General features: G+C 64.8%; 3 protein-coding genes across 5 annotated transcripts; 1 reads left to right on the forward strand and 2 right to left on the reverse strand.

The window, feature by feature from the left end:
- The first annotated feature begins 6 nt into the window (after positions 1-6).
- Positions 7-6,421, forward strand: LOC311616121 (potassium channel subfamily T member 1-like). The gene is made up of 7 exons (XM_084907344.1): positions 7-67; positions 587-712; positions 900-920; positions 1,636-1,957; positions 3,091-3,153; positions 5,620-5,704; positions 5,798-6,421. The coding sequence occupies exons 2-7, from the start codon at positions 587-589 to the stop codon at positions 5,916-5,918; spliced, it is 738 nt and encodes a 245-aa protein (XP_084763470.1). The 5' UTR covers positions 7-67; the 3' UTR covers positions 5,919-6,421.
- A 2,529-nt stretch (positions 6,422-8,950) lies between these two features.
- Positions 8,951-32,846, reverse strand: CAMSAP1 (calmodulin regulated spectrin associated protein 1). 3 transcript variants are annotated; one of them, XM_084907355.1, is made up of 18 exons: positions 32,539-32,846; positions 26,157-26,419; positions 24,736-24,897; positions 23,478-23,558; positions 22,655-22,687; positions 20,215-20,356; positions 18,379-18,518; positions 18,205-18,301; positions 17,288-17,465; positions 16,811-16,902; positions 16,345-16,429; positions 13,578-15,900; positions 13,061-13,197; positions 12,740-12,948; positions 12,497-12,599; positions 11,516-11,631; positions 11,067-11,185; positions 8,951-10,476 (listed from the first exon to the last, which is right to left on the reverse strand). In XM_084907355.1, exons 1-18 carry the CDS (start codon positions 32,696-32,698, stop codon positions 10,174-10,176), a joined length of 4,743 nt encoding a protein of 1,580 aa, XP_084763481.1. In that variant the 5' UTR covers positions 32,699-32,846; the 3' UTR covers positions 8,951-10,173. The 3 variants fall into 3 exon arrangements, with proteins under 3 accessions (XP_084763481.1, XP_084763482.1, XP_084763483.1); XM_084907356.1 differs by lacking the exon at positions 22,655-22,687; XM_084907357.1 differs by lacking the exons at positions 26,157-26,419; positions 32,539-32,846 and adding an exon at positions 25,984-26,044.
- Positions 32,847-37,896: 5,050 nt separating this feature from the next.
- On the reverse strand, positions 37,897-52,045 carry UBAC1 (UBA domain containing 1). Its single transcript, XM_084907358.1, has 10 exons — positions 51,707-52,045; positions 48,549-48,669; positions 47,463-47,536; positions 44,765-44,872; positions 43,764-43,866; positions 43,361-43,469; positions 42,601-42,820; positions 41,339-41,425; positions 40,902-41,040; positions 37,897-38,456 (listed from the first exon to the last, which is right to left on the reverse strand). Exons 1-10 carry the CDS (start codon positions 51,842-51,844, stop codon positions 38,341-38,343), a joined length of 1,215 nt encoding a protein of 404 aa, XP_084763484.1. The 5' UTR covers positions 51,845-52,045; the 3' UTR covers positions 37,897-38,340.
- Between the last annotated feature and the right edge of the window lie 14,694 nt (positions 52,046-66,739).

A 66,739-nucleotide genomic window follows, 5' to 3' on the forward strand; every position in this document is an offset into this window, starting at 1 on the left:
CATGATCTCCATCACCAGGCTGCTGCTGGGGCTGGACACCACGCCCGGCTCCGGCTACCTCTGCGCCGTGAGTGACGGGCCGGGGGACCCAGGCGGCACAGGGCCAGCCCCCCCTGCCCCCCGCTCAGGCGCCCCCCCCACTCAGCCCCCTCCCCCTCAGGCACCACCCCCCACTCAGCCCCCCCCCGCCCCCCCCCCCCGCTCAGCCCCCCCCCCCGCTCAGCCGCTCAGCCCCCCCCCCCCGCTCAGCCCCCCCCCCGCTCAGCCCCTCCCACTCAGGCCCCTCCCTCAGGCACCCCCCCACTCAGCCCCCCCCGCTCAGGCACCCCCCCGCTCAGGCACCCCCCCCACTCAGCCCCCCCCGCTCAGGCACCCCCCCACTCAGCCCCCCCCCGCTCAGGCACCCCTCCCCCCGCTCAGCCCCCCCCACTCAGCCCCCTCCCCTCAGGCACCCCCCCCCCACTCAGCCACCCCCCCCTGCTCAGGCACCCCCCCCCGCTCAGCCACTCCCCCCCCGCTCAGACCCCCCGCTCAGCCGCCCCCCTCGCCCCCCCGCCCCCCCCCGCTCAGCCGCCCCCCCCTCCAGATGAAGATCACGGAGGCTGACCTGTGGATTGGCACCTACGGCCGCCTCTTCCAGAAGCTCTGCTCCTCCAGCGCCGAGATCCCCATCGGCGTCTACCGCACCCAGAGCCACCTCTTCCCCACGGAGGTGGGTGCGCGGGACGCGGGGGACCCCGGGCCGGACAGCACGCCTCCAAGCTCAGCGTTTCCAGCCCGTGGGCCTCTGCATGGGGTACCTGGGGGGCTGTGCCTCCCCAGAACCCCAGTGGGCGACGGGGAGGGCGGAGTTGGGGGGAGGGCGCCCCCAGGCACCCAGGCTCCCGTTTCCTTTGCAGCCCCACGACCTCCGAGTCCAGGTGAGCAGCCCCCTGGGGCGTACCCCGAGGCGCCTGCCGTCGGCGGAGTCCGGCCTGAGCCCACCCACCCGGCGGCCAGACCTGCTGGCCCGGGCGGTGCAGGCCCCGGGCAGTGCCACAAGCTGGTCCTGACGTGTGGCCACGGAGCAGCCCTGAGCTCGGGCGTCCCCCTCCTGTGCAGACGGGGAAACCGAGGCCCAGGGAGGGAGCCACACGTGCCACCTGCCTGCCACGCCGTGGCCCCAGCCCCAGGGACCGCCCGCCCTGCCCCAGCCCCAGCCCTCTGCCTCGGAAGGTGCTGGCCGGGTGGGGGTCCCCACATCACCCAGAGTCCCATGCACCCACTGAGCCCCACACACAGGCCCTGTGCTCCCCAGTCCACCATGCTCTGGTTTCTCCTGCCCACAAAGTGGAGAAACTGAGGCACAGAAGGCGGGCACCCCTGGCACCAAGGCCCAGAGGTGAGGGAGCTGACGGCGGACAGGCCTGCAGGGGGCTCAGCCTCACGCCCCCAGATAGAGAGGAAGGCACTCTGTCCCTGGGCCCTGCGGTCCCCACAGGAGGCTGGGATTGTGCTCCCATCAGCAGCTGGCTCCCCAGCTGCGCCCACCCCCCGGCCCCGCACCCCCGCCCTGGGCTCCTCGTCCTCCCCGGCCCCTCCCCCCGCCGCCCCCTCCCCGGGTCCCCGCTCTCCAGCTCTCACTGCCCTCGGCAGTCCCAGGTCTCGGTGAGCATGGAGGACTGCGAGGACACGCAGGAAGTGAAGGGACCCTGGGGCGGCCGGGCGGGGGCCGGCGGCAGCACCCACGGCCGGCACCCGGCGGGCAGCGACCCGGCTGAGCACCCGCTGCTGCGGCGCAAGAGCCTGCAGTGGGCCCGGCGGCTGAGCCGCAGGAGCTCCAGGCAGGGCGCCCGGGCGGCCGCCGAGAGCATCAGCCAGCAGCGCCTCAGCCTGTCCCGGCGCTCCGAGCGGCAGGAGCTGTCCGAGCTGGTCAAGAACCGCATGAAGCACCTGGGGCTGCCCACCACGGGCTACGGTAAGCCCGGCGCCCGCCCGCCCCTCCGTCCCCCTGTCCGCCCGCCGGCCGGCCCACTCCAGGCACTGCGGCCGGTCAGAGCCCTCAGGGGAGGCCACGGGCCGCTGTCACTGGTGCCGCGGCCCAGACGGAGGGCGGATCCCGCCCGCGGGGCCTCAGCGGCAACGAAGGGGCAGCAGCCAGGAGGCCGCAGGAGGGGAGGCCAGGCTGGGCGCCCGGAAAGCTCGGGCACAGGTCGGGGGGATCGGCTGTCAGACGCACAGGCGGTCAGCACGGCAGGGCCACGGAGCCGCGAGGAGAACAGGGGCGGGCAGGGCACCGTCGGCCGGAGCGCGCAGCAGGGCACCCGGCCGTGCCCCGTGGGACCCACGGCTCAGCCCCCCTTCGCCGCCCGGGCCCCCCTTCTCTGCAGCTCGTTTGGGGGGACGTTTGTGAGCGTCACCGCGATCGGGCCCTGCTGGCTCAGGAGCCCGTCCCCTCCCTCCCTCCGGGGACGCTGCCTCTGGTGACGGGGCCGAGGGCCCGGCTCCCGCCCGCCGCTCCGGGCCGTCCAGCCGCCGCTGCGTCCGGTTCCGCCGGGGCCTCCGCACTGCTCGGCCGGCTCTGCCCGCTCCCCCTGCTTCCTGCCGCCCGCCTCCTGGGCCAGCCCACGAGCCCCTTCCCAGCGGGATCCGCCGGCTGGGGCTCGTCCAAGGCGCCCAGGGCTCACGAGGGCCAGGCTGTCCTCAGCCCTGGGCCTGTGGGGGAGCGAGGCCGGGGTCTGGGGTCAGGGCCTCGGGGCCTTCGCAGCCCTGCCCCACTCCCAGCCGCAGCTTGCCTGTCCCCTCTGCTGTGCCTGCCCGGCTGGCAGGGTCCCCCTTTCCGCGGAGCAGTGATGCCGAGGGGGGCGTGGTGCTCACGGCCGTGGGGAGCGGCAGGTGGAGATCCCAGCCGCCACCCGACCCCGGCCTCGTGACCCCGCCCCGGCCTCGCCCTCGGAGCCGGCAGAGGAGCCGACGTCCACTCGGTCCCATCGCTTCCCAGGCGGCCAGCTCCCGCGTGCAGCCGGCTGCCCTCCCCGCTGAGCCGGGCCTGCTGCTTGCTGACCTCTCTCTCTCTGTCTCTGTCTGTCCCTCTTCCTGTGTGTTCCGTAGAGGATGTAGCAAATTTAACAGCCAGTGATGTCATGAATCGGGTAAACCTGGGATATTTGCAAGGTAATTCTGCTCCGGCAGACGGACAGACGGACGGGCCGCCGCCTCGGGACACGCCCGCCTCTGTGGAGGGCGGCCTGGTGGCCAGCAGGGGGCGAGGCCACAGGGAGGGTCCCTGCAGGGGGGCCTCGCCTCCCAGGCACCCAGGCACCCAGGCAGGGGCCTCGGCAGCCCTCCGCCCCCGCGGTGGCGGCTGGGACTGGCTCCGGGGTCCTGGTCGGTCTGTCCTTGTTCTTGTCTGAGCGTCAGGTTGCACTGACCTCGAGGGCAGTCGCCTGGCCTGCAGCTGCCCCCCGGACCACCGAGTCCCCCAGGTCTCTGTGGGAAGCACCCAGATGGATGGTCCCAGGCCACGGACCCGCCGTCGTGGTGGACGTGGTGAGGCCTGGAAGGGGGCCGGACCCCCCCCCAGACCCTGTGGGCCGCCCGAGCAGGTGGAGGGCTGACCTCCGGCCCTGAGACCCCGGCCACAGCCTCGCCGTCCAGTCCCCTTCCTTCCTGGGGACTCCCGTGGCCCTGGGGCGCCCCTCTGTCCAGGGTGCAGGAGCTGACAGGCCAGGGACGCAGCCTCCGGGCTCCGGGCTCCGGGCTCCGGGCTCCGGGCTCCGGGCCGGCATTGACACCACAGGCCGTGTGCTTTTCCTCGTGTCACGCTGACGGTGCCCCAAGGTGGGGGGGCAGCTGCAGGCCGGGGGGCGGCTGCAGGCCAGGGGGGGCGGCTACAGGCCGGGGGGGCGGCTGCAGGCCGGGGGGGGCAGCTGCAGGCCGGGGGGGGGGGCGGCTACAGGCCAGGGGGGGCGGCTGCAGGCCGGGGGGGCGGCTGCAGGCCGGTGGGGGGCGGCTGCAGGCCGGGGGGACAGCTGCAGGCCGGGGGGCGGCTGCAGGCCGGGGGGGGGCAGCTGCAGGCCGGGGGGGGGCGGCTGCAGGCCGGGGGGACAGCTGCAGGCCGGGGGGGGGCGGCTGCAGGCCGGGGGGGGCAGCTGCAGGCCAGGGGGACAGCTGCAGGCCGGGGGGGGGGCAGCTGCAGGCCAGTGTCGCTCCCACAAACGGGGCTGTGACGACCCCCCTCCCCCCGCTTCCTGCCGAGGCTCCCTGAGGTGGCCGCCCTGCAGGGTCACTGGGGGTCACCAGGTGGTGTTTCCTGAGCCCCCCCTCGTGTGGGCCTGAGAGGTGCTCGGCCGGGAGCGGCTCCTGGCCCAGCCTTCAGCACAGACACCCACTTGGCACCGGGCAGCGCCCGCCCCAGGGCCCAGGCCAAGGATTTCGGGAAGAGAGTGTGGCTGTTAGGCTAAGGGACTGGAGGCTGGTACCTGGTGACCCCCCAAGGGCCCCACATGTGTCAGCCGAGGTCCCCCTGTGCCCCCGCCCCCCACCCCGGGAGCCGCTGAGCTGGACCCTGCCTGGGGCTCGGACACTGCGGGGCCGATTCGCGCTGCAGGCTCCATTTCACACTGCAGCCCGTCCCCTCGTCTGGGTCCGACCCTTGTCCGGGGTCCGGCCTGTCCGCTGTCCCCTCACCCGGAGTCCGGCCTGTCCACCGTGCACTCCCGCCGGAAGCGGGGGCAAGGCCACCAGGGCAGGCCCTGGGAAGGCCGTCCCAGTGACCTGACGGCCGTTCTGGGGAGGAGGTGCCCTCAGACGCCCCCGGTGGGCAAATGCGGCCACAGCCGTGCAGGGGACTCGGCTCCGCCTGGTGGGGGCCCCCCCCCAACCCCCTGTGTGTGTGGCCAGGAGACCCCTGTGAGGTGATGGTGTTTCTCTGGAGCCCGTCCTCGCCCTGCGGGCCCCACCTACAGCCACCCCGGGAGTGGGGCGCGATGGTCCCCCACAGGCCCTGCATGAGCCAAGGGGTCTCACTGGGCTGGCGGTCGCGGGAGCCGGTGGGGCTGCAGGAGGAGCTCAGAGCAGGAGGAGCAGGGCCCTGGGGCAGGACAAGCCCAGGACTGGGTCATGTGTGCGCAGGTGTGCAGAGGCATGTGGTGTGTGCAGGTGTCCATGGTGTGTGCAGGTGCCCACAGTGTGTGCAGGGGCAGGTGTGTGTGCACGTGTGCTCGGTGCCTGCTGGGGCTGCCCCATCTGTTAGATGCTGCCTGCTCTGGCTGAGCAAGTGGCTGGGTGTGGGCAGGAGCCGGTGCCGCTGCCCCTCAGGGCCAACCCTGTGCCGGCTGGGGGCAGGAGCCGGTGCCCATGGGGGACCCCTGTGCCGGCTGGGGCCGGGGACAGTGTCCATGGGGGACCCCTGTGCCTGCTGGGGGCAGGAGCCGGTGCCCATGGGAGGCCCCTGTGCCAGCTGGGGGCCAGTGTCCATGAGGGACCCTGTGCCTGCTGGGGGCCGGGGCTGGTGCCCATGGGGACAGTCCTGGCTCAGTTGCCAGGCTGAGGCTCAGGCGGGATGGCCAGGAAGGCTGGCAGAGCCCTGGCTCCTCCGGGCCGAGGGGTGACGACTGCGGGGCCCTGTCTCCCCTGCAGACGAGATGAACGACCAGCAGAACACCCTCTCCTACGTCCTCATCAACCCGCCGCCCGACACGAGGCTGGAGCCCAACGACATCGTGTGAGTGCCCGTCCCTCCACGCCGGGCACCCGGCCGGCACGCCGGCCGCCGCCTCCATCAGGGGCGGCGCTGACCAGGCCCCACCCCCCGCAGGTACCTCATCCGCTGCGACCCCCTGGCTCACGTGCCCAGCGGCGCCCAGAGCCGCCACAACAGCTGCAGCCACAGGCTGGCCTCCTGCAGCCCCGAGACGCGTGACGAGACGCAGCTCTGAGCCGGGCCCGCCCGCCGGCACGCGGACGATGCATGAGCGGCATGTTCTGCCCAGGGCTGGCCGCCCGCCTGCCCGCCGGGGCCGCGCCAGAGCCGGGACCAGAGGAGGCCTGGCCGAGGGGAGACCGGCGGGAAGCCTTTTTAACGTTTTTACGAAGCTCACGGTCCATGTCTGCACGAACGTACCACACGCCTGTGACCGCGTGTGGTGCGGGGCCGGAGCTGCAGACGCTGCCCCCAACGCACACTCACAGGAGGGAGAGGCGCCGCCCACCGAGCCTGTTCTCACGCTCTCCCCTGAGGGCCCGCTGGTCTCGGGCACAAGGAACCAGGCCCGGGTCACGGGCGGAGCGGCAGCCCCTGCAGCCGGGAGCCCCGTCCACACGAAACAAGCACAGGGGCCCCGGATCCACCGGGAGCCCAAGGGGCGGCTCTGGACAGCGTGTTGGATGCGTGGAGGAAAGTGGGGTCCCGGGAGACCCCAGAGGGGCCCAGGACTCACCAGGCTCCGGCAGCCGAGACTCTGCAGCCCCGCCCCCGCGGGCACCGGGTAGACCGCCCCCCAGCCTGCTCGACGCCCTTTAACCCCAATCTGAAGCACAACCGGCCGAATCAGGCCTCTCCGAGGGCGGGCCCTGGGTGCCCGCCTGCCAGGTGCCCCCGAGGCTCCCTCGTGACTGTGACGGACAGGTTTGCGTGGTCCGTGCCAGAACCTTCTATTAAACGATGCTTTCTGCAAACACAAGCCTGGTTGTCCAGCTCCCCAGGCTGTTTCACGTTCCAGGCCTGGTCTCCCCTCCCAGCTGCCCCGCTGGAAGTTAGAGACACCTGCTCTGGCTCCACCCGCCTGGGACCGCGGGGACGCCCCCCCACCCCCAGCACACGCCCCTGGCCGGGCGCCCGGAGCAGGAGGCAGGGCCCACGAGGTCCCTGCAGCCGGGCAGCGAGGCGGGGGAACGGAGGGCTCCCTGGCCAGCCCAGGGGTGGGCACAGGGACCGGGCACTGCCTGCAGCTGTGTGCTGGGTGCAGCCTGTTTGGGCAGGGCTGCCCGGGGGGATGTGTGGGCCACCAGCACCCAGGTTCTGCTCGGGGTGTGCCCAGCTGCCAAGGGACGAGCCCCACTTGGTTCCAGGTGGGGGTGGGAGAGGGACCAACCCCGAGGGAGGGCTGCAGGCCCCCGAGCAGCCAGGAGCCTCAGGAGGGGCCAGATGGGTGGGACCCAGAGCCCGGGGTGGCGTGAGGCTGCGGGTGTAGCGGGTAGCCTGAGGCCCAGCCCTGGGGGGGGGTGAGGGCTCCTGAGTCCCCTCTGGTGCCATCACCAGCAGAGCCCCCACTCCTGCCCCAGGTCCCTGTGGGGGAGGGGACCTCCACCTGGGGTCAGCCCAACCCCCACATCCTGGGAAGTCACCTGGGTTCCCCTCACACGGAGTGGCACGCGGGCCAAGGAGGGGGCGGTGAAGACACTCAGGGAGGCTGCCGTCGGTCCCGCCCCCTGGGAGCCTGTCTGGGCTGCAGGAGCCGGTCCTAGAGCCGGAGCCCACAGCCCAGAGGCAGGCACCCCTCCCACCCTGGTGAACCCCAGTGGAATGCCTCCAAGGTGCCTTTCCTTGGTGGCTCAGGTCTGACCCCGTGAGCTGCAGGCTCTCCTGGTCCCTGAGGGCTGGGCGGGCCCATCTTGCAGGGTGGACACCAGCTGGGGCCTGAGGTCCAGGCGGCGGCCGAGTGGCTCCAAGTCCAGGACGTCAGTCCACCTGCCCGGGGCCTCGCGGGCTGGGGCTGGGCACTTCCTGGCATTCCCAGCCCAGAGCTGGCCAGGCCCCTCCGTCCCCAGCAAGGGCGGCAGAAGCACCCAAGGGCCCTGGCTGAGCCCGTCCACCAGGCCCTGCAGTGTCCGCCTGAGGCCTCGGCGCCGCAGGGCCTTCCCTGGGCTCTGGCCGCCAGCGCTGAGCCGGGAAGGGCACGGTCCCATCTGGACGGCAGCCCCAGGCCTGGCCACCCAGCCCCTGGGGCCTGCAGAGGCCGACCTGGGGGGCGGCTTGCACAGCTTCGCAGGGGGACGAACCACATCGAGAAAGGCCCAGAGGGGGCGTCCCGCAGAGAACCCCAGGCCAGGCCAGGATGGACGGGCAGAGGGCAGACAGGAGCTGCCGCGCCCACGTGGCTGGAAGAGGCCGGCTCCCGGGGTGGAGCAGGTCCCTGGGAAAGGCGTCAGCCCCTGCGGGGAGTGGCTATAGGGTTAAGCCTCGGACAAGTCTCAGATTATTTTATTTTTATCTCTTTTTAAAAATTATATTTTATTGGTTTTTTAGAGAGGAAAGGAAAGGGAGAGAAACAGCAATCAGCTGCCTACTTTACAACTACTACTGGGGATGTGTCTGCACCCAAGGTATAGGCCCTCGACCGGAACTGAACCTGGGACCCTTGAGTCTGCAGGCCTGGGCCCTATCCACTGAGCAACACCAGCTAGGGCTCTGTCTTTTCTACATCCTTCGCCGCCCTCCCTCAGGCTTGCGGAACCCTTGGCTGTGCTGGCGTGGCACACGTGGTGCCCAGCACGGGTCTGAGCTCGGGGAATGGCGGTTGTTGGGTGAAAGGATGCTCCAGGGAAGCACGCACAGAAAGCAACAAGGAAGTGAGGAGCGCAGTTCAGTACTAGCAAGGTCTAACACGGAAACTCAGGATCGCAGGGAGAACGTACGCGTGTCCGTGCTCAGGGCTGTGCTGAGAGGTATGAACAGCTTTTCGATTTGTTGGATTTTGAGAGTAAAACCTGCCCATGGTTTTCTGAGGAAGGAGAAGTAAATAGAGGCATGGGAGAAGGTAGGAAAACGTCAAGATCATTACGGAGCTGAAGGTCCAGAGGAGATGCCTGCCTCTACTTTCGGCCTGTGGTCCCTGATTCGGGGCTGCCCAGGATCCAGAAGGGAGTGGAGGAATGTGGCAGGGGAGTCAGGACAGAGGGGGGAAGGCTGCCAGGAACAGGTGCTGGGAACTGGGCAGGAACATGAGCCACGACCACCGCACACACGTGCTTCATAAAAAGCAAGTTGTTCACTTTATTACAGTTTAGTGCTCTTGTAAAATAAATATCATAGAATATCAAACAGACAGTGAGGGACGCACGCTGTGCGGAGCGTGTACCAGCGTTCACGGGGCCTCCCACCGCGCTCAGTGGGGCCACACACACGTGCCGAGCGGCCCCTGGGAGCTGGGAGACTGGGGGAAAGGGGGGACAGGGTCCCTACGTCGCTTTAGGGTTCGTACCGTTGCCCTGCCCCGTCTCCACCTACAACTATGGGACAGTCACATCTGACGTCGCCTCTGCCGACCTCCGCTGTGTTCTGTAGCCGGAGACGATTCAAGTAACACTCCCAGAAAACATGTGCAAACCAACACGCACGGCCGGGCTTCGCGCAGAGCAGCGGGGTCACGCGGGGCGGGGAGCGTCTGCGCTCAGGCCTGGAGCCTCCCCGCACTCAGAGCTCGGAGGACAGGGCCCAGGACCGTGCTCTGAGCCGGCGGCCAGACCGCGCGGCCAGCGTGGGTGAGGATGCACGCTCCAGGCTCACGTCACAGGAGCATGCTGAGTGGCAAGGTGCTTTCCAAACCTGCTTTATTCCCGCGGCCAGGCCACCGTCCTGCCCATGCAGGAGCGGCCTGCGCCTGCCCCTTGCCCACGGCCAGGCCCGCGCCCCTCGCTCCTCGCCCCGCAGCCCCGCGTGGCCGCGTCGGAGAACCGCCCACGCCCAGCGGCTCGTAAACTTCTGAGCAGCAAGAACAAGCATCCTTTCAGAAACCTTAGGACGGGACGTACACGTTGGCAGTTGACACATCAATAAATATCAGTTTCCAAGTGAACAAGACCCCCGACCAGCTCCTTCCCAGAAGACGGCCGAGCGCCCGAGGGAGAACCGTGCCCCCCGCCCCCCAGGGCCGCCGCCCGCAGGGGCTGGGCCGTGGGCAGGGAGGCGGGGGGGGGGGGGGGCGGTCAGAGACAAGGAAATCGCTGTGGTTTACGCTGACGGACTTCAAGTAACAGGAACCTGCCGCACGCACAGCCGCCGGCAGCCTCGGGGACAGCACGCCGCAGCCTGGCTCGGACCCGGCCAGCACCTCCCCGCTCCTCCCGGCTCCGGGCGGGGAGGGACCCTGCCTCTGTCTGTCTCCGGCAGGTCTGCGACTCCGCACTCCGTACCGCAGACGAGAGGAGGGCGGCGTGGGCACCGCTCGCGTGGGCACCGCGGGCTGGTCGGCCTCACTTGCGCGCCTGGGTCTTCTTGGGCGCGGCCGGCCGCTTGGGCTGCCACAGGTGGTTGTGGATGGTGAGCGCGTCCACGCTGACCGACATGGTCTTGGCGGGGATCAGGTTGAACTGCTTGCGGTCCGAGCTGTACTTATAGAGCTTGTCGATCATCTTCTTGGAGATGCTGCGGGGCCCGGTGCCCGTGAGCTTGCAGATCTCCTCGGAGTCGGGGTAGTAGCAGTACAGGGCCCGGAACTGGCAGCCGGCGTCGCGGAACAGGATGATGTAGTGGTTGGCCTCGCACTTCTCCAGCTCCTGCGTCGGGGGGGCGGGGAGAGCCTCAGAGGGGCCCACTGAGAGTGGCCACGAGAGCCTGGCCAGAAGCTCGTGACGCCACCACAGCCTCTTGTCCAACTGCCGCCAGGCCTTCCTCCTCGCTGAGGGCGGCCCCTCGCTGAAGGGCCGTTGGGACAGCGCTCCTGCGAGGGGGGAGCGGCGTGGCCCTGGGCGGTAACAGCCACCAGCACCCCACGAACGACCTGCACCCCATGAACCTCCATCCTCCTGGCTCCAAACGGAGCCACTGCCAGCCCGCCACCGCCGGCCCCCCTGCCCCAGCCTCCCGCCCCTGCAGCCCCGCCCCCGCCCGGCACGTGGGCCGGGCTCAGGAGCCGTCCCGCCCTCTGCCGTGCCGTCTCCTCTGCTCTCCACTCCCAACACCACCACCCGTTCCCACCGCGGCCTGGCACCCCGCCTGCCCAGGGCAGCCCCTCCCACTTCTCCGTCCAGCTCTGCTTCCCGCGGCCCGGCCCCTGCTCCGCACGCACACCACACGGCAGGGGGCATGTGTGACCAGCACTCCCGCCGACGCCGCCTCCGGTGGAAGCCGGACGGCGGAGGCTCACCTCCAGGATGGAGTTCTTGTGCGGCTCGTTCACCTTCCCCGCCAGGCAGCAGTGGGACACGGCGTTGTGGATGATGGGCTTGTTGGACTTGCTGCTGGGCTCCTTGAAGAGCTTGGGCCCTGGGGACAGGGAGCCGTGCGTGAGCGTGCTGGGCGGGCGCAGCAAGGCTCGAACACTTTGGAAGCGGAAGACCCACTTGGTTTGTTCGAAAGAATCCGTGTTAGAGTTTTTAAGTAAACAAAGGAAAAGACCGCCTGTCCCCTTCCTAAGGCCAGTCTCTCGGGTGTGAGAACGAGACGAAGCCGGAACTAACTTCCGAAGCCCAAGGTGCCCAAGTGCTCAGGGCACGCCGGGCTGGCTGCCAGGCTGACGGTGTCACCGCCACCAGGCCGCTGGGTGACAGCAGCGGTTCTCGGTGGGGATGCGCCTGGCCCAGGGGCGGGCGTCACCTGTGTACTCGGCCACGGAGGCGAGGGAGGACGCGGCGGACGCGGTCTCCCAGTCCCGGTCGGTGCTCCTGCTGGGGTTGCGGCTCAGGATGGGCAAGGCTTCCAGGGACTCGACCCTGAGGAAAGGGAGAGGGGACGGTGGGCACGTGCGCCCTCCCACCCCCAGGTGGTAAGACAGGGCGGGACCCGCTGCACTTGGGCGAGAAGGGCCATTGGCAGTGGGCGGGGACACCACGGCCACACAGTTATAACCCTGCAGAGACGCAGACACCCAGCCCTCCCACACTAGACAGAGCGGACGGCTGCAGGGAGCCGCCTCACAGACCGGCCCTCCTGCAGCCGCCACACCAAGGCCAAGACCCTGGAAGGAGGGCAGGCACGGGGCCTCACCGACCGGCCTGCATCGACCACAGCCGGGGTCTCCGCGCCGAGCAGAGGGAACAGGTGGCTGGAGCTGAGATCCAGCTCAGGCAACCCATCCCGGGAACGAAAACCCAACCAGAACCCAGTCCGAGAGGAATCCTCCGTGAAGCTCAGGCGACGAGGCCACACACATGGCAGAGGCGGGACAGGGCTGGCCGCAGGGCAGTGCAGGGCGGGATGGGGGGACCTGTGATGAGCAGGCCCCAGCACCCCCTCCTGCTCACTCGTCCATCACGGGGACTTGAGGTTGGGGAACAGCTGCCTTAAACAACCTTCGTCGAAGCGTCCTGGCTCTGAGGACACACCCTCCCCACGCTGTTCGCACCCGACCTGAACCCACACACGGAACCCACGCTGAGGGGCCCTCAGCAAGCACCGGCCGCAGTCGTGTCCGGGGCTGGGGGGGGGGGGGGGGGGGGCTGGGGGGCTGTGGCAGACACCGGCACCACACGGGGCTGCGGGGACCGCTGTCCGATGCCGACACTGGACCGAGGCTGTGGGCTGGCGGTCCTGGCTCACGTGGGGGCATGGGTGGCGGCAGAGCACCTTTGTCCTTACCGTGGGGCGGGGGTGCCCCCCGAGTGGACGCTCTCGGGCTCGGTCGTGGCCGCGGAGGCCAAGGACAGGCTGGAGCCCGACTGGGCCCGGCTCAGGTTCTCCGCTGCCGAGACAGAAACGCTCTCGTGAGATGCGGGCTCTGGGTTCGACCCCCAGGTCTGAACCCCCCCTCCGGCCCCGGGGCCGCCGGCACGTCCCCCCAGCGCAGCGTCCGGAGGGCTGGTGGTGCCCACCGCTGCTTACGGGTGGAGGAGCACTTGGTTCCCGAGTCGCCGCGCGGCTCCTCCCGGTGGACGGACTTTGGCCGGGGCTTCCTGGGCTTGGACTTGGGGTTGCCCAGCCCCTGCTCCTCCAGGATCTGCTGCTGCTTCCGCCGCAGGTACTCCTGCTTGATGAGCTCACGCCGCGCCTTCTCCTCCTCCTTCCGTATCCGATCTTCCTCGGCTTTGCGCCTGACAGAGCACCCCGACAGCCCCGGTCAGAGGGACGGCCTCCCGCAGCGGGGCCCGGGACCGAGGGCCCTGCCCTGCCCACCCCGGCCGCCCCCGCCCACAGCCAGGCTACCTGGCCTCGTCCCTCTTGAGCTCAACTTCCGCCTCCAGCTGCTGCTTCCGCATGCGGGCCTCCTCGGCCTTGCGCTGCTGCTTCAGGAGGAAGGCCGCCCGCTTCTTGGCGAGCTCGTCCTCCGCCTTCTGTTCGTCCTGCAGGACATAGGGTGCAGTGGTGCACCCACCCCCACCCCCAGAGCGCCCATCCTTGCCCCTGGGCACCCATAGCTGACCCAGGGACACCACCCCCCATTCCCAGAGTGCCTGTCCCCACCCTGGGGCACCCAACCCCACCCAACAGTCTGAGACTCAACACAGCCCAGACTTGCTCTTCCTCCTTCTACCTGACGAACAGCCCAGCTTTAGGCCAAACCACAAACGGATGGAAAAGGCGGCTCATGAAGCTGTCGATTCCCCCGTCCGGCCCCCGTGTCCACCACAGGAGCTCACCCCCCACCCCCCCGTCTGCGCCCGCGGCCCGGCCCTGAGCGAAGGTCCTGGTGCCCTCACCGCTCAGGGGCAGCGCAGCTCACCTTGAAGAAGAAGCCGACACCCGACTTCTGGTCGCCGTCCGCGCTGAGGTCCACCGAGCTCTCGGGGCCGGCCGGGCCGTCCTCGTCGGGGGCCTTCAGGTCCGACAGGTCCACCTCGATGAGGCTGGCCTTGCTCCGCGGGGGGCCATCGGCGGGGACGCCCTCCTTTCCCGCGACGGCGGGGTCCCCGAGCCCCACGTCCTTCAGGCCCAGGCCCAGCGCCTCCTTGAGGCTCATCTGCTCCGACAGGATGTTGGCGTCCTGGGGTGCGGGCACGGGGAGTGCCCGCTGGTTGCTGGCGTCGTGGAGCCGGTAGGTGTCCGAGAAGCCCTTCTCGGGGGGGCCGCTCCCGGGGTCCGCCGGCCCGTCCCAGCCCGGGTCGGGGGGCGTCCGCGGCGGGAAGGCCCGCAGGTGCGGCAGGGCCTCCACGCTGGGCGTCGGGGTCTTGCTCCGGGAGCCCGGCTGCCGGTCTTTGGGGACCTTCAGCTCGGCGGGCCGCCCCGCCCGGGAATTCCGCCCCTGCCCCAGGCGGGGGGGCCGGCGGTGCCCCGACACCCCCGTTGGAGACAGGGGCTCCACAAAGTGGATGGAGGCCTTGACCTTGGGGTCCGCGGCGCCGTTCCGGGTCCCGGGGGCGGGGGGCGCGGGGGCCTTCATGAGCAGCTGCTCCTGCTGCTGGGAGATGCGCAGGATGGCCTGCTGCAGCGTGCTGATGGTCTCGTTGAGCTTCTCGATGGAGAGGTCCCCCTCGCCCGCGTCCAGCCCGTCCCCGGCCACCTCCAGGAGGGCCGCGGACAGCGCCTTGCTCTTCTCCAGCTCGGGCAGCGCCGCCGGGTCCTGCCGGCGCTGCTGCAGGAGCGCCAGGCCCTCTCGGTCCACGTCCTGGCCCTCGCCCGCGTCTGCCCGGCCCTGCTCCCTGGCCAGGAGGTCCTCCGTCTTGGACAGAGCAGCGCTGAGGTCCTCCCCGCTGGGCTCCGGCTTCAGGGGCTGGGGGCCGGCCTCGGCCTTGCCCTTCTTGACCACGTGCAGGAAGGCGGCCTTGCCCAGCTTCAGGCGCTGCCGGGCGGACAGTGCCTCCATCTTCTTCTTCTGGGCCTCGATGGCCCTCCGCTTCTCCTCCAGCTGCATGTGCAGCTGCACCAGCTCCGAGGCCAGGAGGCTGGCGTGGTCCCTGCCCTGCCGGCCGGGGCTCTGCTCCCGCTTCTGCTTCCACGTGGTCAGCGGGGCCGGGCCGCTCTCCGAGGCGTCCGGCGTGGTCTTCTGGGAGCTGCTCGTACTGGACTTGGTCTCACAGCTGCTGAGCCGCTGCAGCTTCCTCTCGGCGAAGCTGGTCATCCGCGCGCTCCCGCTGGCCACGGAGGCGCCGCTGAGCTGCGAGATGGTGCTCAGGCAGGGGCTGGAGCGGCCGCTGGCGCCGTCCTTGTCCTCGTGCTCCTTCACCTGCATGTCCTCCTGCAGCTTGGCCGATTCCTCCTCGCCCGCGCACCGCCCCAGCAGCGCGGGCAGGTCCGCCCCGAGGAAGTCGTGCTCGGCCTCCTCCAGCTCGGCGACGTCCGAGTCCGAGTCCTGCCTCAGGACGGTCCACGGCTCCGGGTCGGGGGCGAGTGGGCTTCTCGCCCGGCCACTGTGCAGCCTGCCCTCCGGGGCCGCGTCGGCTCTGGCCACGTGCAGGAAGAAGCCGTCGGGGGACTGTCGCTGGGAGGAAGGATCGAAACTGCTGCTGGCCGGAGGCTCCCCGCGGGCGTCCCCGGCCGGTGGCCCCGCCTCGGCACACAGCTCCGCGGAGGAAATCGGGGTGAAGGTCCTGTTCAAGTCACGAGTGCCATAGCTGCCGGGCGCCCTCCTGCGCCCCAGAGCCGGGCCCTCGCCGGGCCTCCTGGCCGTGCAGCTCCTCAGCCGCCCTTCCCCGCACTCGTCCTCCTTGCTGACCGCCTGCTTCTCCTTGGCGGGCCGCAGCACGGCCGGCATCAGCGGCTCCAGGAAGAAGCTGTCGGGCTTGCTCTCCACGGGGCCCGCCGGTCTCTGGGGAGGCCTGGCACCTGTCGGGGGGCCCAGGTCACTGCCGTGGGGAGCCCCGTCGGTCCTAACGATGGCCACGAGCTCCTCGTCCTCGTCCTCGATGTCCACGTTGTTCAGGAGGCTCTTCGCGCTGGCCCTCGGGGCGGGGGGCTGGGGCTGGTTCTGCGGGGTCTGGGGGAAGATGTTGGATGCCAGGCTGTCCTTGCTGATGGAGCGGGCCAAGCTGACGCTGTCGCCAGAGCCGGGGTCCGCGTCGCAGCTGGCCGTGTGGTGCAGCGCGAACGGTGCCGGCTGAGAGGCAGGCCTGTGGGGGAGGAGCCGGTCAGCCGGAGGGACTCCCAGGGAGCCAGCAGCTCGGCTGGGAACCTCGACTGTGGAGCTGGCTCAGGGAGCGACTCTCAAACACTCCGCTCCCAGGACCCCTTTACACCCTTAAAAACGACTGAGCTTCCACTTGTTACATTTATCCTTACTAATCAATGCTTATCATGCTACAATTAAAGCTAAAACACTTCTAAGTGATTAAGAGTTGTAATAAAAAAGGCCTATTACATGCAAAAGGACTCCATTTCCTAAAACCCAGGAGTCAGTGTGGAGAGCAGCGGCCTCACGTCGGCAGGTCCTGGCTCGCCTGGGGGCCTCACACCTGCTGACTCACCGCCCGCCAGTTGCCCTCGCCGCTGCCCGTGAACGCCCCCGTGCTCCCGTGCTCGCGGGCTGGGGCCTAGGAGCCTCCCACGCGGCTCACCTGTGCTTTGTTTCTGGCCACGCGACCGCTGCTCCCCGGGGCTGGCCGTCCGCGCGGGGCAGGGAGCTGGACCGGTGTCGCTCGTCTGCAGGCGAAGAGGCAGGGGCGTGCTCAGCAGGAAGCCAAGGCTGTGTCCTTTGAAACTCAGCACAGTAACCGTTTCCCACGGAAACGCACCACCACGCACCCAAGCTGCCCCCGAGAGCAGACCGGCACACAGGTAACTTCCCAGTGTCGGCGAAACAAAATGGCCCGACCTCTGAGTCGCCAAGAGCACTCGTCTCGCTCAGGCACACACAGCGACCTGTGCACCTCACAGGGTGAACGGCGTTCCCATGGAGGACAGCAGACTCTGCGGCACATGCTCCGTCCCAGCTCTCCCTTCAGTCCTCACTAACACCCGCCTGCTCCGCCCCAGACCTGCTGCTCCAGAAGCTGTGTGAGGAGGAGGCAAAGCCACTCTTACCTGGCGGGTCCTCCCCGGGCGCCGCCCGCTGCTGCCGCTGCCGCAGGGGCAGTAAGGGGTGCGATGGGCTGAAGGCAGAGGCCCCTCTCCCCCTATCAGGAGAGAAACCGGTGGGTTAGCAACCTTCATGGCCAAAAGCAAATACAAAGGAAACCACAGAAACATCACAAACACACCACGCGTAGGGATTTCACTGGTTCTTGAGAATAATTATTAAAAAGAAAGACACCAGAAGAGGACCGAGGACGGCACACCTGGAATAAGTAACTGAAAGCTGCAGCCAGGGGCAGCTGGCTTCTGGTCACTGTCTATGATAAAAACCTGAGTTCCCAATTTTCACAGCAGCTCTCGGGAGTGCATCCTGCCCCCTCCTGGCCGGGGAGGGGCCGGCCAGAGGCTGGGCGGGAGGAAGACCCAAGAAGAGCCACAGAAAAGCGGCAGAGCTCAGGGACTCAGCTCCGAAAGCCACACACTCACAGGGGGTCCGGCTCCTCGGGGTGCAGGTGCTGCCTGGGGCAGCCCTCGGCCGGCGGCTGAGCCGGGGACGGCGGCTCGGCCGGGCTCGCTGCCGCGGGGCTGCCCAGGAAGCTGCGCTTGGTGGCGTTGGAGATGGGGACGGGCGGCCGGCTGCTCTTTTGGTGTGGCACTGCTTTCGCTGCAGAAATAGAAACGTTACAGGAACATCCGTGAGTCAGCTCCTCACGTCCCCAAGAAGCTCCTAAAACCCTGCCCTGCATGAGCACCAGAAATAACACCGCTTTTCCTGAAACCAAGCTTCTCAGACACTGGCTGTGACTCAGTGCTGAGCCTGAGCGGGGACAGGGAGGAGGGACGCGGGCCCCTCGGGCCTGGCGCGGCCGGCGGGCGTGCGGGGACAGGGGTGAGCGCCTTCCGTGAGCAAGGGGCACGTGGAGTCCGCGGTCACGGTGCCTTTGCTCACGCCGCAGTGAGCTTCCTGTGAGCCAGGGCCGGTGACCTGCTGTCGGCTGCAGTCTCTGCCGTGTGGACAGTGATTCTTTTTCTTAGTTTTTATCTGCTCTCAGTGAAATGAAGGCCTCATTTTATTGGGGCTGCCTGACCCACTTTCCCCCGGGCTAGCCTCTCCGAGGGGAACCACGGGAAGGAACACACCTGCCCCTCCCCTCCCAGAAGCGAGTCTCCAGGGGCAGCGCTTACTCTGGTCAGGGGTGCATCCTGCCTTGTTGGGGGCAAAGGAGACCCTGTGGGCAGGAGCAGCCAGCAGGCTCAGCCCAGCTGCCCCGCCTCCAGACGCTCAGCAGGTCCCGGGGCCCCTCAGACAGGCTGGGCTCTACCCCCACGGCAGCCGCTCCCACCCGCACCATCGCTGCACAGAAAAGCAGGGAGCGACCGAGCCTCGGAGGACGGACTCTCACCGTCCTTCAGCTCCTGCACATCCCGAGGCTGCACGAAGTCCGGCCGGACGTTCTCGAACCACCAGAAGAGCTCGGCGATGAAGACCATCAGGTTCGGCTGCGAGAAAAGCAGAGCAGGCGCGTGAGCAGCTGGGCGGCGGGGCGGCGGGAGCGTGTGCGCGCGGTCACGGTTACCTTCAGCACCGGGGGAGCGTACAGCATGTCTTCCAAGGTGAGGTAGAAGCACCTGTTGAGGTACTCGTTCGAGAACTCCCGCAGCAGCCGGATGTTGTACAGACTGTCAGCCATCGACGTGACCTCCTTCAAGCACACGTCTGCCAGAGACAGAAACGCAGGTCGAGGGTGTTGAGGGCCCGATGCCGAGAGTTCAGGCCACAGGGACTGACTGGAAAGCAACCACTCGGCACAGAGACCCGAGGACCTCAGGGTCGGAACCTAACTGCCCCAATCAGTCCCTATTGGGAGAGGCTCGCATGGCCGTAGCAGCGCTCACCAGCAATGAGCCCTGCGTTTGGCGCCCTCCCAAGGAAGAGTGGCCTACGGGATCAGGCTGAAACCAGCTGACATCTCCCACGGGGTCCCACATTGCAAGAGGGTGCAGGCCAGGATGGACCCCACTGGTGCACAATGGGGCCGGGAAGGTTCCAATGGGGGCAGGAGGGTTCCAGGGCGTTTCCAGCCCATTTCACTCAGTCCAGATTGGCTGGACCCCAGCAGCAAGCTAACCTACTGGTTGAAGCATCTGCCCCCTGGTGGTCAGTGCATGTTATAGTGAGTGGTTGAGCAGCCTTAGCATATCATTAGCATATTGTGCTTTGATTGGTTGTTCGGTTGTTCTGCCATTTGGTTGATCCGCATATTACCCTTTTATTGTTTAGTATTATATAGGACTAGAGCCCCAGTGCACAAATTCATGCACAGGAGGGTCCAGCCAGCCTATCCCAATAGGGGCCAATTGGGGAGGGGATGCAAGAGGTTGGTCAGCCAGTCCTGCCCCAGATCGGGGCTGGGCAGCCGGGGGGGGAGGGGCTGAGGCAGGTTGGCCAGCTGGCCCCACCTCCTATTTGGCCAGTCAGCGGCTGCAGTGCGCGTCACAGTGACCTGGATGACCTTTTATACATGTAGATCACATGTGTCAAACACAAGGCCCGCGGGCCAAATCCAGCCGGCCAGGCCTTGCAATGTGGCCCGCACCGCGCTGTCATCACTGCACTCCGCTGTCAGTTGATGACATTGTCAGTTTATGACTGTTCAGTAAACCATTCGGCCCGCGATTTAGGCTGGATTTTAGATTTTGGCCCCTTCTCTGATTGAGTTCAACACCCCTAATGTAGATGGTTATAAAGATGGTTATAAAAGGGCTGTGTGACCATCCTTTAACAACTTCTTTATCACAAGTTTGTTTATAATGTTCTGTGCCACTGAATTTTAATATAGTTTAATTTAAATACAAGAATCTTTTCCATTATTTGTGCTTTGTAATTTAAGTAAATAATCCACCCCGACGTTAAAAAACAGTTTTCCTATGTTTTTTTTCCAAAGTTCTCAAGTTTGGCTCTTCAGGGCAGGTCTTTCCTGCACAGCGGGGGCTCCAGCTGCTGGGGAGGCCTCACTGCACTCCCACATTCTGCACGGGCCGTCCCCTCGCCTGTGAGATGTGGGCCTTCTCCTGAGCCAATCACACAGGCTTAGCTGGGTAAAGCTACACCAGCTGGGCCCACCCTCCTGTTCTTCAAAATCTGGGGCGACCTGAGCAACAGAGCCCGGGGGCGAGGGACGTGACCCTGCGGCCATCGCGTCCCTGAGGCGGCGCACCTCGCGGGGATGCTGGCAGCACGCCATGGACGACACTTGAGAAACAGGGTGCTGGTGGCCTCACAGCTCTCCCCCAATGAGCACTAATTACGGAGCAAGAATAAGGCCTCGGAGAGGAAACCCACCCAGCGCCTGCACCGGTGCCACCAACACCGCACACTTGGCCCCATCGCCACCCGGGCGCGCCGCACTCACCGTCCAGCTTCATGTGCTCGGGGCAGTAGTAGTGGACCACGGCCAGCAGCGCGGCCCCGTCGCTGCCGTCTCGCATCAGGTCCTCCAGCAGCGGGAAGTAGGGCGGCTGCCTCGCCGACAGGTGCTCTCGGCGGTAGCGCACCTGCGGTCGACAAAAGGCAGACTCTACACATGAGGTGCCCCGCCCCACGCCCCACGCCCCAGCAGACCGAGCGAGCGCAGGGCGCTGGACAGTCTGGGCACGGCAGTCGTAGGGGAAAGCTCAATGTCGGCATCACATCCTTTGCCCAGAACCCCCATGTCCGGATCTGGGAACTGGCTGGCGGCACCCCGGCCGACAGCCCTCAGCCGCTGAGGAGCGGCGTCTCTCTAAGGCCCGGAGGGCGGGACCGGTTCCCCTCCCAGAGCCGCTGCTGCGCGGAGAGAAACAAGTGTGAACCAACGTCCTGCCACTAGGCCGAGCAGTCCTGCTCGGTGCTGGCAGCACTCGCGTGCATAAGAGAATACAAATGGCTCAGCCTGCGGTTGGGAAATGCCCGAGAGCAGGTCAGACCATTTCGCCCACGAAGTCAGTGGTGCGGGAGCAGGAAACGGAGCTCGTGGGCGGGACCCACTGGGAACCCGTGCTTCTCAGGGTCTCTGACCCCCTTCGGGGAGGCGTGTGCCCGGTCGGGCTGCCCCAAGCCCCATCCCCACGAGCAGGTGAGGAGCGCAGGCCAGGCCGCCTGGGAGGGGGCGCAGTCCTGTTCCCCCGGTGTTCTGCATTAACGTTCACAAACCACATTACGTGGGGGAGCTATGGGGGCCGGGCGGGCGCAGGAGGGAGCCGCAGCTGCCCTGGCGCGGGGCTTGGTTACAGAGCCAGCCCAGAGGAACGGCCTCGCCACGGAGAAGCGAAGGGCCTCCCAGGCAGCACAGGGCAGAGCCACGGCAGCAGCGCCCTCGGAGACCAGGAGCGGGCGCCCTGTGTCACCAGGGCTGCTCCTCGCAGACGTTCACTTGTTTCTCACCCGAGGCAGAGCTGGCAGTGGTCCCGCCCCAGCATGCAGACATGGCATGCACCCGGCCAGCTCCCACATGGACACAGCACACACGGAGATGACCATGGCATGCAGGGAAGCACATGATTGCTCGGCTGAAGATGGATGGAGTGACCTCAGAACCAGGGAAACCGTGTAACTGACCACCGGCCGGTCAGTGTGAACCCTCTGGGCTCTGGGATGATGAGCTGAAGCCTCAGAACCTGCCAGACCTGCCCACAATCCTCGCCGCCCCCTGGCTGGGCACTGTGGTCCGACAGCGAGGGTCAAGCCGACACGGAACTGAGGCAGCTGCGGGCCTCCCCGGTCAGCTCGCTCTGACCCACCTTCCCGTAGGACAGCCGGCTTCCCGCAGTCCTTCCTGAACCTCGTCACTTGTAACATTCAGAAATTACAAGACATGGAAATATCCATAAAATGCTTCTTCCCCGTTATTATCAGAGCAAGATCATCAGCCACAATGCAGCCGGTCCACTGCTCAGGGGACCCACCTGCCAGTCTGGCCCAGGGCACGGCCCGGGGGCAGAGTTTGGAGGCTAAGCTGCCCGCCTGCAAAGGGCTCTGTGTGCCAGGACCTTCCCTCGCGTGCCCCCTGCGTGCCTGCAGGGTGGCACCACGGAGCAGCCAGGGCTGGGCCAAGCCGCCCCTTCACTTCCTCTCACGGGAAATGCCCTTCTCACTGCGGGGACCAGGACCCCTGCCAGCAAGGAGGGTGGCCTCCCCACCGCGCAGGCGGCAGCGGTGGTCACCTCTCCCAGAAAGCCGTGCTGTGGGCACTAAGACACACAGGTCACCACGAGGGCCAGTCACATCAGAAAGGTCAAAACGAAGAGCGTGGGCCCTGGCCAGTGCGGCTCTATGGTTGGCGACCGGCCTGCGGACTGAAGGGGCCCAGGTGTGAGTCCTGATCAAGGGCATGTAGCCAGGTTGCAGGTTGGATCCTCAGCCCCGTCAGGATGCCTGCAGGAGGCAACCAATTGATGTCTCTCTCACACCAATATTTCTCTCTTTCTTCTCCTACTCCCTCCCTTCCACTCTCTAAAAACAAACCAACCCCAAAACCAAACACCAAACAAACAAACAACGGAAAAATGTGCTTGGGTGAGGGTCAACAACAAAGGGTCGCCTGGAGTGGCCAGTCCTTCTCCGAAAACCCTGCTTTACAGGCACGTTCACCTCGGTGCGTCAGAGCCGTCTGGCACGCTGAGCGCACGCTGCCTGTGAACGCGCCAGAGCTCGTGCCCACCGCAGGAAGCCACGCCTGTCAGCCACACAGGCCGCACCACACGGCACAGTGCAACCACCCCAGGACACCAGACACACAGGCGGGCGAGCGGCGGGGAATGAAGCAGGTGGCGGCACAGGATGGTCTGATGGCAGCGGGCACGGAGTCCACTTACGGGCACCAGCTTCCAGTACCACTTGGAGGGAGACTGCTCGGGAGGCAGGGGAGAAGGCAGGAGAGGTGGGTCAGCGGGACAGGCCCACGTGCGGACGGACAGACGGTGTACACACGTGGGTGCAGTGTGGACACGAGGGACCGGGACCCCAAGGGGAAGGCGCAGCACCTCCACACGAGCTCTGGGAGCAGTGGGCACTCCGGGAACTTGGTGCGGCTGGCACCACGTGGACGACCAGGCACCGAGGGGGGCGCACGAGGCGTCTGCCTCGTTGGAGAGCGGGAGGAACAATCGCAGTCTCGCATGCGGTGCCCACGCATCCCCACAGCCAGGGGACACGGGCAGCCACGGCTGGGCCACGCCGTGCATGCATTCAGGGAACGTGGTTCCAGACCTGCACGTGCTTGGCCAGAAAAACCACGTCGGGGAAGAAAGGGCGGGAGTGACAGGGACGCACTAGTGCCACCTGCGCCACATCAATCAGGCGCCACAGGCCCTGCCACAGCCCCACGAGGGCTTTCGGGCACCACGCCAGCCCCTGGCCTCGCGGGCAGTGCTGAGGTCTGGGAGGTGGCCCTGGCAGACGGCAACATGTGCCTCACTTGCTGACCCGTAGAAGCCGACTCCTGAGCCCCGTACCTCCCAACACCCCTTCACCCCCGGTTACATACTGGACACCTGTCAGAGAGAGGGTGCAGGCGGTGCCCACTGCCCCGGGGAGCCACAGAGCCAGCCTGCGATGCAGGAGACCCCCCCGCTGTGAGGGAGGCGAGGCCAGTGTGCACAGGTGGCCCTCTGCACCGAGGAGGTGCCCTGCCTTTACCTTCTGATGAGCAGGACTCTCCAGGAACTGCTGCTTCAGCTTCACTTCCTTCTCCGTTATCTCTCTCATTTTCAGATTTACCTAAAGGAGAAGGAAATGCACTTAAAAGGTGACTGATCCAATTGGAAATAACCTCCCCAAAGAAAAGTGGCCAAAGGTAACAAGCAAGCAATTTACCCAAAAAGAATGACAAGCCCAACACACAGTTTTTATTTCACCCGTCCCCTGACCCTCTCCCCTCCGGCAACCAAGCTTGGCCTCTGTGCCCCTGGGTCCATTTCTGTTTGTTTATTCACTCCCCCAATCCCAGTATCAGTGAGCCACAGGGCGCTGGTCTTTCTCTGACTTATTTCACTGAGCACACTATCCTACAGGCCCATCCATGTTGTGGTAAACAGTAAGGAGGGAGAGGGAGAGGAACATCAAGGGGAGAGCCATGGATCGGCCGCCTCCTGCACGCCCCCCACCGGGGATCCAGCCCGACCGGGAACCACATGGTGCAAGGATGTCTGGCTCACACTGCACAGGAGCTGTTCCATCTTCTGTGTCTTTAGCAGCAGAGTGTCACCAACTGAACACCGTTTGTGTTCAATAAGACTTAATAAACCAAAAGGCTTTGGTAAGGGAACCCTGTGGTCACATGGACCCTCTGTCACATCGGACATCTGCTACTAAGAATAACCATTTAAAAATATTTTTATTGATTTCAGAGCAGAAGGGAGCAGGAGAGAGATAGAAACAGCAGCGATGAGAGAGAATCATCAATCAGGTACCTCCTGCACGCTCCCCACCCCCCTGGAGGTTGAGTCCACAACCCAGGCCTGTGCCCTTGACCAGAATCGGACCCGGGACCCTTCAGTCCACAGGCCAACGCTCTAGCCACTGAGCCAAACCGGCCGGGACAAAAATAACCATTCTTTATACACGTTGCATAAAAGATTACATTGCAAGCTTCTAAATATAATAGAAAAGGAAAAAACGCATGCAAGCAGACACTTTTCTCTCCAAACACCGGGTCAGACGGAGCGCCTCCTTGAGCGCACAGGGGACACAGCAGGAGGAGGAGCAGCAGCAATGTGGACCCACCAGGCCTGCATTTCCTACCCCAGCCCCAGGCCGGCCCCGCTCCTCGGGACACCTGTCACCTGCCCGACACCACAGGCAGTGCTGGCGCACACACGCAGCCGCACACACGCAGCCGGGCCCTGCGGGCGGGGACTCGGCATCGCCCCCGAGGACGGCCGCCAGGCGCACTCACCTTGTTGACCCAGAACACCATGGCGTCCTCCAGGTCGTACGGGAGCTCCTTCGAGGCGCTGAACGTGGAGAAGCGCTTGACGCTGGCCACCACCTTCTCGATGCTGATCATCTCCACGGTGTAGGCCATCATGAGGGCGTCCACCATCGCCATGTGGGCGCTCTGCAAGCAGGCAGTCAGAGTGGCCACCTGCCTCGCCCACCAGGCACCCCCCCCCCTTTCTCTTTTCTCCCCGCGAGGAGACAGCGGGGCCTCATCTGCACGCTGCCCCGCCTCAGGGTCGGCAGCCTGGTGCCCTGCGGGGAGGGCTCGTCCTCCGGCCTCACTCCGACACCCTGGGGGCTGGGGTCCTCGGTAAAGGAACGGAGGGCGACACCGACGGCCTCGGGCACCATCAGCAGCGCCCGCACTGAGACCCCGCGGGGCCTCCAGCCGTTTCTTCCCACACCGGAGGGTGCGCCTGACCACACACTCCAGCCACCCAGACCGAGAGTGAGACCACGGAACGGAATGCAGTGAACACCCAGAGGCAACCAGGGAGCACGCCCTCAAAGGGCGTGGCCCAGCCCCCCCCCCCCCCCCCCCCCGAAAGCCCCAGGACGGTCTTTCAGAGAAAGACAGGAGGGGCTGCTGAAAAGACAAAGGCACCCACTACTTTATTTTGGCACCAAATACTCAACGTAAACATGAAACAACCCGACAGCATGAGCACAACACAGACAGCCCCCAACGCTGCAAAGCGCACCTCCACACGCCCACACCTCCGAGGGCGTGCTCACCTCCACACGCCCACACCCAATGCTGCAGAGCACACCTCCACCCGCCTACACGTCCGAGGGCGTGCTCATCTCCACACGCCCACACCTCCGAGAGCGTGCTCACCTCCACACACCCACACCTCTGAGGGCATGCTCACCTCCACATGCCTACCCGTCTGAGGGCGGCATTCAGCGCTCACCCCGAGTCAGCCAAGAGGAGCTGCTGGTCCAGGTCCAGACCACTCAGCCACACGTGACATAGGCGCCTGCCACACACACAGAACCAGGCCAGCTGCCACACACACACGTGCACCATGGTACACCTGAGGTTTCAGCATGCCTCGTCCGTGCAGCGCAGCAGCAGAGGGACAGCTGACAACGTGACAGGCTGGGCACCCGCAATGCCCATGGCACTGGAAGCTGTGACGTCACTCGCCCATCATGCACACGCGTCCTGGTGGGGTGGGGTGCAGGCGTGCCAGGCACTCACCATCTTTATGGGTGCGTGGCTGAGGTCGGGGTCCGTCACGCACCCTGGGGGGGGTGGGGGGTGGGGGGGGTGCGGGCGTGCCAGGCACTCACCATCTTTATGGGTGCGTGGCTGAGGTCGGGGTCCGTCACGCACCCTGGGGGGGGGGGGGTGCGGGCGTGCCAGGCACTCACCATCTTTATGGGTGCGTGGCTGAGGTCGGGGTCCGTCACGGGCGTGTCGTCGCTCTCCATCACGTAGATGCCCTTGCGGGACAGGGCCTGGATGACAGACTGGTGCCCCTGCAGGGCGGCCGCCTGGTCGCCCTTCAGGATGAGGCTGCATATGCGGCAGTACAGCTCGCCCGCCAGCAGGAGCTTGATGACGGGCGGCTTGATGTGCTCCTGCTCGTACTGGTCGATGTAGAAGGGGTCCCTGAGGTCCTCGGGGATGTTATCTGAGCCGGGGGAAGATGACAGAGCGTGACGCGCACATTCAACACGCCCCGGAGGACAGAGGGCCACTGACAACTAGATAACGGCATAAAGGACACCAGGGGGTCCTCATGCCCATCTTCTCTGCTGCAAACTAGCCCCTCGCACCCCAGGGGCGTGGGCAGCACCCCACTTAAGTGACCTCACGGCCACGGCCTCAGGAGCAGCGAGCAGGCGAGGGTCCCCCAGGGGAGAGTGGGCGCCAGGAAAGCCAGACCAGTTCTGCTCTGGGTGGGCCACGGCAGGGTGGCGGGCGGGACGGTTGTGGGGGCACCCAGCAGCAGCCCTGGGAGCAGCCATATACGTGTCCCTCTGATGGGAGACGGCACTGGGCCTGCTGCTATGGCAACAAAGCAGCACAGGGGCCCCGCCCACCTCCATCTCGGACCTAGTGGCCTTAAGCTCCACGTGAGCCTGTTATTTAAGCGTCACAATTCTACTAAATCAAGACTTCTGTCTCCGCGTTACAAACAGGGAAACTGAGGCACAGAGAAAGCACGCAGTGTCCAAGGTCATGCGAGGCAGAAACCACTGTGAACCCACAGCATTACCCACCTCCCACTAACGCACCAGCCACCTGAGGACAGCTGGGCCTTTCTGGGTGGTGAAGGCTCACGCCCAGGAAGACTACAAAACCTCGGGACAGGAGGACAACGGACAGAGCTAAGAGGGAAGCAGACGGGACTTCAACACCCGTCAGCAGACAGGCCTGCGGCAAGGAGAGAGCTGATCCCCACCACCAGCCGCAGGCCTGCCTGGCACGCACAGAGCACTCCGCCAACGCCAGGACACGGCCTCCAACTGCCCAGGGAACCGGCGCCCAAGCACAGCTCGCCTGGGCCGTGAGGCAGGCCCAGTCTGTCCTCTCACCACCATGGAATCGGACAGAAAGGAACAGCGAAACACAAAGCAGGCAAATCTCCCACTTGGCACTCACACTTCTAAATAACTCACGGGTCAGCGAGGAAGCATCAAAGCAAATAAAGGGAAACAAACAAAACGGAACGAAGAGACAGCACGTGGGAAACGCAGCTCAGGCAGCACCACGGGACACGGAGGGCACCCCATGCTGAGAGGAGCACCCCATGCTGAGAGGAGCACCCCATGCTGAGAGGAGCACCCCATGCTGAGAGGAGCGAGGCTCCAGGCATCCTCACTCCCGCCTCAGGACCTGGGGAAGGGAGAGCAGGAGACACCAGGCGGATGGAGGGGGGAGGGAAGAGCAGGGTGGGAGGAGGAGAGGGGGGAGGGAGCAGGTGCGGCACCAGCAGAGGCCCTCCAGGGCTGGAAGACTGTCTGCCAGACGACAGGTCAATGCCCGCCATGGTTTTGTGAGAAGTTACGGCCGGGAAACCGCAGGCTGGTGCCCGGGACTCCCCGGGTGAATGTTAACGTACGTTATCTCGGAAGTTTAACAGAACTGTCTAGATTGGCCGACGGTCTGAAAAGACATTTCACGGGAAAAAGATTCAAATATCCAACAAGCATCTAAAAAAGTGCTCACCGTGATCAGTCCCCAGGGAAACACCACGGCCACCGGAGCGGCTGAAACACAGGCTGAGGGTGGCCCGTGTGGTGAGGGGGCGAGGGAGCAGGCCAGCGCCCCCGCTTCGCTGGTGGAATGAAAGGGTGACACAGCCACTGGGCATTCCACCTCCTTTCCAAGACCCACGTCTACACAAAGACCATTCATAACAGACACGCATCAGCCCCAGACATTCCACTGACACGGTCCCCCATCCGACCTGCCAGGAGACTCCTGTCCCGCTCGCCGCCCCCGCCCCCAGGAAACCTTCCCGGCACACACTCACCAGCCTGGACACCACCACACACAATCTGGCCAAGACTATCCCCAGAGGAATCGCTACCATTTCAGTCCACTAACCCTATCACAAAGCCCAGAACACTTGTGCACAGAACTGGCCTGACACCCTCTCTTCTCTGGTGGGGTGGGGGGACCTCAAACCTTACCATCTCTCAAGGCCTATCACCCCCAACGCTGCCACACATGCCCCTCCCACAGTGACCACAGCCCTGGAGCCTAGGCACTGCGACCCACTCATTGCCCTGAAGCTCGTGTGCGAAATGCCAGGCAGCGATGTTTAGTCCTTGAGCTATTTCATTCTGGTCCACAGTTCATAGGAGGCGGCATCATTACTCCTCCCCTTGTGTTCCCAGGATGCTCCTGACACCTCTGCGATGGCTGGCTGAATGGCTGGGTGGGAAACTGGCTCCCACTTGGCCACCTTCAGATCCATGAAAAATGACAGCAATCTGAGGTTTTCAACAGCTCAACTAGGAACCAAAAAGAACACGTGATATCACGTGACAGGACCGGGAAAAACCAACAGCAGGAGCCTCTGAGCTCTCAGGAAGGGAAATGTGAGCAGAAACGTTTTAACACAGGGCTTCTGGGAGAACGCACACAACCGACCTCCTGGAGCCGGACGTCACTCACAGGTGAAGGGCTGGGACCAGCACTCACACATGAAGGGCTGGGACCGGCATTCACACGTGAAGGGCTGGGACCGTCTGAACGTGAAGGGCTGGGACCGTCTGAACATAGAGGTGACCTACTATGATGTTCTTGGGTCAGTACTGAACCTGTGGCCTCAGAACAGGAAAGCGAAGGTGGGCAAACAGGTCCATCTTTACAGACACCCACTGGGTCGGGACCGAGTCCCGGCCCAAGGTGTCTCTAGTCCCTGCACATCTGGCCAGCAGGCGAGCGCTGACTGTCCTGCGGACAAGGCCGGAGGGCAGTCGTGACCCCAGGACCCCGGTGGTCCCAGCGGGCCAAGCAGAAGCAAGGCCATTGGAGGAGACCAGCCAGCCACCCGACCCCCACAGGACCTAATGCCACCGCCACACACACTCGGGTGCCCTGTGACCTCCCACCAGAAGCACCCAAATCCCTTGCTGAGAACAAGGCTACTTAAAACCACCATCTAAACCAGTGTTTCCCAAACTTCTCTCATGATGAGAATCACCTGGTGGAGTTGTTAAAACACAGATTCCTGAATCCCAACTAAGAAGTGCTAAACTAGGATTTTTGGGAACATATAGGTAAAATTGTATACTTAATTAGTGCTCTAAGACAGATGTTATATACAGAGCACTAAGTTAGGTATGCAATTTTACCTATATGTTCTCAAAAATTCTAGTTTAGCACTTCTTAGTTGGGATTCAGGAATCTTTGTTTTAACAACTCCACCAGGTGATTCTCATCATGAGAGAAGTTTGGGAAACACTGATCTAAACCCACAAACCAGTGGCCTGAGGGAGAGCGGTGAGTGAAAAGGGAGAAGATGCTGCCAGGGAGGCCCCTGCCCGCAGTGGGGCTCCCAGCCAGGGCCAAGCAGCGGCTGCACTCATTTCGTCTGGCCGCACAAGCTTCCGCCTGGGACTCACTTAGACCAAACGCCACCACCCAGCAGAGTGGAGGCCTGCTGGACGACAGGGAAGGGTTTACACACAGACTCCGCTGCCCTGTGGCCCCGCGAGAGCAGCAGCACGGGTCACGGACACGGGTCAGCGGACAGAGGCCTGGCGTCCGCACGGGCTGCCCCCACAGCAGTGCCTCAGTGAACAACTCTAACGAGAGTGAGGACCAGTCTGACCCTCCCGAGCAGCCGGCTCGGACAGCCCAGGGCCTCGCCATCTGTTTGCTGCCGGTACAGGAGGTGGAATGTGGGGGCCCTGCCCTGTCCAGGTGGCTCAGCCTGGGGAGCGGCCACTGGTCCCCAGGACTCCTCAGGGAGAACCGCCATGGGCACATAGCAACGTGCTGGCAACAGCTGAGTGCCTTCTAGCGTTTTCCCTGGGTTACTTTTCAACATTGTCCTTGAGACATAACAAACACTATTGCTCAAAACCCCAAACCAAATAAGTTTCCTAAGGTCGTGGAGGAAAAGAAAAAAACAACAGGAACACAAAAGCCTGGTCCACACGCCATTCTCAAACGGACAGTACTCAGAGTCACCCCTTCAAACTTACCAACTTGTATGACTTTCACCCAGAGAGACTAAAACACTCCCGCTAACAAGCAGGTCTGCTTCCTTACAGATACTTCCAAATGAGTAAGGTTCAACGTGTCCAGTGTACTACTTATAAGACAATAACTAAATCACTGCCAATGACTCGGGAGTTACCCCCAAAGGAGGAACAGATTCTAAGGTCAGCTCAAGACGGCCCCCAGTTCCCGGCAGCGGTGCTGCGAGGAAGAAGGTGGGAGGGAACGTCTAACCACCGGCCTCAGGCCTGGCTGAGGGTGAGCTGGGCTGCCAATGGGGACAGCGGCCCAGGGACTGTGAGGTCCGGAAAGGCAGGAGAGGAGAGGCCACCTCGGAGCACCTGCCCTGCGCGGCCGGCCTCCCATTCCTGCACAACCAGAAAGACTGTTCTGCCAATGAGCTAATTCACCAGCCGGCATACAACAAGGCACAGGTGTAAGCCACTCTCGGAACCACGCTGACTCACCGAAAACCAAGCTGCAGAGGCCATGGAGGCATCCGGGAAAGGAAGCAGGGGCGGCCCTGGGTCAGAAGAGGGTGGGGATGCTCTACTGGCTGCCAAAGGCCCCCCACCCCTCAAGGACTGGGCCCACCAGGGAGGGCAAACCTCCCGCTGGGCGTGGCCCCCACGCCAGAGACTCAGGCGGAACCACGTCAGCTAGGCCGAGGTGAGCGGCCCCTGGTCATCTGAATGGGGATCTCCCAAATTTGTAAATTTAAAGGGAGATTTTCGATGAGAAAAAATGGACACCTGCTCCCTTTCCCCACGTAGGTACAGACGGAAAAGCAGACGGGATTGGAGGCTAGACCTCCTGAGACCAGGGTGACGGGGCCCCGTATTCAGCCTCCATCCCAGGCCCCCTCAGCGCCCTCGGCCGGCCTTCTATAAATACCGCCTGTGGAGTCCGCACTGCAGAGCCTATTTTAACACCAGCTTTGCATTACTTCCCAGTGAGTCAACAGGTACTCCAGAGCCATCGGTGCGGGGGAAATAAAACCGGACGAACCCAACACGACTGTGGGGAGAGGCCATGGGGAGAGGCCGGGTGACTCCCAGACAGCTGACAGGCCGCGGTGTGCCAGCCCAGGGCGGACACAGGCATTGGCTACAGCTGGAGGGGAGCTGGGGAGACCGCCGGGGGCCTCGACAGGGTATCTGGGTCCACGCATCATGCCCCAAGCCTAAGGCTCCGGGTGCAAAAGCTTCGCCCAAGAGGGGACCCGGCACAGGCGCCGGCAGCAGGGCACAGGATGGAGCCTGAGAAGGCCGGTGGCCTCGCGAGAAGCCCTGCCCAGCAGCGCCCGGCAGCGCGAGGAGGAGGAAAACTCACCAGGGAAGGCGCAGGACACGGGTTCCTGATGAATTAATTATCAGGAAAGGCAGAGAACGGCCAGCACCCGGCGTGAGTGGTGTGAGGGCAGGTCGCTGCTGAGGTCAAGGTCGGGGCTGGGTGCCCCCGGCCATGCCCAGGACACCGGGCAGGCCTTAAGCCTCAGACCTACCCCTGACGGATTCCACCTTTTCGCTAATCACAGGTGTGGTAGCGCTGCCCCGCGGCTTACCCGGATCCTGAATGCGGTTCGCGGAGCTTAGGGACCGAAACCCTGACCGAGGGGGAGGAGGGGACAGCCCCCGCCTCCACTCCAACCCGGGACACGCTGCCAGCGAGTCCTCTCGGCGGGAGGGGTGCTAGCACCACTCAGGCCGCCCCAGCTCCCAGGACAAAGGCGTTTTAGGAAAAGCTTCCAATTAAAAGGCCGGAGCGCGATTCCGTGCGGACACAAAGCACCGGAGATGAATGGGGAAACCTGGGCCCGGGGACCACCTGGTCCGCGGGCCAGGCCGGGGCGGTCAACCGCGGGCTCCCGAGGCCTGAGGACGCGGACCCGACGCCGGGTCCCGGGCCTTCCGGGGGGCTGACCCGGGAGGGCCCGGTTCCGCACGACCGGCCACCGCCCCGCTCCCTCGGCGGGCGGTCAGGTCTGCGGGGGGGGTGAGGGGGACCCCGCGCCCTAACCGCGGCTCCGGAGAGGGAGGCCCGCCGCGCCCCCGCCCGCCCCGCGCCCACCTCGGCCGTAGGCCTTGGCGCACAGCCACTGCAGGTTGGCGGCGATCTTGGCGCGCGCCGGGTCGTAGCGGTCCAGCGGCACGACGTCCGCGGCGCCGTCGGGCGCGGCCTCCATCCTCCGCCAGCCGTCCCCGCCCGGGCGGCCGCCCGCGTCCACCATCTGCGCGCTGGCAGGCGCCGCGGCGGGCGCCCGGCAACAAAGGCGCCGCGGGCCGCGTGGGGCCGCGCTGGACACTCGGGCACGGCCGCCCCGCGCGGGGCCCGCAGGCCGCCCCGCCCCCGCCCGGCGCGCCGCCTCGCTCAGAGCCGCCGCCGCCGCCGCCGGGGCTGCTGCTGCTGCTGCATGCTGCGGCCCAGCCGGGGCGCGAGGGCCGGGGGGCGGCGGGCGCGGGGCGCGAGCCGGGCGGGGGCGCGTGCGCGGGCTCGGGGGGCGGCGGCGGCGGCGGCGGCGGCGGGGACCGCTGAGGAGGCGGCCAACCGGCGGGAGCGCGCGTACCGCCCGGGCGTTGCGCAGGCGCAGGGGGCGCGGGCAGTCGCCCCGCCCTCAACCTGCGCTCGCCCCGCCCCTTTCCGCAGGCGCAGTGAGAGCTGCCCGAGGCCCCGCCCCCGGCCCGCGCTCGCCCCGCCCCTTTCCGCAGGCGCAGTGGGCGCTGCCCGAGGTCCCGCCCATTCCCGCGGGTGCCGGGCGCGGGGTCGCGCGGCGCGGGCGGCCGGGCCCGCAGGGTCCCGCAGCAGCCCTTTGTCTGAGCCGAGCCGCCGCCTCCTCCTCCTCGGCGTTGGGTCGTCCGGACGAGAGGCTCCGGCCCAACCCGACGGAGCCGAGCCCCTCTCGACGGCTCCTGCGTCCCTGGGACACCGCGCGGGCCCAGCCCCAGCGCCGCGGGCGGCGACCCCCTCCCTCCCGGGGTTCCTCCTCCCAGACAGCTGTGCTGACAGCCTGCGGGCGGCCCTCCCGCGGCGGCGGGGCTAGGAGCCGGGACCGCCCTGGGAGCTGCCCCGGGGATGCCCTCCCTCCGCTGTCAAGTCGCGCTGGGAGCCTTGGGAACTCGGGACCCCGCCCAGAGCAGCCTCCAGCACCTGGCCCCTCCCCGTTGCAGCACTGGCAGCCGGGAAACGCCCCTTAGGGGCATCCCGCTCCCCTCCCTCCTCCCCCTCTCCTCCCCCCTCTCCTCCTTCCCCCTGCAGCGCAGAGAGCCGGTAGCGTCCTGGCGGCCACCAGCCAGGGTCCAGGGCAGGGTGGGCTGACACACTGCGCGCAGCCACAGGTTCCAGCTAGACCTGAACCCTGGAAGGGCTGGCTTCATCTTGGTAAATTGGCAGCCGAGGGCCTGCATCCAGCCAGTGGTGGTAACGGTGAAACCTCGTGGGTCTGCGGTGCTTATCTGAGGAGCAAACAGGGCTCCGGCTTCCGTGCCCCCGACCAGGGACCAGAGAGCCAAGCCTTGAGGGAAGCAGGGAGAAACCTTTCCCTCTGAGTGAGGAGTCGTGGGAGTGAAGGCCAGGGCTCCCAGTGTCCAGGGGCTTTCAAGGTGCCACCAGCCTCCCCTTCCTCCAGCCAGAAAGAAGACCCAGGCAAAAAGTGATGGAAGCTCAGGACCCAGCCACCCAGCCAGTGCCAGATGTATCCAGAACCCCGCCCCCTCTCCCTGCAGAGCTGAGATACTGGCGCTGGCTGCACAGGGCATGGGGCAGCGGGCAGCCCTGGCGGGAGGGAGACAGGAGGGCTGGGACCTGTGGGAAGTGAGGCCAGGAGGGCATATCTGGGGAGTGCAGACAGAATCCTCAGACGGGCGTGCCTGGTGTGCAAGAAGCAGAGAGGCCACGGAGTCAGGAACCCGGGGTGGAGAGGCACTGACAGGAAGTGGGGAGGGGGCAGACCTGGCCCTGTAAGAACTTTGACCTCTTCCCTGAGTGAGACTGGAAGCCATGGAGGGACTTGGGGAGGAGTACGGGGATGCTACGTTTTCTGTAAACCCAAGACTGCTCTAAACATGTAACTGATAGCCTGGCGGGTGTGGCTCAGCGGTTGAGCATCAGCCTGTGCAATAGGAGGCTGCTGGTTCCATTCCCCATCAGGGCACATGCCCTGGTTGTGGTTGCTGGCTTGATCCCAGTAGGGGGCATGCAGGAGGCAGCCATTGATGTTTCTCTCTTCCTCTCTGAAAAATCAGTAACAACGTATTTAAAAATAAAAACTGTAACTTACTGATTGAAAGAACAAAGCAAACCTGCTGCCCAGCTCCACAGCTTCAGCTTCTTGACCAGCTCCTCCTGCTAGAAAGGAGCCCGCAGGCTGAAGGAGCCTGGCCAGCTTCCCCAGGGCCTGTCCTGTCCTCTCCTGGGCTGGCCTGGCCCTGTTGTTCTCTGGCCACTCTTCCCTGTGCTCCTCCCTTCAAGACCAAGGGCTGAGGTCCCCGTGGGTCCGAACTTCACTGCCGACCCTCTGTCTAACGCTCGTAACCCACAGACACAGTGGGTTCACCCTGGGTGGGCAGTGGGGTGCTCACCGGCAGATCTGAGCACAGACCCGGTGTGCGGAGGCCTGGCCAGCAAGGGCTCCGTCCTCGAAATTACCATGGACCCAAGGATCCCCACAGCTGCCCGACCGCTGGGAGGAACCTGTGGCATCTGCAGTGATAAATGCTCCCGAGTGCAGGCCCCTCCTAACTCAGACCTGGCACCACGGCACCCGACACTCGGTCCCAGACAGTCCCAGGCCAGAAAGCAGGAGGGCTCAGCCGCCCAACCTTCCCTTCATTACTGCTCCCCCAGGGAGAAAAACGCTAATCTGACTGAAACCTAGTTAATGGAATTAATTAATTAAACTTAATTTCTCCGTTGGGAGGGAACACAGGGGAGAGACCTCAAACCACTGTCATTCTCCCCCTTTCCTTTGCTTCCCTCCCTGAGGGAGATGGGGTTTCCCTCCTGGGAACAGTGTGACCCCCTGGGAGAAAGCAGGACGTAAGGGCTCTGGGCAGCTGCTGCCCCCGAGGTGGGGCTGGCCGTGCCCCCTGGGCTGCACGGTCCCCTCGTGACCCTGAGGCCGCCCCAGGCCCAGGTTGTGCACAGCCAACCCCACGCTCCGTGCGACCCTGGAACCCCTCCAGGGGGTCTGCATTAAGGCTGCACCGGGAGGAAAGGGTGGGTAGTGAGGCTGCAAACTTCCTTTTGTGCCATTTTAAGTGCCCATAACACCCCTCTGGGGGATGTATGAATGCATTGTTTTCCGTTTCTGGGTGCATTATGGGAAGGAAGGGCCACCAGAGGCTGGCCACCCTCCTGCTCCAATGGAAGGGGAACTGGATGGGGGGGTCAAAGTGTCACATACGTGTCAGGGCGGTGCCTGGAGGGCCGAGTTGTGAACACACTTTCCTGACCTTGATGGCCTCCACGCCAGGAGGGAGGACGGGGAGTCCCCAGGGCAGACGCTCTCTCCCTGTGGGGCTAGGAGTCCAGACCAAGTGTTGGGAGGACCCTGAGGCTGAGGGAGACAGCTCCCGGCCCCTCCGACTGCGGAGTCCCCGCCTGGGCGGCCTGGCGTGAGGAACCTCGCTGGTCTCCGCCTCCATCCACCTGCACACGATCTTCTCCATGTTCGCGGGCTGCCTCCTTCCTGCAGGGGGGCCAGGCCCATCTGACGGCCTTGCTGTAACGTAACGTGCCTCTCCAACAGCGGTCGCACTCCCAGGCCCTGGCTTTGGACTTGAGCATCTCAGCACAGATGGCATGGGACACGCAGGGTCATCCCCAGGGCTCGGGCCCCAAACCACCTGCTCATGCCCATCATCCTGGTACTGGCTTACGTGTCCCCTTCTGGGAGCCAAGAGCACCGCCAGGGCCTGTCCCGCTCGCCATCCCCACCCACAAAGGCCGTGGTGTGTGTTGGAGCTGAGCACCACACACCCTCACCGCAGAGGCCGTACCGCCTCCTCCCTGGTGGAAGGGGCCCTCTGGTCCTCCATCCTCCTGGGTCAGTCTGCCCACCGCCGCTCAGGCCTCCTGGGGGTGTGAACCAGAACCGCCCTGTGGTTCCCCTGAGCTCCTGGGACAAGAACAGGTGGGCTCCTGCCTGGCCTGGCCTCACTCTGCAGACTCTCCATCCGGCATCACCAAGGGGTGGACACTGCTCCCTGCCAGAGCCCACGCCAGCCCTGGGCTCTGCCCTCATGGCGGGATGGGGAGCACGGGGGGATGCCTCAGCGTGGATGTCAGCATGTGTGCCAATACCACGTCACCCAAACCCAACCCCGGGGTCTCCAGCCCTGTGGTCAGGGAAGCCCTTTCTGAAACACTTGATTCTGGCCAGCTACCCCCTGGGATACAAGTGCCTCAGGCAGAACTGCTTGCTATGTCTCCCCTACCCACCCCCCATTGGGCCCTCTGAATTTTGGAAGCAAAATGCTCTTGAAAAGGATAAATTCTGTCGATGTGCCCCGGCTGAGGGGGGGCGGGAACTGGGGACTGTACCTGTTGACTAGGGTAGATGCTCCACACTTCTTTGGGGTCCATTTTACTTAAAACAGCCCCCCAGTTCCTATGGGGAACCTGTGCTCCCCTGGGCCTGCCTTGCTGGGAACCGGCACCCCTGGCAGCACTGCTGCTCCGGCCCCTCCAGGCCTGCTTCTCCACAGCCCGAGAAGCACCGAGCCCCCGTGCAGGTCAGAGCCGCAGGGCGCCCCAAACCCGCCCTGCAGGCAGGGCAGTGCCAGGAGGAAACAGACACAGCAGCAGACAGCCTGTGCAGCTCTCTCCGCCACAGCGACAGGCCTGTCCGTCTTCCCGAGGTTGAACATCCTCACTCAGTGGAGGTGGGTGAGCACGAGCCAGGGCTCCTGAGCACAGGAGGGGCAGGTGCGGCTGCTTCCAAAGAGACGCTTAAAGAACACACCTGACAACCAACGCCTTTAAGCAACAAGCAATGAGCAGAGTTCAAAACGGGGGACTTGCTTTCTCGTTCTAAATTACAGCAGTTTTTTAAAAAGCGGCCGCCCAGGCCAGGCCAGGTGGTTGGAGCATCGTCCAGACGCTCCCAAGCTGAACTTCAATCCCTGGTCAGGCACGACAGGAGTCAGCCTAAGGAGGGAACAACCGATGTTTTCTCAGATCTTTCTCCCTAATGCTCTCTGAAACCAATAAATTAGGTTAAAAGGCAGTGGCCAGAGGCAGCCAGCGATGCTTCAGCCCTGCCATCGTAGGCCTGGGACGGGCACCCGGCTCCAGGGACGATGAAAACACGAGGTTCTGCCGACCCAGCGTGAAGCGGCGGCAGCCAGTGCCCAGGTAAGTGCGAGCACGCGGACCCCACTAAAAGGCAGACGTGCCGCCTGCTGGCTCGAATAATGACCACGCTTCGGAGAAGGCCAGAGGGGTTTATTCACGGAAGGAAGTTGCCCTGAACCCTCTGCCTGACCTGGTGCCTGTGCTAACACTGGGTTGGAACACGCGGCCTCCCAGTGGCAGGTGACGGATGAGCCGCGTCCACGGGCCGTTCAAGTAACGTTTCAGGAACCTGAGGGGCCCTGGGGGCGCGCCTCCCGCACAGCCACGTCTGTAAACACTGTTGGGGGCTGGGCTGCACCTGGCACACCAGGGACAGAGCATCTAAGCATGAGGTCAAAGCAGGACAATCAGGGCTGGGCGCGGGGGTAGGGATGGGGTGGGGGCGGGGCAGAATACCCCCTCCAGCCCCGGCCCCCACCCTCTCGGCCCTCGGAGCCAGGGTCTCCACTCTGTCCACAACTGGCTGAGAATCAAAGGGCCCGCCCCGGGGCTGCGGGGCCTGGGGAGTGCAGGTGCCGCCTACGTGCGGTTCATGGTCTGGAAGATCCGGGAGATTTGCAGCATGACGGGCCCCGTCTCCGGGTCGTTCATCCACTGGGTGCTGTTCAGGGGGTTCTCGAGCATGTCTTCAAACGCTGTGGGGACAGAGCCAGGGGAATGAGCCTCTGCCCCTGCACGTGCACACATGCACACACACGCAATGCATACACATTCATACACATGTGCACACACAATGTGTGCACTCATATGCACACACATGCACATTGTGCGTACACAACACGTGTACAGTGCACATACATACTGCACACACAACACTGGCATGCCTGCGCTGGAGAAACTTTCCACAGCTTCCTAGTATAGACATGGGCTGGACACCCGCCGAGACCCCTGGCCCCACCACACTGTCTGACCTGCTGTCACACCAGCAGCTCTGAGGTCAGAGGGCAGCGACCCAGCTCTGCAGGGAGCCCAGGCCTGTGTGTTCACTGGACACCAAGTCTGGAAAGCAACTGGCAACAGCTACCAGGAATCTTAAAAATAGTCAGGCCGTGACTCAGTAATTCCAGTCCCAATCAGATGCGGAAAGGACTTACATATAAAGACATTGTTGCAAGGACCATAACTTCTCCTTGGAGAACTGTAAGTGTTCATCTTAAGAACGTGACTTAAAGAAACAGCACACTAACAATGTATCTGAGCAGTTCTTGAACATGAGAAGTCTGATTTTTAAAAGTTTTGCAAAATTGTTTTCCCAAAAACCACAGGTGCCTTCAGCAAAAGCTGAGCCACAGCAGCCCTGGCCACAGAGATGGGTCAGATCCTGTTCATCAGCGTTCTCGTTCTCTCTCTCTCTCTCTCTCTCTCTCTCTCTCTCTCTCCCTTCCTCCCTCCCTCCCTCCTTCCCTCCCTCCCTCCCTCCCTCCCTCCCTCCCTCCCTCAAATAAATAAACGTACCCTCGGGTTTAAAAAATAAAATGAAATTGTTTTAAATATAAACGAAAGCATCAGACAAGTCTAACAGGAGCCTGAGGAAAGCGGTGTGCTGGGCTGCAGAGCCCGGCTCAGGTCCACAGACCCGAAGCCCCACACGTAAAACCTCGTGATGTCGCCACAGAGGGGACAGCAGCAAAACTGAGGTGCATTCAGGGATCCAAACTCAGCACCCCAACTGGGGGAAAGGGAGCCTCCTCAATCCGACCAAGGACATCCTGAAAAATCACCGACTACTGGCGGCCGGTCGCAGCCCCCAAGACGGCCCTTCAGAAGAGGCTGGGAAGCCAGGAGGGGGAGACCAGGCCGTGTCCCTGAAAGGGGAAGGGAGGGGAGCGGAGGTGCTCCAGGGCGGAAGGACCCAGGGCTACAGAGCACAGAGACAAACTCAGCAAGATGCTCGCCAGGGGAAGAACTGTACAGAGGAAGCCTCCCCTCACGCACACCTTTCCGACCTGGGACCACAGGGCGTCCGTGTCGTCAATGAGTCTCGGACACGGCCCGCTGTGCTGGAACCCAGGCCTGTGTCCGCGGGAGGAAGGCGGGCTGGGAAAGACGGAAACTCCCGGTGAACAAAAACAGCCCACCAGAGTGGGAGGCCAGAATCCAGCTGACGCCTTCCGGAGCCAAGGGCCTGGGCGCGCTGGCCTTCAGGAGGGCTCGGCTGGAGGGTCAAGGAGACGGCAACGCACCACAGCACCTGCCCTCCCCTGTGCTGGGGAGCACGGGGCTCTGAGCGCTGCACACGCCCTACATGCACACGCCCTGCACGCACACGCCTGGCCCTAGGTCCCTGCCCAAAGACTCGCATGTGTGCACTGGAAGATGGGCATGAGAATGAGTGGAGCAGCCCTGACGGGGGCAGCAGGAGCCGCCTCCCTCCCCCCACCTCACCCCCTATGCCCCCACCCCGGGCCGAGAGCAGAACAGAGCTGCGGTGCCCTGGCTTCGGGAAGGGCCTGGCTCAGGAGACTGAGTGCCCACTGCCAGGTGTGCCCAGACGCACTCCCCTCCCACAGCAGGCACTGCACCCAGGCTGCCTGGGAAACGCCATGTGACAACACGCCCAGAACAGCAGAGCTGAGGGCCTGGGCACTCTGCAGGGAGGGCACTGAGGGGCCAGAGGCTCTGAGGGTCTGGAATGCTCTTGGCTTTTTAAATACGGTGTTTTAAAGCCCAAGGCAAGGCGCACGCTTATTAGCTCCCCTGACCTGGAGGACCTCTGTGCTGGGCATGACCCGCCCCTACACCCGGAGGACCACTGTGCTGGTGTGAACTCCCTGCGCCCGGAGGACCACTGTGCTGGTGTGAACTCCCTGCGCCCGGAGGACCACTGTGCTGGTGTGAACTCCCCTGCGCCCGGAGGACCGCTGTGCTGGTGTGAACTCCCCTGCGCCCGGAGGACCGCTGTGCTGGTGTTCAGAGTATGGGGTCAGCGCACAGGAGCTGGCCCCAGTGACGCAGGCAGCAGCACACGGGGGCCCACGTGCGCAGGGACCGCTCTGGGCTGGGCTGCGCGTCTATCACTCAGGAACATCTGGGTATTCGGGGCGGGCCGCAAGGCAGCGAAGGGGGGGGGGCACACGTACCTAGTAGTGTTTTGGGGTTGGTGAGGCCCAGCTGCACAACAGGGTTATCCAGGATGGCTTGGAAGAGGGGGCTGTTGGGGTCAATGCCCTTGTCCAGCTCCTCGGGGGAGGGCTTCCGGTCCCCCAGCAGCCACTCGCACTGCAAGGCAAAGGCGCAGCCGTCAGCCGGGACCCATCACCATCCGACAGGCCCTACTCATGTGACCACGGCTCTCCCACCCGAAGGGACCAGCCAGCCCACCGCCGAGACCCCCAGGCAGTGCCGTCGCAGCCGGGTGTTCACAGAACGGGACTCGGCTCAGAACGTGTCTAACGAAGCAAGTGGATTACAGAGCCCGGAACCCCTCGGCATGTAAATCTTCACACCATTAGAACCTGCCCACGGCCGCCCGAGGAGCCTCCCGCAGGGGGCGCCGCGGCCCGCGCCCTGCACTCACGGCGGCGCTCTGCTGGTTGTTGCTCACTCGCAGGGCGTCCATCACCTCCTTCTCGTCGAAGCCCATCTCCATGAGGGAAATGACGGCCTGAGGAGAAGCCGAGCCTCAACGCCGTGCATGGACCCGGGAAGCTCGGCCGCTCCCGGGCTAATTAGCAAGGGCATCCCCAGCACCACGGCCGCTTCACAGCTGTCTCCCCGCAGGCTCCGACGCCGAGGGACCAGCAGGGCGGCGGAGGGCGCTGCCCTGGGGAAGACCGCGGGGACGGGAGGCCATGCCTCGGGGCCAGGCTCGCCTCCGGGCCCCCGGGAGCCGTGGTTGTCTGGGTCTCACCGCCCAGGAAGGCCCTAACGCCCTGGTTTCCGACCGCCCCGCTACAGTCTAATTCTGACGCGCCGTCCGCGTGCTGCCGGGGGGGTGGCCTCACGGCACCCGGAGGCCCCGGAGCACTCAGGAAAGAGCCTGCGGAGCCACCTGCTCTGTGAGCTCACGGCCAGTGTTTTCTTTACGTTTTTCTTGATTTTAGAGAGAGGAAGGGAGAGAGACCCAAACATCAGTGATCCTCTCCTGGGGATCGAGCCCATAACCTGGGCACGTGCCCCCCGACCGGGAACCTGGCCTCTCCATGCACAGGATGACGCACAAACATCAGCCACGCCAGTCACAGCCATAAGCCAGTATCCCTGCCTCCCAAGCTCTTCCCTGGCTCTCTGGCCCCTCTTAGCTCCAGGCCCGTCACAAATGACAGGAGAAGCCATCAGAGTCGTGTACAATCCCTGGGAACCACTGCTGAGTCAGGACAGGGTGGCCTCTTCTGCTAACGTCATAGACCGTCCTCCATCTCGGCCGGGAAGAGATGCCCAACGTCCCAGCGGTGACACAGGGACGCCCCCATCCTCACAGGAGCCCGGGCAGGGTCCTGGCACCCAGGGCTGCCCGTCTGCGCCCGGCACACATGCTGGGCCTTCTCCCGACTACAGATCAGGGAGAGGCTGGCATCAGCCCTCAGACCTGCCCCTCGTTTACAATGCTATAGGAGGAGCACCCACGGGGGCCCACGGCTCCCAGGCCCTGGTCACAGCACGGACCTGCTGTGGGCTCAGCAGGTGGCAGATGTGCCGCCGGCTGCTCAGAGGAAACCGCCTCCGGGACCCAGTGAGCCCTGAGCTCGGCCCCAGGCCTCACAGCTCCGCTGTCTCAGTGCGTGGCCCAGGCGATGCCACCCAAGGGGGCAGCAGCGGGCCTCCCAGCAGGACACGTACCCGACCGTCAGCCCGAAATGCCCTTTTCCGTCGGATCTTCTTGAAGATCTCTGTGAGCTCGTCTTTGGCCTCCTCGTCCTCCTCGCTGGGGCCGGCGGCAGCCTCGGCCGGAGCTTCGGCGCCCGCGGGGCCCGGCGAGCTGTGCCCTGGAAGCGGCGTGTCTATGGCGGGGTCGTCCGCGTGCTCAATCAGCCACTCCATGGCTTGAGGAACGGACATGCTAAAAGGTAAGGAGACTTTCCAACATGCCCAGGCGTCACGGGGCCCTTTCCCTCCCCCAAAAGCCCGGCAACTGGAGGAGGCCTCGAGCAGGCGCCGCCGACCGCTGCCGTGAGGACCTTCTCTCAGGCCAGTGGGGCTGCGGCCAGACCTCAGAACCCACTTTGTGAGCCAAAGGAACCGAGGGCCAGGACCACAGTGAAAAGGCACGTGGCCACGGCCCGAACTCCGGCTGACGGATCGCCTCAGCTCTGAAGTCCACGAGGAGACAAGTAACCAGAGACGGGAAACTGCAGGGCTGTTAAAGCCACACGGCTGCCCACTGGGTGCCCCCGCCCTGGCCCCCGGGTCCCGTGTCCCCCCTCCGCCCCCCCCCCGCTTACAAAGCAAGGCCGTCCCCTAGAGGGAGCCGAGCCCAGGCCGGTGACTGCGGGCTTGTTTTCAAGCACCGCTGGAATAACGCACACTGGCCTGACTGAGGGAGTGGGGTCAGGGAGGTCACGGGGCAGGCCCTCCACCAGCCCCGGGCGGCCCCACGTACTGGTTCAGCCGAAGCGCCTTCATGGCCCTGCTCTCGGGGAAGCCCATCTCCGTGAGCTGCCGCAGCGCCGTCTCGTCCACCCGCTCCTCCTCGTCCTCGTCCAGCATCGCTGTGGGCACACGCGGCCGTGAGGGACCGGGCAGGGCCACCCACGAGGGGTGCTTCCCAGGACCCCGTGGAGCTGTAGAGCCTCGTCTGAGCCCCCATGTCTGTGGGACTCTGCTGGACCTCGGGAACCTGACGCACACCCGTCCGCTCTCACTCGTGGGAACAGGAACGTGGGGTTAGCAGCTCCCCAGCCCATGTCTACTGAGCAGCAGCAGCAGCAGCCCGGGCAGCTCCAGCTTCGGGCTGTGGGGCGCAGACGCCCGGACGTGGGGTCATGCCCCCAGCTCGCACGTACCATTGGCCTTCGTAAATAACTCCACGGCGCCGGGGCTCAGCGCCAGCAGCTTCTGCGCCACCTCGATGAGGGACAGCAGGATCTTCCGGAGCTCCGTCTGGAACTGCACGGGGGGGTGGGAAGAGGGTGAGCAGGAAGCGGGTGTCTCAGAGCTCCGAGTGGAGGGGAGGGGCTGTGACACAGAGCACTGGTCCCTGTCCTACAACCAGCCTCAGCCACCATGAGACACCACGTGGGGACACACCCCAGGAGAGACAGGGCCAGGGTCCCAGGCCCTGGTCATCATGGAACCCTGGAAGGAACCCCGAAAGAGGCCGCTGCTGTAGGGAGCAGGGCTCGTGGCCGTGCCTAGACGTGATGGATCGAAGGGGCGACCATCCTAGGGCACAGGTGCACGAGGGCTGGGCGTGCCCCAGGGAGGCGCTGCTCCCTCACTGACGACTTCCACGACCACACCCAGGCAGCCAGGCTCCTGCCAACCCCGGGACGGAACCTGGACATTTAAGCATTCTCCTTCCTCCTGCCTTAGCTTGTCTTCTAAATTTTTTACTTCAAGAAAAGTTCAGGTTTACAGAAAAGGTGCAAAAGGTACACCGAGTTCTAGTATCCCTGTCACCCAGCCTCCCCAGCACTTTTTTTTAAAAAAATAATATATATATATATATTTTTTTTATATATTTTGTTGATTTTTTTTTTTTTTTTTTTTTTTTACAGAGAGGAAGAGAGAGGGATAGGGAGTTAGAAACATCGATGAGAGAGAAACATCGATCAGCTGCCTCTTGCACACCCCCTACTGGAGATGTGCCCGCAACCAAGGTACATGCCCTTGACTGGAATCGAACCTGGGACCTTTCAGTCCGCAGGCCGATGCTTTATCCACTGAACCAAACCGGTTTCGGCATCCCCAGCACTTTTAAAGCCTTCTGGGCCGCCCACAGTGGCACCCCCTCCCCCCTCACGGTGACGAGGACCCCCGCTCGCCCGCCCCCAGCGACACTCACGTCTCGGAGGCTGGTCTGCACCACAGCCCGGTCCATGTTGCAGGCGGGCAGGCCGGCCGTGGCTCGGGCGATCGCATCTCTGTCGGGGGCTTTCTGGTCTTGTTTCTTCTGCACAGAAACATAATCAGAGTCAGAAACCACCGTGCGGGCAACAGTGGCAAGATTGTGCAAGTGGAACAGACAGCCTGGCAGGGACAGTGGGTCCTCTGGGAGCGGGAGATGGTTCCGGAGGGCTCTGTGCCACCCTCAGGACGCAGTCCGCGCTCCGTAACTGGCAGTGGTAGGACGGGGAGCGGCCACCCTCTGAGGAACACAGGCCTGCGGTCCCACCGGCCACGGGAAACTCACACTCCCCTCTGCTCCTCTGGCCCGCCCCCCACGCAGAGAAAAGAGACGGCAGAAGTGAGGAGAGCAAAGGGCAGGAAACCACTGGGAGCGACAGCCACACGCGCAGAGGGAGCAGCCCCGCGGCCAGGCCAGGCCGGGCAGGGGCACAGCGCCAGGCTGGTGGACAGGACACCCCAATGCCCGGCCTGTGAGCAGGATGGGCTCCCTCTGGGTACCGGTCTGCCACATGGCACAGCCAATTTACAAAAAGGTGCCCGGCCCTGGCCGGTGTTGCTCAGTGGAAAGTGTCGGCCTGCAGACTGAAGGGTCCCGGGTTCAATTCCGGTCAAGGGCACATGCTTGGGTTGCGGGCTCGATCCCCAGTGGGGAGCATGCAAGAAGTAGCTAATCAATGATTCTCTCTCACCACTGATGTGTCTCTCTCTCTTTCCCTCTCCCTTCCTCTCTGAAATCAATACAAATATATTAAAAAGGAAAGAAAAAAGAAGGTGCCTGTTGGTGGGCCCGACCTAACCAGGCCGGCCTTGGGCAGAGGGGTGCAGCAGCGGAGTCTCTGCCGCTGGCTCTGAGGACACGGGGCTGCGAGGCAGGCACACGCAGCTCCGGAGCTGCCAGCAGCCCCGGCTGATGGCCAGGAAGGACTCGGTGCCTCAGCCCAACTGTGAGCCACCAGACGCGGACCTGGCAGCCTGGGAGGCGTGGTTTTGCTGGGAAGTCTGGGCAGTGATCAGTGGTCCGATAGGGAGGGAAGTCCGGGCTGCACACAGGCCTGGGAGGCAGCGGGAGCGGGGGACCTGGAGGCGCCCCGGGAAGTGGGAAGGGAGGGCCTGCGCCGGGACCCTTCCATGGGGGTTTATCAGTGCTGGTGAGGAAGTGGGAAATCAGTGATGTGCTGGGAGGAACCAGACAGACAATGAGGCGGCTGCTGGCGCTAGAAGAGGGGGCTGCATGACAGACAGGACCTGGGTGCGTTTACTTGAGGGAGGCGGCGGCTTACTGACAGCCCTGACGGGCCTGACTGCTTCAGAGCACTGGGATCTGACCCCGGGGCGGGGGTGGGGGACCAGATCTTCCGGAGCCAGCAGGGTGACACCGATCCCTGAGTGGCCAGCGTGGGGTGGAGCTGGGGAGCGTGAAGGGATCAGGTGAATGAGGTCCACGGCCTCTGGGATGCCTGGCAGGTGGCTGAGCAGGCTACCCTTCCTAGACCCATGGTACTGTGTGACAATTAACAATAACCCATAAAACACACCAACATCACAACATCCACGCAGAGATGGGCTGCAAGTGGCCGAGAGCTGGTGGAGGCGGAGGGTGGCCGTCCACTCGCAGCTTCAGGCAGCTCCTGACGGGCAGAGCGGCGGGCAGAGGCAGGCCCAGGCCTGTCTGCCAGAGATGGGCTGAGCGGCCTGCCGGGAGGCCAGCTGTGCTGGCAGATAAGCAGGGCCGTCCAGAGGGCCCCTCCCTCCCCACCTGTCCCAGAGAACCTGCAGCAGCGCCTTGCCCTCAGCGCCATGCCCAGCAGCATCGGCCTGCTTCCTCCCAGTGAGTGCTCTCCCCAGCACTTCAGATCATGGATAAGACACTCTGTATCTACCCTCCCTGTTTTGGCTCAGTGTACAGAGTGTCAGCCTGCAGACCGGAGGGTCCCAGGTTCGATTCCAGTCAAGAGCACATATTGGGCAGAAGGCAGCCAATGATTCCCTTTCATCATTGTTTCTCTCTCACTCCCTCTCCCTTCTTCTTTGAAATCAATAAAAATGTATTTTAAAAGGAGAAACTCTATGCCTGAAGATAAGGAAAAGCTGTGACATTAACGTGGCTTGGACAGAGGCCCCGTGCACCAGCCTCCTGCACGCAACTTCGGGCGGCTGTGCATGAGCGCTGAGCCGAGGTCCCAGAGCGAATCCCGGGGACCTGAATCTGCCCCGAGATGCAGACCAGACAGGCCCTGGGCTCTCCAGGAGTTCACTCAGTGACGCCGACATGCACCCCATCCCTCCTGGGTGAGGTGAACGTGCCCCCACCCCATGTGTACCCCGTTTTGTGGGGCTGCGGTCAGCAATGCCCCAAGCTGTCGGCACAGGTTTGGGGGCACACAGTGAACTGGTGGGGACTCGGCACGTAGGCCTCACCACGAGAACATCCAGCCGCTCCGCTCTGCTCCAGTCTAAACTCTGGGCGAGCCAGGTGGTCCAGGGCCGGTCACGTGACCAGCAACCGGACAGGCATCGGTCGTGTGCCCTCTCCGCCTGCCTGTGAACGACTGGCACACAGAGCGCGTGTCCCCGAAGCCTCGGGGGAGGGGAGGGCTCTCCCTCACAAAGCTCCAGTCCCCTGCTCTGCTCACCTTCTCCTCGGCGGAGACGTCGGCCATCTTGGGAAGCGGAGAGGGCGCGCGCCTTTTCACCAGCAGCAGGACATCTGGGAAGAAACAGCCCGTCAAGCTGGTTACGGCTTCGTGTCCACAAAGTAGCCGCTGACCACGGACACGGGGCCTCCTGCCCAGGCGTCCACTCCAGCCCGTCTTCCCTCAGTGCTCGGCTGGTAAGCACGTCCCTGGCTCACACCAGGCTCCCTGCTCGGCAAGAGCGGCTGTGGGTCACAGAGCTCACCAGGGGCCCGGGAGGCACACTCAGCCCCTCCCTGGTGGGAATCGTGCACAGTGCTCTCATTTCAAGGGGCCACTGGAAGTCTGGGAGGTTGGGGGCGCGGTCAGTTCAGCCATGGACCAGCTTGGGGTCAGCTCCCACCTGGTTCTGGCCTTGACCTCCACACTCGATGGAGGTCAGCAAACGCTTCCAGTACTTTCAAAGCGGATTTAAGGCACCCAGGACCCAGACCATCCTTTGAAGGAGATAGAAAACCAAGGTTTCGCCCGGCTGGCGTGGCTCAGTGGTTGAGCGTCGACCTATGAACCAGGAGGTCCCAGTTCAATTCCCAGTCAGGGCACACGCTGGGTTGTGGGCTCGATCCCCAGTGTGGGGTGTGCAGGAGACAGCCGATCCATGATTCTCTCTCATCATTGATCTCTCTCTCTCCCTTCCTCTTTGAAATCAATAAAAATATTTTTTTTTTAAAAGAAAAACAAGGTTTCTTCCCCAAATGTCTCTGGACAGAGAATATTGAGCGACCGGGGACGTGTGTGGAGGGGAGCAGCTCCCGGGGCTGGAGCAGCCGCTGGGCGTCCCTGCAGCCTGCACGGACCTGCGGCCACTCTGCACGCCTGCGCTCTGCTTCGAAACAGAACTCACAGTGGAGTCACCTCTCCTTCTGAGACGGACGCTGCCTGTCCGCGTCCAGTCCCGTTCTCACGAACATCCTGCCACACACGCTGGTGTGAGTGAACGAGAAGACGAACGGTCCCCCCCTGACCCGACGTGGCCACTGACGGCCGCTCTTCCGGGCCCGCCTGCCGGGCTCGCCCGGCGCTCACCGTGGTCCTGCACGTTCTCCTCGGCGATGGTCTTGGCGTCACTCAGCACCCTCTCGGAAGCAGCGTGGATGAGCTTGTGGTGGGCGACACTCTTAGGGTCTTCTAAGCTCCCATGAGCACACTGAGGGGGAAATCAAGTATTTTAAGATAGAAAACAAATAAATAGTAAAGTCAGCGATCGAGAGCCTGGACCACCAGCCACACAGGAACCTAACGAGAACGGCTTCCTTACCAGCCAAGCAATGAAATGCCACCACCCCAACCCCGGGCGCACTGTGTCCACAACCCGCCCAGGGTTCTGAACGGCTGAGCCGACAGGAAGCACTCTGTGGCAACAGGAGGCACTGCCAGTCGCTTCCCTCTGATCTGGGGAGATCTGAGGAGGCATTTTAGCATGAAGACAGCAGGCCCGTGTCCTGAGGATCTGAAGATCTCAGATGACCATGTGCTTGCTTATCTTTCTCACACAAAAAGAGTCGGAGAGACGGAGGGAGGGAGGGAGGGAAGAAGGGAGGAAGGGAGGAAGGGGGGGAGAGAGAGAGAGAGAGAGAGAGAGAGAGGGAGAGAAAGAAGGGCCGAGGAGATAAGCTGGCCCACAGGGAGGCCCGGCAGGGCCTGACCACTAACTGCTCACAAACCCGACCGAGAAGACACCTGCAGCAGCTCCGCCCTGGCTCACCAAGGACACCAGAGACCCCAAGCTGCAGGTGCTGTTGGGGGCCTCTCCTGGAAGGTCAGGGGGACAGGGGTCTCACTGACCAGGGCCTGGAACTCCAGAACACAGTGGGGGACGAACACACTGCAGACCTCCCCCAGCCGCCGTGGAAGGCACTGGAGACGCCTGAGGAGCAACCAAGGCACAGCCGCACAGAGCCCGCGGCCGAGGGGAGGGGAGGGGGGCTGACACCCCCAGCCTGCTCCTCCCCCAAGCAGAGGGGGAGTTTCTCTGGCACCTGCTGTAACTTGTCATTGAAGACACACCTCCACGTGACCTGAGGAATGCCCCAGCCACATCAGCAGGTGCCCGGCAGGGACTGCAGAGCCGCGGGAGGACCAGACAGGCACCCCAGCACGTCACGGGTCATTTTCTTAACTTAAGCGCGTGTGGACCCCGCACAAGACAGTTCCCGTCCCCTCCTGAAGTCCCAGGCGAGGGGGGCTGTGTAAAACCCGGGGGAGTGGAACCATGGGTAACTTCTTCCGGAGTGAGGGGATAGCCCTCCAGGTAGAGCAACACGGCCCTGGCTGGCATGGCCTGTGGCTCCGCTGGCTGAGCGAGTCCCGGCACCAAAAGACCAAAAGGTCACTGGTTCCATTCCTGGGGAGGGCACATGCCCAGGTGATGGGCTCAGTTTCCAGTATGGGTGCCTGTGGGAGGCAAGGGATCGATGTTTCTCTCTCCCCCACTCTCCATTCCTCTCTCTCTAAAATTAACTTAAAAATTTTAAAAATAAAGCAATACAGCCGAGGAGAGGCGAGGGAGGAGGAAAAGGGATGCTGGGAACCCCCGGGGAGGAACCTGAGCTCCCACACCATGGGCTCACTGCCTCTCAGGCTGGGCTCACTGCCCCTCAGGCTGCAGCAGTGAGGCTGTCGCCAAGGGTTTCCAGGGTGACATTCAAGTGCTCAGCTAGAGAATTCCTTCGCTGCCTCAGGCCTCTGACGGACAGCTCAGCCCTCAGGCCTCCTTTGGTGTGACACTCCCCTGGGTCAGATCCTCCGCCTCCAGGAGCCAGCAGGCTGGAATAACAGCTCAATCTAAAGCAGGATCCCAAAGATCCGTCTCAACTCTGGCTGGAATACTAAATCTCAGAAACAAAACTAGCACCGTACTGAACCCGACTGCCTAATTAACCCCAGAGCTCCCCAACTTCAGCGGGAGCAGCTGTGGACCAATCTGCATCCTCACTTCCCGTTCCCCTTCATAAAAGGACACTACCATCGTTATGTAAATCTGTACCCTCAGCGAGCGAAAATAAATGCCACGTGGGTTTACCCAGACTCCTCCCCACGCCCTGTCCCCTGGGCAGCTGATCTATTCCCATGCAGTCCATGAATCCACGTGTTTGCTCGGGCCTGTCAAGAGGGAGGGAAGGAGGAAGGCACTGTGGCTGCAAACCCCCAGTGCCCCCACTGTGGCTGCAAACCCCCCCTCGAGGACCTTCCTTCCTGGGGGAGGACACAGCACTGGTGCTGGGGGACACCCCCCACCCTCTCTCCTCTCCCCTCGAACAGCATGGTGATTGTGGAGGGAGGGCGTGGAGGTGGAATAGGGTAAGGGGGATACATGTGATGGGGAAAAAATAAAATAAAGGAGAAAAATAATAAACGCACGCACACACTTCGGACCCCGGCTGGGTCCGAAGAAAAACCAAGAAAATGGCCAAAACACTGCCCCTCAAGCGCAAGCACGAGTCCCCTTCTCCTGGATGAGACTGGGGGTCGGGGTCAGCGCTGCCTACCGCCCAGCCAGGTGGCCCCAGGACAGTCCACAGAGCCACACCCGGAGAGTAACTCAAAACTACCCTCGCGGGCAGCCCCTCGGCGGGAGGTTTGCCCCGGAGGACACAGCACTGTTCTCACAAACACCTGGTGGCAAGTCCAGGCGCGCACCTCGCCCGGACCCGCGCCGGCCGGCCCTCCTCCAACCTGACCTGCCGGGAGGAAGCCGTTTCTAGGGGGGCCAGTCCCCTTCCGGTGGAGAGCGTACGGAGACAAACCTTCACAACCGCCTCCGACACGGCGCGGCCCGGACAGGAGCGTCTCCTGTGGATCTGCTTCAAACCCGCCGCCGGTCCAGTTTAAGGCCACGGGGAGCCGGGCGCTGTCTTAGGTGACCCCCCCCCCCGTCAAGCCCCCGCGGCCGGCCAGCCCGCCGGACGCCGCGCCAAGGGGGCGGCCTTGCGGGGAGGCCGGGAGACCCCCCGCCCCCCGTCTCCCTCGGGCGCTGCGGCCCAGCCCGGGAGCTGCCACACCGGTAAACACAACGCAGGGGTCCGGGCCTGCCCCTCGGCGCCCTCCCTCCGAAGCCCCAGTGTCCGGCCTGCCCTGCCTCCGGCCGTAGAAGTTACGGGGGGCGGGACGGAGGGCGCTCGGCCCGCTGCCGGGGCTGGGAGAGGGGCGGGGGCGGGGGCGGGGGCCGCGGCCGCCGGCCTCACCTGCTTGAGGCAGCGCTCCTTGAGCTGCTCCACCGAGGTGTCCTCGGTCGCCTCCTCCAGCCACTCGGTGCCGTCGGACGCGCAGATGTGCAGCCGCAGCACTTTGCCCGCGAAGATCTTCTCCTCCTGCACGAACATCGCGCCGCGCCGCCGCTGCCGCCGCCCCGGCCCTGAAGGTCACCGGGCAGGGCGGGCAGGGGCGGGGCCAGGCCTCCCGCGCGCTCGCTCGCTCGCGGGCCCCGCTGCCCCGCCCCGGCCCCGTCGGCCGGCCGCCTGTCACTCGCGGCGGCCTGAGCTGTCGCCCTGCACTGCCGCCGAGCCGCCGGGGGCGCGCTGTTGCCGCTGCGCCGGAAGTGCGTCACAGGGCGCGCCCGGGCATGCCGGGAGATGTGGTTCTCCAGCATCCGGCTTGCATCCGCCGATGCGCCGGAAGAGCGTCATGGTGTGCGCCCACAGCATCCCTGGAGATGTAGTTCTCTTGCGGCTGCCTTCTTCCCTCAACTGCCTGCCTGCGCTTTGCAGCTGAGCGCCACTAGCCACGCGGGGAACGTTAAGTTTGCTGTAAAATACACACCGGGTCTCCGAGAATTAGGAGGAAAAGAGCAATGTGAAATGCTTTGTAAAATATGTTTTTTATTGTCAATAGTATTACAGATATCTCACATCCCCCCCTCTTTTTCGCCCTCCTCCAGCCCCTCCCCTCTCCCAGGTCTTCACCACCCTATTGCCCGTGACCATGGGCTGTGCATGTGTGTAAGTGCTTTGGTTTATTCTTCAGCTCATCTTCTCGTCCCCCAACCCCACATCGAGATACCATCGTACCTCCCTGCTATGGGTCTTCAGTGTTAAATACTTTATTGTTTTTATATGGACTCCACCTTGAAATAGCACTTTGGATGTCTTGGGTTAAGTAAAATATATCGAATTGACTTCACCTGTTTCTTTATGCTTTTTAAAGGGGTGGTTTCTAGAAAACTTTAAATTGTGTCTGTGGCTGCTATTGTGTTTCTCTTGGGAGGTCCTGGCCTTGAGCAGAGTTTCTCAAAGTGTGTTCCGAGGCCAGCAGCAGCAGTGGCAGCTGGGGCCTTGTCAGCCACACAGCATCTGTTTCAAACCTCCCCTCTCCAGCCCTCGCTCCCTCCGGCCTCTGCCCGTGGGAGCGGAAGCTGCCCAGGGACTCCGTGCACACCCTCTCTGTGGGGTGGCAAACGTCAGTGCTGCCATTTGGGCCTGACCCCAACTCACTCGCTTCCCTCCTTCAGGAACCTTAACAGCAGAGGTGAGCGGGACCCAGGACACAGGACTCGGAGATGAGCTGTTCCCGGGGGCGGGTGGGTTATGGGGAGCCCTCCCAGCACCCAGCACCCAGCAGGCATTTACTCTTCACACCATTTGTACACGCGTCCTCAGTCTCCCCTGGAGATCCTCCAACCTCGTCCGAATTCAGTTTGTCTAGTGTTTGCTCATTGCCGCCACGAGCCAGCCCCACTGCTCATGTAAAACAGTGATCGAACTGGAAGCCAGGACAGGCTCCTGGGCATGGGGTCTCCCTGCAGGAGACAGACGTGCGGCTGCAACGCCGTCCCAGAGGACAGAGGGGACCCAGGCCAGCAGGGCGAACGAGAACAAAGCCAAGAGTGACCGAATCGCCCCCGCCGGGAGGCAGGACACCCTCAGTGCCACCCCCTGCAGGAGGCAGGGAAGGTGGGCGGGAACCCGGTGAGCCCAGCCCGGCACGTGGTTACCTGGGGGTGCAGGGGTGGGGTAGTGCAGGGGGCATCCGGTGGACGTTGCTGGGAGGGACTGAACACACAGGCCTGAGTCCAGGAGGGCTGGCCGAGCCCACCAGACTCTCCCTCCCCTCTCCCCCCTCTGGTTGCGACCCAGCACCCACCGTCTCTGAGCAGAGCCTGAGCTGCCAAGTGGATGACCCCCTTCCCGTGGTCTCCCCACCCACGGACTCAGCTCCTGGACCCCGAGCACCCACCAGCCAGGAGGGCTTCCTGGCAAAGGCGACGCCAAGTCTGGCCTAGGGGCACCCGCCGTGGTTCTCCTGGGCCAGTGTCCCACCCCCAGGAGGGCGCCCCTACCCTAATCCTCTCCACCAGCAGCTGCTGGCGGTTCCTCGAGGTGGCCACGAGGTGGCAGGGGCGAGCCATGTCCTGCTGTGGCAGCGAGGACTAGGGAGGAGCAGGTGACTGACTAGACCACATGTGTCAAACACAAGGCCCACGGGCCAAATTCAGCCCGCCAGGCCTTGCAATGTGGCCCGCACCGCGCTGTCATCACTGCACTCCGCTGTCAGTTTATGACATTGTCAGTTTATGACTGTTCAGTAAACCATTCGGCCCGCGATTTAGGCTGGATTTTAGATTTTGGCCCCTTCTCTGATTGAGTTCGACACCCCTAGACTAGACAGTGGGCTCCCCTCCCCCTCCCTGGGGCCTGGCTGGGGCCCGGTGGCGGGTGTGTGCCAAACCGAGGACACAGCACGGCAGCTTGGCCAGCACGCCAAGGGAGTCTTGGTTCTGTGCCGTGAAGGATGGCCAGGAGCCCACCAGCCATCAGGAGGGTGGAGGTGGGGCGGTTTGGGGGTACATTCCAACAAGAGGGAGCAGCCCCACCACCCCCTTCAGAGGGGACCCCAGACCCAGAGAGAGGAGGGGCAGCATCTGGTCACTTACCCTGTGCCCAGGAAAAGCCAGCACCAGGCCCACTGTCAGGTCCCGGCCCCCACCTCCCCTCTTCTGCCCCAGGACCCCTTCTAGGGGTCACCAAACGGAGGAGGGTCCCGGGGCAGCAGGAACAGCCTCACAGACTAGGGACAGGCATCAAGCAGCCGAAATTCCCTGCCTCCTGGGTCTGCATGCAAAGGTCCAAGAGTGAGCTAGGTGTCCTCGGGGCTGGGACCCCGGGCCGCTGGGAGGAAGGGTCTGTGCATGGCCTCTCCCAGCCCCCGGTGTCACCAGGCACCCTCGGCGTCACTCAGCCTGCCCCATCTCCCCCCGTCCTCCGTTCTTCCAGCCATTGGATGGAGGGGCACCCCCATCCAGGGTGACCTCACCTTGAGACCCTTGACCAGTCACCCTTGCAGAGACCTGATTTCCACACAAAGTCGTTGTGAGTTCCTGAGCAATCGAGTTTTGGGGCACCCCATCGCACCCTGACTGAGGTCTTGGGCGTTTATGGTGTGGGGTGTGGGGTGTGGTCCTGTGCCCTCAGCAGGCGAGCCTCCCTCCAGCTCCCAGGGCATCCTCTGGGCTCCGCGGGAGGTCAGTGCGGCCACAGGTGTGGGGCTGGGCCTCCGGGAACGGGGAGCGCACGTGGCCCGGCGGTTAATTAATTATTACATTAATGCCCGCTCAGGCCCCGCAAACAGGAAGGTATTCATCACCCACTTCCTCGGCGTGACAGGTCCCTCTCCCTACATTCCTCCGCTGCTGACTGCACCAAATGGTCCTCTTCCGCTGCTGCCACTTCCCGCCAAGCCGCGGCTCATGAATATTCCGGCGTCGCAATGTGCTTTGTAAAAGAGCAGACTCCTTATTTCACTTTTACATAGGCTGTCAGGAGCAGGAATTTTCCAGGCCCCCAAATGATGGGGACCACGGGATGGTCCCGGTCAGCCAGACCATTCCCGGGGGAGCCAGCCCCGACTGCGCGGCCGCGTGGGTGCCAGGCCTTCCTGCCCGCCCGGGGGAAGCCGGGAACGCTGCTGAATGGACAGGACAGCCGGTGTGCCCTGCCCGGTCCGCCCTGGCTCCTGCGTCTGGGCAGCCCCTCTGTGGGCCAGGCCACCATCTCACCAGCTCAGCACCAGCCCCCTCCTGCACCCCCCGCTGAGCCCACCCCGCTGCCCCTCAGCCAGGCTGCCGCCCCTCAGTTCAGGGTCCTCTTAGTGCCCCCAGATCAGGCACGGGGACCAGGGTCAGAGCCCCTTCATCGTCCACAACAGGTTCATTCTGCGCCCCAGCCCCTAATACAGGGTGCGGGGAGAGCAGGCAGGCCAAGTTCCCGATCATCCTGAATGAATGAGTGAGTGAGTGAGTGAGTGAGTGAATGAAAGGAAACTGGAGGGGATGTGACTCAGGTTCACCTGGGAGGATGCGTGGCCAGGGAGTCCCTCCTCACGTGGTGACGATGGGATTCGGCATCCAGGGGCCCACAGTGCCCTCTGCTGGCGGCCGCAGGGTGGCACCAGGCGGCCGGGAAGGGACTGACAGGTCGCCTGCCCTCTGGGGCTGGGCTCTTAGGGCACTCGGCGGCCTCCCCTCACTCTCCCCACACGAGCGGCACACGCGGGAAGCAGTGCCCATCAGAGGGGCACTCGTGGCCGCCGGTGACCCAGGACCAGAGGGGCGTTCCGGGACGGGGTCCCTCACCTCTGGGGCGGCCGAGCGGACCGTCCCCGGGCCGGGCCTCCTGGGGCCTGGACGCCGAGCGGGTGCCCTCTGCGAAGCGGCCTCTGTGCGGCTTGCAGCGAGTCCTCACAGGGCAGCCCCAGCCCTTTCCGAGGGTCTCGGTGGGCAGAGCTGGCTCACGCCCGAGGCTGCCCCCCTGAGTGCCAGAGCGCCCCCAGGCTTTCTGGTGGTGAGAACTAGGAGCTATCGCGGGAGCCGGGGCCAGCCACCCCGGGGGGGTGGAAGGGGGTCACAGACGGGGGTGCAGGAGGGACACCGGCCACCTCCCGGGGCTCCTGTGGCCTGGCCTGGGCAGGAACGGCACCTCTGGGGCCCGGAGACCAGTGTCTGTGGTGGAGTGACGAAGCCCCGAGTCTTATAACCTTATTTACCGAGGTCACCCCGACACAGTCCCTATGTTTTAAAAAGAGGCCCAGAGGGCCCGGCCGGCGGGGCTCAGTGGTTGGGCATTGATTTAGGAACAGGAGGTCAGGGTTCGATTCCCAGGCAGGGCACAGGCCTGGGGTGTGGGCTCCATCCCCAGTGTGGGGCGTGCAGGAGGCAGCCAATCCATGATTCTCACTCATCGTTGATGTTTCTCTCTCCCTCCCTCTCCCTTCCTCTCTGACATCAATAAAAATATATTTTAAAAAAGAAGAGAAGAGAGAGAGAGAGAGAGAAAGAGAGAGAGAGAGAGAGAGAGAGAGAGAGAGAGAGAGAGAGAGAAGAAGAAGAAGAAGGAGGAGGAGGAGGAGGAGGAGGAGGAGGAGGAGGAGGAGGAGGAGGAGGAGGAGGGAAGGAGGGAAGGAGGGGAAGGAGGGAGGGAGAGACGGAGGTCGGCCCAGCCCCATCTGTTCCAGGCTGCCCTCCCAGAGGCTCTGCCCAGAGCAGGTGCGGCCGCCTCTCTCCGAGGTGCTGAAACTCGGGGCACCTGGCCACCCCAGGCTCCTGCCTCCAACCACAGGCTGCCTGTGGGTGCCTGTCCCACCACCACTCCTCCGCCCCCACTCCTCACCTCCTCGTCTTGTCTGCTCTTATGTTTATGTGTGGCCAGTGCTGCTCAGTGACTAGCGTGTCTGCCGCTCACCACTAGTCTCGGGTTCAATTCCCAGGCCAGGGCTGCCCCCGGCTGCCGGTCCACTCCCACCCCTGGTCGTGCTGAATGCCGGAGGCAGCCCAGTGATGTGTCTCTCTCATGTCGATGTTTCCCTCTCCCTCCCCCTTTCGCCCTCTATCCCACTCTTCCGGGACAAGCCATCGGGTGAGGAATGGCAAAAGAAGATGGTGGTGCAATAACTGTCACACAAAATGGACCAATATGACCATGTCTATGCAGGGCTCAGCGCATCACAGACGCCCACACTGCTGCTTGGCATCCGTCCCCTCTGCACTGTCCCCTCTCTTCTGTCCCCCTCCCCTCTCCTCCGTCTCCTCTCCGCCCTCTTCTCTCTACCCTCCCCTCTCCTCCATCCTCTCTCCTCCCTCCCATCTCCTCTGTCCCCTCTCTTCCCTCCCATCTCCACCCTCCCCTCTCCTCCGTCCCCTCTCCTCCCTCCCCTCTCCTCTGTCCCCTCTCCTCCCTCCCCTCTCCTCCCTCCCCTCTCCGCCCTTCCCTCTCCTCCCTCCCTCTCCTCCCTCCCCTCTCCGCCTTCCCCTCTCCAGGACTCTGTGCCGCCCCCCACTGGCTCTGCCCACCAAGCAGCCCTCCCACCTCCCCCAGCCCCGCCTCCACCTCCTTCCTGCCTGTGGTCTGAATCCTCCAGGGACCTCCCATGAGTGGGGTCCCACGGGATGGCCCTGTGTGACGGCTTCTTCTGCTCATGCGATGTCTGTGCGTCACGCATGTGGTCTCCGCTGTCCTTCCTTCCAGGGCTGGGGGCACTCCCTTGCGTACAGGGGCCACGTGTTGCTCACCTGTTCCTGTCGGCGGACACGGGCGGACACGGGTGTTTGCGCGTTGGGGCTGTGGGCGTGGTGTGCAATGTCTCCAGACCCACTTTCAGTTCTGGGGAGGGTGTGGGGGGGTGTACTCAGAGGAGGGGTGCTGGGTCCCATGCCCATTCTGTTGTTTTCAAAAAATATATTTTTTGTTTATTTTTTACAGAGAGGAAGAGAGAAGGATAGAGAGTTAGAAACATCGATGAGAGAAAATCATCGATCAGCTGCCTCTTGCACACCCCCTACCGGAGATGTGCCCGCAATCAAGGTCCATGCCTTTGACCGGAATCGAACCCGGAACCTTTCAGTCCCCAGGCGGACGCTCTGTCCACTGAGCCACGCCGGTTTCGGCCCCATGCCCATTCTGTGTTCAGTGTTTCGGGGACCACCACATTGCTCTCCATGGCAGCTGCCCATTTTCCTCCTCCGCATCGTGGCCCGAGGGCCCCGTTTCCCCACATCCTCCCTGGCCGGTGTTGTTTTCCGTGGGTGGGATGGTAGCGTCCCAGGGGGTGTCCCACGGGGGTGTCCCCATCTTCTTCTTTGCTGTGTTAATCCTCACCCGAGGGTATTTTCCCGTTGATTTTTAGAGAGAGTGGATGAGAGAGGGAAAGACCATCTGAGAGAAACATCTGTGTGAGAGAAACACATCCATGGGTTGCCTCCTGCACGCACCCAACCAGGGCCTGGGCTGGGGAGGAGTCTGCCGCCGAGGTGTGTGCCCCTGCCCGGAATCGAACCCGGGACCCTGCTGGCCACAGGCCAGCGCTCTAGCCACTGAGCCACGCTGGCTGCGGCCCCATCTTCGTTTGCACCCGGTGATGTCGCATTCTGTGGGTGTGCAGGGTGGGCAGGTGGGGGCCCGAGTCCGCCCCTGGACGCTCGCCGACCACACGACCGTGAACAGTCAGGACGAGGAGACAGAGGGCGTCAGGAGGGCCCCTGAGACCACGAGGCCGGGCCCTGCGGCGGCCACGGAAGGTGGCGAGTGGAGGCGGCCTGGCCCGTGGAGGTCGCTCACACAGGCGGCGGATGAGGCCCCCCTGAGCGGGCAGTGGCCCCCCCCTCTCCCCACCGCCCCCTGGAGACCGCCCATGGGGCCCGGGAGCCGGCGGCTGTGGGGGCAGGAGGTGGGGGCTGCCGGTGGGAGTCGATGTGGCTCCATGGGCGGGAGGCGGTGGCCTCGGTGGAGGCGGCGGCCACCAGCCCGTCGCCCGCCCCGCGAGGCTGCGTCCGCGGCGATGACCTCATGCCGGGCTCCGCGCTAATGGCCCTGAGACGGCCCTGCGAGCCGGTGCTCGGGCGCCTGACGCAGGAAGCCCGGCACCGTTTCTGGGAACACGAGACGTTTCAGCCACTTCCTTGCTGAATATTTCATGATTTACATTAATGGCTTTCTGGTGTTTTTCATAACAAAACTCTCCACATGATGATGGGTTAAAATGCGGTTATTCCGGCCACCCTCCCTCCGGAGGCCCGGCCCCTACCCCCGGCCCCGAGCGCCAGGCCCCACGGCCCTCCGTCCTCGCCGCTCTCCTGCCCGGGCCTGCGGGACCCTCGTGTCCCAGACCAGGCCCCTCCCCCAGGGGCCTGGACACAGGAGGCGGGACAGGGGCCTGGGGACTGGGGGACCCACACAGGCTCGGCATCCAGCCAGGAGGCCATGGTTTCCAAGGGCATGTCCCACCCGACACCCCAGCAGAGCATGTAACTGTGGGGATACTGCTTAATAGGTGGCTGTTGGTTTCAGAGCGAGGAGGGGAGAGGGGAGAGAGAAACACCAGAGATGAGAGAATCAGGGATCGGCCGCCTCCTGCACGCCCCGCACTGGGGATGGAGCCCACAGCCCGGGCCTGTGCCCTGACCCGGAATCCAACCATGACCTCCTGGTTCCTAGGTCGACGCTCAGCCCCTGAGCCACCCCGGTGTTCACTGACGCCCTCACCCGGTCAGTCCCTGGAGGGAGCTCCCCCTTCAAGGAGGTGAGCACCCCCAGGCATCATAGGAGGGCTGGCCTGGACCCGATCCTCCCTGGCTGACCTTTGTCCACACGTGGCTGCCGCCAGCTCAGCACAGGCCCTGCTCTTCCGGCCACGCCCCTCTCCAGGGCCTCAAGTCCCTGCCGGACCCTCCGGACCGGGACCTGGCAGACTTCGGGCACCCCGGCTGCCTGGAGCCCCGCCCCCAGGGGAGCATGAGCTTCAGCCCGTCTTCCCCTCTCCTCGGGCTGAGCGTGCAGGAGCCCGTCACCCGGAGCCAGGCCTTTGTCCCGTTTCGGGGGAGGACGGAGGGCCCCAGCCCCCCCGGTCCCACCGCCATGGCCATCGGGGATGGAGGCAGGATGTGTGCCCAGGCCACTCGCCCCTCCTGTCCCCGGGCGTCCAGTCTCTGGGCCACCTGGCCAGTTGGGGAGGGCCCTGGGGGGCAGAGTGCAGGCGCCACTGGGCTGTGCCCTGCCATCCCTCACGTGTCACCGCTCCCCCCGGGGGGACGGGACCCACTGACAGAGGCACAGAGATGGGAGACGGCCTGGCAGGCGGCTTCTAGGAATTAGCCAGCTTCCCCTTCCACCGGCCACCATAAGACCAGAATGAGGGGGGGCAGGATCCTGAGGGGCCCCCTCCTCCCGCCAATTCTGCCCTGGAGGGGCCTCCCCGGCCCTGGACTCAGGTGGGGGCTGCGGGGAGCTCACAGCCGCCCCTCCCCCGGCCTGGCATCGCCGGACGGCCTGGGCCTGGCACCGGCCCCGCGTTCAGATCGGGCCTCTGCCAAGGAGGTGGTGGGAACTCGGCGTTCCCTGGTGCCCGGCCAGCCGGCCCCCGCCCCCTCCTCCCAGGGCACTCGCAGCGGCGGCAGCTGCCCGCAGGCACTGCCCCCCCAGACACTGTCCCAGCCCGGCCCCCGACCCCAGCCGGCGGGAGGCAAAGGAAGCAAGGAGGTCGGGCCCCGCCCACCCTGAGGCTGGGTGCCAGGAGCCCGGCTGGCCTGCCAGGCGGGACCGGGCCGGGGTCGCCCCGCCACCCGCCGTCCAGCCCGGCCCTGGCCTCAGGCCTGACTGGGGTTTGATACCGGCTCTGCCCCTGGGGTGCCCAGGGCCGAGCTCCATGTGTGGCCATCCCCTGGCCTGCCCCGAGGCTGCTCGCCAGCACAGGGAGCTGGGTGGCACCCTCCCAGCTGGCCACGCCGGCTCTGAGCCTGCACCTGCCCCTTCCACCTGCCCTCCTCCGAGCTCCCACCCCTGCACACCCAGGCTGCCCCTTCCCGCCTCCTCACACAGACACGGGGCCTTCCCGGCCGCCCCCTCCAGGAGGGCCCCTCAGATTGCCCCTCAGGGCCTGGGGTCGGAGCCAGGCCTGAAGGTGGCATGAGACATGGCCGGGGCTTGGTCACGGCCACAGCCTCGCTAACAGGGTGGGCTCTGAACCAGGGCTTGCATGGGCCCTGGACGCAGGTCAGTGGGTCCCCCTCTGTAGTCCCTGCCCGAGCGGCTCTCGGGGGGAGGGCCTTGTCATCCCCAGGGCAGGCTGGGAGGAGGAGGGGTGGCCTGGACAGGAAGGGGCCTGGGCACGGGGAACGGCGGATGCTGTCTCGGTTGCGCAGAATATGAACCGTGGTTCCGGGAATCAGGCATGACCTCCTGCCCCTCCCACCACTGCCACTGACTGGCCACCTGGGGACGTCCCAGACCAGCCACCCGCCCCACAGGCAGCCGGGGAGCCGGGGGCTGCTGTCTGCACCCCCAGGGCCACCAGGATGGCCCCACCACTGTGTGTCCTCGGGAGGGACCTGGGAGGAACCTGGCAGCCCCCTGGACGGAGCCCCTGGACGGAGCCTGCAGACAGAGCCCCTGGACGGAGCCCGCGGACGGAGCCCGGTGGATGGAGCCATGTGGACGGAGCCATGTGGACGGAGCCCCCGGACGGAGCCCCCGGACGGAGCCCCTGGACGGAGCCCGCAGACGGAGCCCCTGGACGGAGCCCCTGGACAGAGCCCCCTGGACGGAGCCCCTGGACGGAGCCCCTGGACGGAGCCCCGTGCGGCCTCTACATCCCCCGAGGGCCTCGGACGCCCGGGACCAATAACAATATTTAACACAGAACCAGGTGGCTGGTCTGTGATGCAGAGAGAAGCACCGCCATGCGTTTATTGCGGGCGCCGGGCGCGGGGAGAGGCCGTGATATAAGCGACCGTACAAATGACAAAAGCGCCATTCGGTCCGCGCCCCGCCCGGCGCTCGCCGACCCATAAACATAATCTCCGCGCCGCCTCGCGCCACGCCGAGCGGCTGTGCCGTTCGTGCCGCCGCTCGCAGCCGCGCGGGGAAGTGATTAAATAAGAAATAAATCCGGCTGTCATTGCATTTAAAATCAAATCAAGGGCCATTTGTTACCCCAAATGAACCGGCTCCCCGGCCCTGCCCGTAAGTAGGCTGCTGTTTGCCGAGCCATTTAGAAATGTATATATAGTCAGCTCTGCGCATAATGGCTTGTACCATAATATCATCTTTATGGGCTGAGCGCGGAGCGGGGGCGGGGGGACGCATAAACACACGTGGCTTTTTAATCTAAAGTTATAGGTGTGAGGCTGGGCCTGTCTCCGCTCAGGGGAGCCTCGCTGAAGGCCACAGAGGATAGGGGGTCGCTTGCTGCACCCCCTGTGACAGCCAGGGATCTAATGTGCCACGGGCATGTGTGTGCGTGTGTTTTTGTGTGTGCGTGTGTGTGCACATGTGGGGGGCACAGCACCCAGGAACCATCCACATTGTGTCGCCGAGGCCTGAGCCTGAGGCCAGCCCAGGGTCCAGGCTGCCCCCACCTGCCTGGCAGCCCCCACAACCCAGAAAGGTCAGGGGCACCTCCCAGCCCTCGGGAGTCTGCAAAGGAGGCCAGGCAGGGGTCGTGCAGGCCAGCAGGGAGTCCCCCCTCTCGTGTCCCCCTCGGGCCCCCCCTCAGGCCCCCGCCTGAAGCAGGTTGAGCTTTTGTGCCAAAGAACAAATCACTCTGACAATAATTGGGAAGAGACACTTAATATGAGGCCACAAGTCAAGAAGGCACAATTGTCCATTTTAAATTGTGCAGCCCTGAGGGCCAGGCCAGGGAGCAGCCTGGAGGTGGGGTTCCAGGCACCAGGGCCTGACCGGGCCAGACTGAGTCAGAACCTCATGCCAAGGGGGCAACCCGTGGTGCTGACGCCCTTCCTGAAGGAATTTGTGACCCCAACAGCCACCAGGAGCCAGGACCCGGGGCCGACCGGGGTATGGCATTCGGGCAGAGCCCCGTGCTGGCCTCGTGAGGTGGCCTGGCCCCCAGGCTGAGACACTGCTCCCTCCTGGGGCCCCCCCAGTGCTCCCCAGTGCTCCAGATCCTCAGTGCTCCCTCCTGGGGCCTCTCAGTGCCCCCCAGTGCTCCCCAATGCTCCCCAGTGCTCCAGCACCACAGTGCTCCCTCCTGAGGCCCCTCAGTGCCCCCAGTGCTCCCCAATGCTCCCCAGTGCTCCAGGTCCGTGGTTCCTCCAAAGCTTCCCGCCAGTGCTGAGGGGTGCGAGGGGTCCCCACCCCTCCTGGATGCCCGGGCCCTGGGGGCTGCAGAGTCCTAGGGGCGAGAGGCTGGGCAGGCGGGGGCGTGTGGGGACAGCCCTCCAGCCGCTCGTGGGGGACGGGGGGGGGGGGGGCCCTCAGGAGCCTTGCCAGCGCGGCAGCTTGTGGAGGCCCCGGAGCCAAGCTGGTGGAGGCACTTGGCAGGCAGCGGCGGTGGAGCGGGAAGGGTGTTTGCCGACTGTGGGCGACAGCTTCCCCGTCAGACAGTCGGAGCGGAGAAGAGAGCAGCGGCCGAGCTCCCCTCCCCGCCCCGGCCTGGGGCGTCCCCCCTCCCTCCCCCTCCGGGACGGTGCAGGGGCCCTGGGCAGGTCAGGGGTCACCCCGGGACGGTGCATGGGCCCTGGGCAGGTCAGGGGTCACCCTGGGACGGTGCATGGGCCCTGGGCAGGTCAGGGGTCACCTCGGGACGGTGCAGGGGCCCTGGGCAGGTCAGGGGTCACCCTGGGACGGTGCATGGGCCCTGGGCAGGTCAGGGGTCACCCTGGGACGGTGCAGGGGCCCTGGGCAGGTCAGGGGTCACTCTGGGACGGTGCATGGGCCCTGGGCAGGTCAGGGGTCACCCTGGGACGGTGCATGGGCCCTGGGCAGGTCAGGGGTCACCCTGGGACGGTGCAGGGGCCCTGGGCAGGTCAGGGTCACCCTGTACCCTCTGAGGGGTTTTGGCTGCCGGGCTGGGTTGCCCCGGGCACCCTGGCCTGCGAAGACGTGTGGGCAGACGCGTCCTGGCCAGTGTCTGCCTGGCACTGCTCCGTGGACGCCCCCTCACTCGTGTGGTGGTGCCCGCTGCCCGCCCCTCCCACAGAGGGGACCAGGGCCTCCGGCTCCCTGAGTGAGCGCAGTGTGTGTGTGCAAGCTCGGCCCTGCCCCCACCTGTGCCAGAGGGAGCACAGCCAGGGGCGCCTCCGGGAGAGCCGGAGGCTCCGAGGGGCTGGAGGGGGTGCACAGTGTGTGTGTGGGGGCAGCGGAGGGAGAGAAAGAGCCTGGAGTCCTGGCCCACCAGCTGGGCCGGCAGCGGCCCTGAGGGAAGCCGTGCGTCAGCCAGGATGGCCCGTGTGGGGCCCTCTCCACCCCCCAGAGCTGCTGTGCGCCCTGCGCTGAGGGCCCCGGACTCCGAGATCCTTTCCCCCATCCCACCCCCCCCTCCCGGCGGGCAGCCTGGGGCGGAGCTGAGCCCGTGGATCTCGGGGGATCGGACCTCCCTCGTGAGGAGCCCTGGTGGGGCCCTGATCTCCCTGCAGTAGCTGTCTTATTAAATCTAAATTTAATGTGCGTGTGGAATCCTCAGTGAAGTGTCACTGTTCCACCATCTGCTCCCTCTCAGAACAAACGCGTGGGGCACGTGACTCCGCCCGCAGGAGCCGGGCCCGGGCGACGCCCACAGCTGTCCTGGGCGCCGGGCCCCCAGAGCCGGAGGAGCCGTGCAGAGCCATGCCGGCTCCGAGGCCGGTCCCTGCCCAGACGCCCTGTGCCCACCGGGGCCCTGCAGGACCCTTCCCCTGACCCCTGACCTCAGCCCCGAGCTCTTCCCGCCCTCGGCACGGCCAGGCCGCCCCACGCATCGTCATGGGGCCACCCCCACCCTGGGCTCCGGACGCTTCTCCTGCAGGTGCCAGGCCCACCCAGGAGCCCTCCCTGCCCCGGCCCGGCCCAGGCTCTGCCAGAGGGACCTGGGAAGAGGCAGCAGAGAGCAGAGCCAGCCCCTGCATGCGGGTGAGGCCTGCGGGTCCACTCACCCATTCCTGCTCCCAGGGGGACGGGGGACCTGACCCTCCTCCCGCAGCGTCGAGGAGGACGGCTGCTCCGTTTGCAGAAGAGGAGACGGGCCAGAGTGGCCCAGGGTCTCCCCTCCACAGGGCCTGTCTCCGCCCCCCTCCTCAACTCGGCTCATGGGCTGGGGCTGCGGCCCCAGCTTTCCCGGATACTCTCTCGGTGCAGAGCCACCTGCTGGGTGTCAGCCGCCCACAGGCGCCAGCTGCGCACCCCAAATCCCAGGGGGCAGCCCCCATGACCCCATTCTGTGGAGGAGAAAACTGAGGCCGAGGAGCTCAGCAGGCGCCAAGGCCGGGCAGGGAAGAATGGCAGAGTCTGCCTCACCCCCTGACCCCCCCCCCCCCCCGCACACCCGTGGGGGGATTGGGGGGGCCTGGCCTCTCCCTCCTGGGCCCCGAGCCAGGGAGCCCCTCCCCGCAGCCGTCCCCTCAAAGCTTCCCGTGTTGTGTTCGACTTCTGCCAGGACCGCCCGGCGCTCAGGGTGGTGGCGGCTCTCTAATCAGATTGGTTTCCCGGCCAGGCCCCTGTTCCGGGAAGACCCTGTGAGCCGGAGCCGGCCGTGCGGGCCTCCCTGCCCGAAGGCAGCGGGAGGGGCTCTCGTCCCCATCCGTCCGTACCCGCCCCCCCCCCCCCCCCCCCGGGGCCTCAGTGGGGCCTCAGCAGGGCCTGGGCGCCGGCCTCCCTGCCCGAAGACAGCGGGAGGGGCTCTCGTCCCCATCCGTCCGTACACCGGGGCCTCAGTGGGGCCTGGGCGCTGGCTCGTCCGTCTGTGCGTTTGGGAGCGGGTCCCCGAGGTCGGCTCTGCCCAGCCCACTGCCTGGAGCCAACCCGCTCCGCTCAGAGCCCTCCCCCCATGTGACATCGGGGGTCCCGCCTTGGGGTCCCTTGGGTCCAGAGCAGGGCCGTCCTTCCCGGGGTGGACGGCGGAGACAAGCCCGGCACCTGCACCCGCTCCTCTGCCGCCCGGGACCCTGCCGCCCGGGCCCGAGCCCGGAGGACCCGCCGGCCCCCCAGTGCCTCCGGATTGGGGTCCCCATCCGGCCTCCCCATCCCGCCCTGGCCCACAGCCCCCAGGGGGGGAGCGGGGCCTTCGTCTTCACCCCACGAGGGGGCGAAGGGGGGCCGCCACACCAAGGCCCGGAGGGAGGACAGAGGCTCTGGGTCCTGCTGGCTCAGCACCTCCTCCCTGGCAGCACAGAGGGCTGGCGGTGGGGGGGGACTGGAGAAGGGAGGCTGGGGAGGGGAGGCTGGGGGAGGGAGGCCGGGGGAGGGGAGGCCGGGGAGGGGAGGCTGGGGAGGGTGAAGGGTAGGGAGGAGGGGGGACGAGGA

This window comes from Pipistrellus hanaki (genome assembly GCF_964339955.1).
Source record: "Pipistrellus hanaki genome assembly, contig: scaffold_62, whole genome shotgun sequence".
Lineage (NCBI taxonomy): Eukaryota > Metazoa > Chordata > Mammalia > Chiroptera > Vespertilionidae > Pipistrellus > Pipistrellus hanaki.

Excerpts from the sequence above, each read along its gene's own strand:
- LOC311616121 (XM_084907344.1), top strand. The coding sequence starts at position 587 with ATGAAGATCACGGAGGCTGACCTGTGGATTGGCACCTACGGCCGCCTC. Across the intron at positions 713-899 it reads GCCACCTCTTCCCCACGGAG|CCCCACGACCTCCGAGTCCA; the intron begins GTGGGTGCGCGG and ends TTTCCTTTGCAG. Across the intron at positions 1,958-3,090 it reads GCTGCCCACCACGGGCTACG|AGGATGTAGCAAATTTAACA; the intron begins GTAAGCCCGGCG and ends TGTGTTCCGTAG.
- CAMSAP1 (XM_084907355.1), bottom strand. The coding sequence starts at position 32,698 with ATGGTGGACGCGGGCGGCCGCCCGGGCGGGGACGGCTGGCGGAGGATG. Across the intron at positions 17,466-18,204 it reads TGTGCAGGAGCTGAAGGACG|CGAAAGCAGTGCCACACCAA; the intron begins GTGAGAGTCCGT and ends CTATTTCTGCAG. Across the intron at positions 13,198-13,577 it reads GTGTCGGCTTCTTCTTCAAG|GACGAACAGAAGGCGGAGGA; the intron begins GTGAGCTGCGCT and ends TATGTCCTGCAG.
- UBAC1 (XM_084907358.1), bottom strand. The coding sequence starts at position 51,844 with ATGTTCGTGCAGGAGGAGAAGATCTTCGCGGGCAAAGTGCTGCGGCTG. Across the intron at positions 47,537-48,548 it reads GGAGAACGTGCAGGACCACG|ATGTCCTGCTGCTGGTGAAA; the intron begins GTGAGCGCCGGG and ends GTTTCTTCCCAG. Across the intron at positions 41,041-41,338 it reads ACAACCAGCAGAGCGCCGCC|TGCGAGTGGCTGCTGGGGGA; the intron begins GTGAGTGCAGGG and ends TTTGCCTTGCAG.